Here is a 71,915-nt window from a genome sequence, read left to right as displayed (position 1 = left end):
AAAACAACTTGAAAACTCACAGATTTAGCTATTTAGGGGTCAAGGGAGTCAGGTTAATCCATACTTGCTGTGAAGGTGTCACCAAGGCATGCCTCTGGCCTTGCGGGGGGTGTGGGGTGTGCAGAGACGACAGAAGGGATGGTTTTGTCTAGGTAGATAGGATTTTGAGCTCTATACTGTAGCAGGAACAGCAGGGTTGCCTGCACCCTGAGGGCTGTGCAGCTGCAGAAGCATCTGCAGAGCCCAAGGATTGCTGGTACAGACAGTGCCAGCCAATCAGGAACCGCTGTTTAGAAGAGCCGCTCTCTTGGAACCAATGGGGCGTGGGTGGAGGGTATTAAAGGAGCTTGAAGCAGTGCTCAGGTGAGCTTGCTGCAGTGTTTCTCATCTGCTTCTGGAGTCTGAGTCCTCAAATCTGAGCCAACTCGCCCCCAACCCCCAAGAGCAGGTAGAGTCAGGCTGAGCCCTATCCAGGGCACAGGCAACACCATATGTGGACTGGGAGCGTCCCAGGCTTCTCTCTGTTTCATGGAACCTCGTTAAATCCCGGGCAGCCAAATTTTGCAGAAACTGCTGCTATCTACGCCCCCTTCCTATCTCCAAATTCAGTCTAGGCTCTAACGGAATTTGTATTGATGGCTTAGCAATTTAATAAATAACTTTTGGAATTTTCTATCACCAAGTTGGGGGGATGGCGGCCTCCAGTGCTTCTTATCTCCAGGTTTATCGTGGAATTAGGTGGAAAAGTCATAGGCATCATAATGAGACTTGGCAAGCAAACAAAAGCACGTTTGAGTGACATCCAGGGGTGGGGACCAGCAAAAGGTGTTCTGTAGAGTGGTATTTAGTATTCTTGGCTCTCCCCACCGATTGTCTGATGTGTGTGTGTGTGTGTGTGTGTGTGTGTGTTTAAAGCACAGTACTGAGGCTGGCAAGAACACTGGGTGCTTTAAGACAGCTTTAAGTCCAGGAACATGCAAGGGAAGGGAAACGTACTTAGCAAATAAACACATTCAGAGGGCTTACACTTGGAAACCGTGTGATCTCCAGTGTCCCCACATGTACTGCCATGGTGGCACTGAATTGTAATTGTGAAGCAATATGACGTTTTAACGGATATTGCAAAACGTATATGTGAATAAAAGTGCCAGGACTGGCAGGTTGATCTCGAAAGCTCCTCAGATCTGTCCTTCGCCCTTTATGTGGTGCCTGTGTGGAGAAGAGGGACTCTGAGCTTAGAGGGAATTGAGCCGTCGGGTGTAAGTGCATTTCCTGAGCAGAGGAGCTGTGGGTTTTCCTGGATTATAAAGGATAATTAAAAACACTCACTGGACGATGAACGTGGCCAGAGAGGGGTTTTCCCCTCTTCTCTGCAGGTGAATTTGACATTTGGAACATTCTAGAAGCCGTGCAAGAGTGTGTCTATGGGTGCCTGATGGCTGTCCTAAATGGTGTACAACTAGAACAAACTTGTTTTTCCTGCAGTGTTTGTTCCTTGAGTCCGAAAACGGAGTTCTGACCTGTGTGGTGACAAAGCTCGTGGCCAGAAGCAGGTAAATTTTGAGTGTGTGTAATACGCATATGTGTACGCATACACTCATGTGTGTTTAGGTGTGCACAGGCATGGTGCACATGTGAAAGTCAGAGAACAACCTTGGGTAGGGCATCATTCCACCTTTTGTCAGAGACAGTGTCTCCCATTGGCCTGGAACGTCTCCATGTAGGCCAAGGTGGCTGGTCTGTGTGCTTCTGGGTCCTTAGGTTCTGGCTTCCACCTCCACACTGGGGTACAGGTGCATGCTGTCACGTCCATTTCTTTTATGTGGGTTCTGGGGATCCAAACCCAGGTCTTCACACTTCTGAGGTAAAGTGTTTTGCTCACCGAGCAAGAGGGCGAGGTTGGGGAGTCTGACGCTTGTGTAGTTTGAAGACGCTGACTTCCAAATGTGCAGATCTCCCCCTGGCAAACTTCAGCAGCACCATGGCTTCCTGAATTTAGGGTAAGGGTCCTGAAGAGGCTCCAAGCTGAGGCAGCATGGCTTCATGGTGAGTCTGCCTCCTCACCCCTTCCCCCAGCTTCCCGATGTGGCCCCCCTTTTGGTTCAGAATGATCTCTCAATTGCATATCTCTTTCTATGCCATTCCCATCCCCCGGCCATTGTGCTACATCTCTGACGGACTATCTGGCTTCCCAAGGACACTTGTCCCTTATTTCCTTAGCACAGCCCGAGGGGCTTAGGTCCAGGATTGTTAGTCCCCAGCTTGGAACCCTTCAGTTGTTCCTCTGTGCACGGAAGAGTCTGTCAGTGGCTGCTCTCGACATAGGGGTGTTGCCGACGATCGTTTTCTGCTGCTCTGCCATGGCTTTAACTTCACGGCATTTGTCCAGTGAGGTCGTTTGATGTTTGTCTCCCTACAGTGTTGTAAGTACCAATGTCGGGACTGTACCTGCTTTATTTGGGGCGCTCAGTTAAAGATAGCCTTTCATGCATAATAAATATTCAATTGAATATCGAATGAGAAGGAATTTGACAAGCATAGGGTGCCTGTTTTGGTCAAAGCCAGAGATGTGTATAAAATAATGAGACGTTTTCCCGGGAGAATGGTTGGGCTGAATGGAAGGCAATGCCCAGAATGAACCTTCTCGAATGATTTCAAAGATGGATTCATCATCTGGAGTTAAGTGTACAGCCTCCACACATTACTCCGCGCAAGAAAAAGAAATCCGCACAAGCTGGTTGTTAGATAGGTTTTGGCATCTGTTAGGAATTCAATTTTACGTCCACTGTGGCACCATCTATCATTAGCGAGCTTTCAAATGAGACGTGAGACAGGCTGTGTGTGCGAGGCCAGGGGACCTGTGAAATCACCGTGGCAATAAGCATGACCGTGGATGTCGCCGGATCAATGTGGTGCTTGCCCATTTTGCCCAAGCCCCAGGTTCCTTTTGTCTCACTTTACAAACCTGGGCACAGGGATACTAGCCTGTACTCCCAGCACTCAGGAGGAAGAGGGGGGCAGACCAGAGGTCAGAAGTTCAAGGTCAGTCTTGACCACGTGGAGAGCTGGAGCCCAGCGTGTGGTTCCTAAGACAGCTTCTCGCTGGACCCAAAGACAAAGCAAACAGGAAACGCCTTAGGTGCTTTACTTAGCCTTCGGCCAGTCCTACGAGGTATGCGCCAGCTAGTTCTTATGTCAACGTGACACACACTATGGCCCACTGCAGAGAGGGAACCCCAACCGAGACAAAACTTGCATCACGCTGGGTTGTAGGCAAGCGTGTGGGGGGAATTTTCTTTTCTTTTAAAAATCGTATAAACTTTATTATAAAAAAAAAAGCTTGCGAGTCGATAAGAACACTACACATCAAAATTAACCAGACCCAAAATCCATAGAACTTAATGAACTTATATATGTGCAGACGGAAGCTGTGCGGCTCCAAATTTAATTTCATTCTTTCAGTATTGAGCGGGTTTTATGCACTTACCCACCACCCAAAACAAAAGTCCTCAGAAAACAATGAACTTAATCTCCTCTTTCGTAACTGTGTGTGGTTTGTGTGCGCTTGGTCCTGGCTCATCCCCTTATGGTTCACTTTTCTTATTTTCCTGACTTTATGTTATACTGTGTCCACATTAGTCATCTGTTGACACATATACATACATTATTGCCTAGACAGAGAACACCCTGTGACCTCACTTAATACTCTACATCCTAAGCCCATCCTTTCTTCTGCAAAAAAATTTAACTTCTTTTTTATTTAGGGCTGAGTGGTGTTCATATGTGTGTGTGTATGTGTGTGTATGTGGTGTGTGTGAGTGTGTGTGCTTGTGTGTGAGTACATGTGTATGTGTGTTCATGTGTTTGTATGTGTGTGTTCTGTGTGCATGTGTTCTGTGTGATGTGTGTGTTGTGTGTGTTCATGTGTGTGTGTTGTGTGTGCATGTGTGTGTTCGTGTGTGTGTGTGTGTGTGTGTGTGTGTGTGTGTGTGTGTATACACAAAACTTTTCATCATTTGTTTGTTGCTGGGCAGCTGGGTTGGCTCCAATTCTTTGCTATAGCGAATCAATCAATCAGTTATAAACACAGGGTTGCGAATGTCTCTATGACAGTTCTTTGCGAATGTGCTTGGGAGTGAAATAGCTGGGCTATACAGCAGTTCTGTTTATGCTGTTGTGAGAAATCTCCAAACTGACTCCCACAATGGTTGTATTAATTTTCACCCCCCCCCCCACGGCAGTGAGCAAGGGTCCCTTTCTCTGCATGCACTCCCCGTCATTTGTGGTCACTGTGTGCAGTACACGGTCAGCACGGTCAGCGGGGTCAGCACAGCGCTCTGCCTGGGCCGAGGTCTCAAAGTATTTCTGATTTCAGTTTCCCTGGTGGCTAGGGATCTCCAAAACGTTTAAAGTTAGTTATGAAATATTTGTGTTTCGTTTTCATGGAAGCCATCTCTTCAGGTCATCCGCCCTGCAGGTCATAATTTAATTCCTGTAGTTAGGTGTGAATTCTTGGTATCAGTCCCTTGTCTGAAGTGCATGTGGTAGGGATTCTCTCGGCTCAGTGGGCTGCCTGTGTGCTGGCTGATCGTTTCCTGTTCTCAGGAAATCTCATCAGTTGGCACTTGGGCCATTGACTTGGGTGATGATTGGTGTGGGAGGACCCAACTCACTGTGAGCAATGCCACCTGGGTGGGTGGTCCTGGGTTGTATAAGAAAGCAACAAGCCATAGAGCATCCTCAGTGGCCTCTGTTCAGCTCCTGCCTGAGTTCTGGCCTTGACTTCCTGTCACTGTGACCTGTAAGCTATGGGGAAAGTTAACCCTTCCCTTCCCATGTTTCATCACTCTATCTTACCACAGTGTCAGAAACTTAACACCACGGAGCTCTCCCCCTTCTAGAAGAAGATGTTAGAGTTCAAAGAGCGTAAAAATCTGAATCTGACCGGAAACTTCCTGTTGAGTCCTTTGGTGCTCTGTGTGTGTTGGGGGAGGAACCACATCCATTTGGTTTAAAATTCTGAGCGAGTAACAAGCACAGGTTGTCTCCACTCGCTTCAGATTTTTGAAAAGTTCAGGCAAGTCTTTCTCCCCAAGGCAACGCGGTTCACACGGCTGAATCTCCCCTGTCTGCAGTTTTCCAGTTACCTCCCTGGCATCTTATTCCTTGTACAAAAATATCATGCCCCACAAGACTGCCGGTCCTTCCTCTGAGCGTCATTAACGAGAAGAAAAATGGCGCTATTTTAAGAATTCCCTTCTAATACTGACAGGCCTGCTGCTTTGCCTTCAACATCTAATTTCTTCATTATAAACATCTCTTGATTTTTTCTTTCTCTTTTCAAACTTCCTTTTTTGTGTGTCTTGCAATAGTACATCACCACTGATGATGGGATGACAACAGGTACAGTTATGTCGTTGCTTCCAGAACAGTCTTAAGAAGGCCAAGAACAAAACCCAGGGATCTGGCTGTACAAGGTGGTGCTGCGGTCTTTGTTAGGGACCAGGCAAGAGAGACCCTCTCTGCCCCGTCTATCTGCCTAAGGAGTTCTTTATCTTACTTTTTGAGGCAGGGTCTCTTACTAAACTAGGCACTCATTGGGTAAGGCTAACTGTCAGACGAGGCTCAGAAACCCCCCCGTGTTTTCTGTCTTCCTTGCACTGGAATCCAAGTGCCTCCTCGCACACCTCTCTTCGTGTGAGCAGAACGTTTGGATTCAGATCCCCATGTTTGCACAGCAAGAAATGTAGCACCCGAACTGTCTCCTGGCCCCTAAATAATTATTTTTACATTTATATAATGTGCATGTGAGGAGAGAAGGGGGAGGGGGAGGGAGAGGGGAGAGGAGGGAGAGGGAGGGGGAAGGAGAGGGAGGGGGTGGGGAGAGAGAGAGGAGAGGAGGGGGACGGGGGGAGGGGGAGGGGAGGAAGCGCATATATCATGGCATATGTATGGTTAGAGGGCACCTTACAAAAGTCACTTCTCACCTTCTGCCTGTGTGGGATCAAGGAACTGAACTCGGGCTGTTAGGCTGGGCAGAGAGCTCCTTTGCGGGAGACATCTCACAGGCTGCTGGCCTGAGGACTTCTTTTATGTGAATTGTAACAATACTGCCTGCCTTCTGACTGAGCTGTTTGGATTTTAAAAGCCCCAGATGGGAGAGCAAAAAGTGAGCGAGCAAACGAAAGATCCCTTTTTGTTTTGAAGACTCCGCTGCCCGGGTTTCTTTTATCAAAAGATAGGAAGACTATGCTTGTGTTTAACTTCAGGAGACAAGGGGGTACAGGCACACACACAGACTACAGCTAGGCACACAAAGGTCTACGCAGTTCTGTTGGCAAACACTAGAGGCAAAGCCCAAAGGTGAGCATCCATGCCTCTGACCTCAAAAGGTGAGGGTCCGCCCCTCTGACCTCAAAGGCGAGGGTCCGCCCCTCTGACCTCAAAGGTGAGGGTCCGCCCCTCTGACCTCAAAAGGCGAGGGTCCGCCCCTCTGACCTCAAGGCCAATATGAACCCACAATAAACTGGCATTCAGCCACAAATAGCATCAAACATTGCATCACTGCTAGCCCCAGGGGATGCTGGGAATCTGGTGTCAGCTACCTTTAGCCACCTTATATCCCCTAATCTGCGCCAGCCATGTTTTAGCTGACTGGTGTCCTATACCTGCAGCAGCACCGTTATGGTCCTTTGTTCCCTACCGTCATGTTCTCTTGCGAACGCTGTACACAACCCAGAATTGCCGAGAGAATTATCCTCCTATTCCTCACGGGGTGGATGGCATGACCTCCCTCCCTGAAGAGGTCCAAGTCCGAATCCTTGTGGTCTGTGAGCACACTGCCATCTATGCTCTTGGATGATGTCATTGTGCTAGGGTCTTGAGATGAGATGGTTGCCCCTGGTTGTCCCGGGGACCTGCTGTCATCTCAAGAATTCTTCAGAGGCGGAGACAGGTGCATGGAAGCTATAGAAGGGCCAGCGGAAGACAGGGATTTCTTTTCTCCCTTCTCCCCTGTTTTCCCCAGTGCTCTATTCTTCCTCTTCCTCCTTTTCTCCCTCTCCCTCCCTTTCTCCCTCTTCCTTCCCCCCTCTCTCTCCCTCCCTTTCTCCCTCCCCCCTCCCCCTCCCCTTCTTTCTTCCCTCCCCCCCCCGCCCCCTCTCTAGATTAGCTTTCAGTGCATATCCAAGAAGGGTCTGGAACTTGCTATGGAGATCAGGCTGGTCTCAAATATCAAACTCCCAGAGATCTACTTGCCTCTGCCTCCTGTCTGCTGGATCAAAGGCATGTGTCACTTACACCCTGCTGCACAGAGGAGGAAGCAGCTGGGATCCTGCAGGGGGAGCACTATCCTACTGGCCCCTTTCAGACTAGATTAATGGATCTCAATCTGTGGGTTGTGATCTCTTGAGGGTCTCAGATCAGATATTTGCATTTTGATTCATGACAGTAGCAAACTCATGGTTGTGAGGTGGCAATGAAATCATTTTATGGTTGGGGGTCACCGCAACAGGAGGAACTGTATTAAAGGGTTGCAGCACTGGGAAGGTTGAGAACCACTGGGGTAGATGCTCATTTTCCAGAGAGGGATGCAGGGGCTGCTTGGCAAACAGTGTGAGTGCTCCAGGGCTGTAAGGCTGTGCTGTGTGTAGCCTCAGTTCCCTAGGGTTGTAGCAACCCAGGACAATGACGGAACTGTCACAGCGGCACCTCCTGCGATCAGTAGGCCATGTATCTTCCACATATCTGGCTTTCTGTAGGTGCATGGCGCCTGCAAATCTTGTCTCTTACAATATGTAGATGGAATAATATCATGCATGTTACTTAACTTGTTTTTTCCCCCTTAACAACATCTTGGAGCTATTTCCACATGAGTGCCTGTGGGGTCATCGTATTCTCTTCAAATCTCATGTAGAATGGAGATGCTATAACGCACTTTATCATCTCTTTGTAAATGGACTTTTTGATTGTTTCTAGCTTTTTCCCCCTCTTCTATTATAGACAACAGAAAATTGAAAAATGCCTCTTTGGGTGTCCGAGTGTTCCTCTGTGGTAACTTTTAAGATCATCTCTGCGTAGGGGGGCTTTGCCGTTGGCTCCTCTGCCCGCTCTCGGTTGTTTGCCGCAGTCGCCTCTGAGCTTCTTTGCGCTGTTTTTGTTTACTGTGCATGGGTTTAGCTGAGAGTCTTTCCACACCATTGGAGTGGAGCCACTGTCCCTTCATAGGTTTTTATCACCTATTTTCTTCTCTACTTCTCAGTATCCACCTTTCCCCCTTAAAATAGTATTAGTTCTTTCGAGATTTTGATCATATCCATCTACATCCCAAACCCCTTCCAGATTCTCTTTCTCTTCTCTTTCTGTCCTAGTCTTTACGATCTATCAAGTTCAAGTCCTGCTGCCCAGTTACTTCAGGATGTGTGGTTCTGCTCTGGGGCGTGGCTCACTCACCAGGGGCTACACAGCCTGAGAAACCTGACAATGGCAGTGACTCCTAGGGGTTAGGGGTGGGACTTGCTGCCCACTTCCCTTCTCCATGCTGGGGTTTAGTCTGGCTTGAGCTTGCCCAAGTCTTGCTCACGTGATGGCAACCACTGTGAGTTCCTGCGTGCAGCTGCCCTGCTGTGGTTTTCCGGGGAAGCTCCCGGTGGTTTTCCAGCATCTCTGTATCTTGCCTTCTTTCCATCCCCCTTTCTGTGATGATCCCTGAGTCTCAGGGAGCTCTCAGTAGAAACGCTAAACTTAGGGCCGAGTATTCACCAGTCCTTCATCGTCTGTACCTTGGCCCATTGTGGATCTCTGTGTCAATCACTGTCTGCAAATAGAAACTTCTCTGATGAAGGTTGTAAGATGCATTGATCTGTGGACATAATGATAAGTAATTGGGAGTTTGGCTTAATAGCATGTCCACTTAGCAGAATAATAATAGTAGATTCTCCCTTAGGATCTATGGTTTCTCCAGCCACACATTCTTAGCCCTACGCTGGTGCTAGGTATGGGTTTCATCTCCTGGAGTCGGGCTTAGTAGGAAAGTAGTTGGTGACTTCATTAGGTCTGTGCCATTGTTGTATCTCGGTAGGCTAATTAATCATTGTTATGGCCAGGGTTCATAGCTGGGTGAGATGGATGATTTTATTCCTCCTTTGGCGGTGGGTCAAGCACCTTCTAGCACCATGGAAGCTAGACAGTGGAGATGAGGCTTCCAGGTCAGTGCCGGATTTATTTCTCCATGTTTTACTACTCCATGTGGTGTCTTAAACAATAGGGTCTTATCATTGAGTTCTGGAGGGTAACCAAGATTATTGGCAATAGCTAGTGAGGCTTGTGGGTGAGTGGGGTCTTACTGACCAACAACTCCAAGAGAAATAACTCACCTCTGGCCCTGGAATTTTATTTGTTAACCTATGGTGTCTAATTGTTGCCGTGTTAGGGAGTAACTCACTCACTCACCCACCCACTCACTCACCCACTCACTCACCCACCCACTCACCCACCCACTCACCCACTCACCCACCCTATGTATGTATGTATGTATGTATGTATGTATGTATGTATCTACTATCTATCTACTATCTATCTGATCTTTATACCATTGTATACTCTTGGCTGTAGACCAGGCTGGCCTTGAACTCAGATATCTGCCTGACTCTGCCTCCCAAGTGCTAAATTAAAGGTGTGTGCCATCACTGCTTGGCTTTCCTGTAACTCAAAAAACTGTCTTTAGTGTTGTTTATCATTCGTTATACTCCCTCTCTTACCCTGTCCTCCACCACCCCAGTTCAATTTAACCCTCCACATTCCATTATTTCTCTTTAGCCCTTTTACAAGTCCGTTCTATTTCCTCTGCCTTCACAGCCCCTCCCCATGACCCCTTAATAATCCTGACCTTTATGAGTATTCCAGAGGCTTGCATATATATGAATAGTCAAAGCTAACATGCATACATGAGAGACAATATTCGTTCAATAGTTGTCTCTCTGGATCTGTATTACATCACCCAGGGTACTTGTGTCCAACTTCATCCATCTATCAGCAAATTCCTGATTTCACTTTTTCTTAATAGTCCCTCCGGAAGGGGGCATTCCCTTCACAGTGACATACTGATGTGTTCAAGCTTACGAGTGCCTTGCACAGGTGGCCTCAGGCACAGTGAATTATTTGTGACTATAGCGGCCAAGTCGCATCTGGAAGACGTCTCTTTGCAGCAGGCCTCTCCACCCTCTGGCAGGTGGGTCCGGCTTCAATGGGATCTTAGCTACCTTAGGTGTGGCTCTTAGAAATTTTACAGGCCATGGACATCTCAACCTTATACAATCTGAAAGCACTTCCTTCCAACTTTTGGGACGAACCCACCAGCTCCATTTCTCTCCAGAAGTAGACGTGTACTTTTACTGTGCCTTTCGTGGTGAACGGAGCGAAGACACTGTCCTGTTATGACCTGCTGCAGCCTACGCAGAAGCAGAAGTCTCCTATGACTCAATAGCTTCCCAGTATAAGCAATGAACTTTGTTGGGTACTTAGAAAAAATAGCATTTGTTGTCAAATTAGCTCCTCCATGAAGAGTAAATTTCTGGGTTTCCCAGTAGTGAACAGTGAGGTTTTACAGATCCTGGTAGCATGGGACAGTAAAAGGTTTAACAGTCTTTTAGTGGAAACATACTATCTCCGAGGGCTATGGCTCCTTAGAGCCCTGGCTGTCGGTGCAGAGGACCCTGAGTGTGTCGATTTGGACTCCAGAGTTTAGTCTTTCATGAGGTTCTTTCTTTACATCGTTGAATTTAACTTGCTCATACTTGGTAAGGGTTCTCTCTCTAAGAATACATGAGTAAGAGGCGATGGGTCATGTTTTTGCCTTTTATAATATCTTGGTTGAGTTTTGGGACTAGGGCACTGCCTGGCTTGTAGGGTAAATATCCCCACTGTTTCCACTTCCTTTGGGAAACGGTAAACATTTGACTTAATGTCTCCTCATGGATTTGATAAAAACCCACTAGTGAAATCGTTCTGGGCTGGGTGTGTTTTAGAAGTTTATTGACTTGTGCATAGACTCATTTCAGAAGTGTTTTCAGTTGATCTGCCATTCCTTTTGCAAGTCTTAGAATGTTTTATATTCCAAGGGATTGAACCAGTTTTTTTAAATCCAGATTGTGAGGTATGTGAGCCATCCATAGCAGAAAATCATATTTTTATTATATCTAATTTGAGGTTAATATTTAACTGTATTTTCTGGATTCTTCTATTTTCAATTTTTTCTCCATCGTCTCTCTTTGCAGCTAAATCTTTTGATTTAAAATTTTTGTTTTATTTGTTTAACCTGGCATGGTGAAAAAAATAGAAAGATTTTTTTCTTTTAAAATAAACTTCTGAGACAATAACGGAATACAGAGAAACTTCCCATCGCTGAGAACACTTTTGGAAACAAAGGCCATCGAGAATAAATCTTGTGAGCGACCTTGGCGTCTCAGGAGCTGTAAGTCTGTCTTAGATCAGCTCTTGTTCCAAAGCATTAGAAAACCAAAGGGCAGCATAAATAACCCTGCGGCAAAAGCAAAGCCTTTATTCCGGCTCCGTTCAGCTTTTGATTTGACACCTCTGTGGCCACTTGGTGAACTCTGTCTCCCACTTCCCCCAGAAACCATGAAGCTTTCATCTCAGCATGAAGTAATTATGAAGTTACCTACCCATCAGGAGGTAACCATCCAGGGAGAGCTGGCTGGGTGGTGTGTAACGTAAAGGACTTTCTCCTATCTCCGAGTCATTTCTGCTCCTGTGTACCTGATCTATGGAATGCGTGTTAAGCTATGATGTTCATACATACCATCAACAGGGATCAACAGTGCTGGCCAATGAGAATCTACTAGTCATGTGACAAGTACTCGGGCTCTGTCTCATCCTACCGTGACAAGTTGAGATGTTGTGCTCAGTTCATAAATTGTGAAACTGGGGGCTGAATGGTCTGAGCAGCCTCTAGTCACTTGGCTACAGGTCAGTTGGGTAGGATGAACATCAGTGTTTGCAACTGTGGTACGCTGTGAAGAGGGCAGCATCCTCCTCCCCACTGTCTGAAGCTCTTATCCTGTGACTCTGTAACTTCTCCTGCTGTGAAAAACTCTCCTTTTCCATTGTTTTCTGAAGCTCACTATGTCAGTTGCCTTGGCTGATCTAACACAGTAGGTCTAACCTCTTCAGGCTCTGCTACAAAAGGCATTTCTTGCTTCCACCTCATTTTCTCAGGCTCCTGTTTCTTCTGTGATATCAGGTCAAGGCTAGCCCACTAGAGGGTACATGTGTATTTGGAGAGCAGTCATCCTATTTGAGACCAGTCTAAGGCATAGACGAAAGATCCTAGCCAGGGTGTACTATGCTCATAACCTTCAAGTCAAATCATCTCAGAAGTGTGATTAAGTATGGCGCTGACTGAATGACCGTCTCCTCGATGCATGTACTGTAAATGATTGTATTTGAAGACCTGGGGTGGCTTGTTACACAACAATGGCTAACTAGTACCGTAAATGTCTTAAGATAGTGTGACTAGTTAAAAGCGAATTGTGATGAAATGAGCTGAAATGGATTATCTTTATGAGGATAATTTCACAAACCATCACTGCTGGTCCTCTGATGACCATACTTCTGACTTTGCTTTGTTAAGACCACTGATGAATATTGAGTTATATGGCCTTTAAAAATTAAGTTATGTATACTATTAGAGCCACACTTTGAAGGTAATAAAACCTTTAAGCTCCCTCACTTAACTCTGAACATTACTTCAGTATTTAATCAGACCCTTAGGTTTCATATACCCTAAGGTTTCTACCACATCAGGCACTTAAACCGAAGTAAAGCTAAAAGGCATCACTAAATTAGAAAGGAATGTATTATCCTTACCTTTGGTCTACATTCCTCCTTTATGGGATTTTTAAATCCTATGATTTGCTTCACGTTGCCCATAAGAAAATCCAAAGACATAAAGTGGCTGCATCTTTGTGAAGAACAGAAACTCTGCTAGCTTAGTTCACAGGAAGCCAAGTCACCTCAGGGTCAAAGAGAACACACACAGAGACCATTTGGGGAACGAACTGGGAGCATTGGGCGGTCTGCTTGCCTGCCTAGCCTCTGTCAGGTGTCCCTGTCTCTCCCTTGAGATAGGGAAGATGCCGCTGTTGCCATGGGTCCAGTCAATTCTCTGTGCAAGCTTTCTCCAGTGGATGCTGTGATAGAGACCGTGCAGCACCAGCCCCTCTCTGAGGACACAGATGCTCTTCCCCTAGATCCTGGGAGTGTTGCTGGTGGATCGCTTCCTGGTGACTTGATAGTTGGGCGTTTTCATTGGCTATAGAGAGCTTCCTTGCCTTGAAAGTAGCCTGTATTCAAAGACTGCTCTTAAGGAGGTCTAAAGCCTTGATCCCTTCAGTCAAGGTCACAACTAAGTGGATGCTATGACCTCCGAGCATGTGGGATTTAGGAAAATCGATAGCAGAAAAAGGCTCTACGGAGGCCAGAGTGGAATAGTGTGACTCGGCTGCCATGTGACGCTGGGTCAGCAACAGAAGATGCAGAGCTCTCGGTGAGCTGAAGTGGGAAAACAAATGCAGAGACCGTACTGGAGTGAGCCATGATTCTTGCAGCAAGAATACGCTATGTGCAAGTCATCACCGCATAGTCCCCTAACCCTGATAAAGATGGAGTCCTTCCCCATGGATACCAAGTATCCATAGGGTCAGAGACATCGTTATGAAACACTGCCTTCTGGGAATGATATGGCCATTGCCCTCTTGAACACTCCACATGATAACCTACATGACTCCTGCGTAAAATCGGGCTCATTAATATTCTGTTAAGGTGTAGGAGAGGTTCATGAGGCTCCTCCCATTTCCGAGAACATAGAGGCAGATAACTTGTTGCAGTGGGGGGGAGGGGGAAGATGTTTTCTCAGGAAGGTAGCCAATCAGGCTCCTGCATGTAGCTCCTTACTCATACTCCTGTAAGGAACCCCAATTAAACTCTTGGCCTCACCCAACTGGAAATGAGCAGAGTCCTTTCTTTGGTGCTCTATTTGGGGGTGAACAGATGCTTCTTCACCTCCTCAGGGTACGTTTACACAACTCCCCAAAATGATGAGAGACCTGTGAGTCCCAGGGGCAATGTGTTGAAAGCTGTGTGTCATGTCTGTCTGTATGGAAACAGGGAGCCCTAAGGGTGGAATATGGATGCATGGGCTTTAAAACATGGCTGAGATGCGGGTAGGAGCCTGGAAGGAGGAGTAGGAAAAGAGTTTGCTGTAGAATCATGAAGACCCAAGGTTGGATACTCAGCACTTACATTAAAAAGTCAGGCATGGTGGATGGTCTGTAAGCCCAACCCTGGCAGCGGGGGTGAAGACAGACGGATCTATGAAAGTTCAAGATCTAGCCAGTCTCATCAGGTGGTGAGCACTGGATTCAGTGGAGAGCAATTGAGGAAGATACCCAGTGTTGACCTCCAGCCCCCACACTTACACACACATGTACACGTGTACACACATGCATACCACACAATGTATACTGCACACACATGCACAAACAGGCATACTACACACGAATCTACCCATGCACATATTCATACTATGGAAACATGCATACATACATGTGAACATGCAAACACATGCATACCGCACACAAGTATAACACACACACATGCAGACACATGCATACCACACACATGCACAAACATGCATACTACACACAATGCATCAACCCATACACATATACATACTGCAGACACATGCATACACATCAACACACACACACACACACACACTACACATAAGATAAAAACTTGAATACCAGCAACCTTCCTGCAGTGCCTGCAGTGCCAAGCACTGATCTGGGCAGTGAGTATTTGCATTGTAACCATTTATTACACATCTGTCTCAGACAAAGAGGAGGGAAGGGTCTGAGCATGGGAAACGGGGAGGAAGATGAGTCTGTACACCCAAAGGCGATGATTTATTTAAACACAGACCCTTAACCATAAGTGACGAACCTTAGACTGTATGCGAGACTCTTGCCACTTTGCAGTGGTTATAAGCCACATGGTCTCCATGTAAACGCCCGTCCGTCCACTTTATAGACGCTTCCCTCGACAGCTTGGCCAGGCACAACCTTCTGCACTCTTCATGCGGCTCACTCTGCTCTGATAGAAGAGTGTGTTGCTGAGAAAGCCCTAGAAGTTATTACCCAGAGTAATAAGATGTAAAAGATAATTATGGATCAAGGCTAAATCTCTCTGATCCTTATTTTATTAGCTGCTCCGGTGCATCAACCAGAGGTGGGGCGATTCCTGGAAGCAGCACCTCTTGTATTTTTGATCCTCAGTCTTTACCTTGGAGTGGGGAAATCTTTTCAATCTTCCGTGGTCATCCCGATGAACGGTTTCCCTCAAATGTGTGTTGTCTCGGTTCTGTGTGCCTTACTGAGGCGACAGAATGTTGTAGTGAAAACCTTCCATGGCACCTCGGACCTTATGACCACAGATTGCTGCCATTTTCTGAATGATTTGGGAAAAGTCATCATGGGGACGAAACAGTTTCAGATATATCTAGAACTTGCCACTAGTTCTGTAGTCTCCTGTTTGGAGAAGAATCCTACAAAATGTCCAAGCTTGGAGGAACCCATGGATATTACTGATGAGGAAAAAGAGACTCAGAGACGTTCAGGGGTCCCGTCATTCATCCATTCGCACACATTACCATCTACCGCACGCTGAGCAGTTGGACTATGTCTTATGGATTGAGGGCAAACAAAAGATTCTGGACGCCAGATTTCACAATTGCTGGTTAGTGGGGAAGACTGAAGATAATCAGTTTCGGCATATAGAGATTATATGTGGCAAGCCCTGTGGCTTAAATGTGTTGGTTTTTATAAGACTAGAGAGAGGATGGAGCAAGGTGTCTGAACCGAATTCTACAGCTGCGTCATCTAACATGGTAGCTACGAGTCCCATGAACTTACCAAGGGAAATGAAGCTATATCACAGATCCTCTGTGGCACAGGCACTCTTTCTACTTTGAAATTTAAATTTTATTTTTAAAAATAATACTTTTTTCTTTGAAGTTTTTACATACTAATAAAATTTATGTTAAATTATATCATGTCCACCCACCACTGCCTCTGTTCAACTCCACCTTGTGTCCCTCCCAACTTCTTTACTGTTACAAATAATTCACTAAGTACAATTCATGTTGCCCATATACTTATGAATACGAGGCCATCCACTGGGGCATAAGCAACCTGCCATTGGTCACATTGTCAAAGGTAAGTGGGCAACCTGCCCTTATCTCTTCTAACAAGGAGTAGGACTCTGGGGACCTCTCCTCTACCCATGCTGGATCTTTCACTTCTGCTATCCACATTTTGAGGGCTTGGGGGTCACTCAAGGATTCCAGCTGCCCCGTTAGATAAGGTTGGTCCAGAACATTCCACCTTTACAAGAAGTTCAGTTAAGCAGTGGCGCTCTGAGGAGTGATCACGTGACCATGTGAGGCAGGGATTGGAATGCTTCCCATGGGAAGTTCCCACAGTGACAAGAAGACCCTCTTGGGGACCTTGGGGAAGGTTACGATGTGACAGCAGGGCCATATGATTCAGCACAGGGATGGAGGGACATGACCTGGACCTGGGGATCCTTGTAGAGAGGGGCCATGAGTTCCTTCTAAGGGCAACAGGAGCTGGTGATTGGCCCCACATGGAGGGGAGGCATGGCCGTGCCTGGACTTCCTTAATTTCCAATGAGAAGAGTGTGCCATGGACGCAGAGTATGTTATGGCGTCCACAGCTGCTGAATGAATACAGTGCAGATGGCGGCTAAATGGCTTGGATGGGAGGACGACCTAAGAAGTATACAGAGCACAGGCCAATAGTTTTAGTTAACTTGAATTGTTTCATTGTTATTTGCCCAGTATTTCTTATGACTACGCCGTAACTCACAAAAACGCGATATGTAACAAAAATGCTTGGTAAACAAGGACTTGATCTCTTCATGAAGTCAAAGCACCTACAGATAAAAGGTGGGGACGCTTGGTATCTGCTAGAGGACGTGTGGCCTCTGATGTGGGCATCCCCTTTTGTAACCTGAGAACAGGGGAAGGTTGAGTTTGCTCATTACACAACGGGAAGCAAGTCTGAATCCCTGTCCTACTGTATCGGCGGGAAGGGCTGGGTTGGAGCACAGGGAACCCCAAGAGAATATTGACAAACGCGCTTCTCATCCAGTCCTTTCCCATGTGGTTGATTGTGCGGCTTTGACCAAGGCCGAAGGTCAGGTTAGAGCAAATGTCCTCTTAAATTAAGTTAGCAGTTCAGAGCATATTTCTAATTTCTGTCCTTGCTATAATAAAATATCTGACCAAAGGAACAAAAGGAAGAAGGATTTATTTCCTTTCAGAGTTTGAGGGGATGTAGTCTATCATGGTGGGGAAGATACGGTGTCATGATGTGGACGTGGCTGGTCAGAGGAAACAGAGTTCTGAGTGCTTTGTCCAGTGGGCTTTTCCAGGCTAGCCCAGGACCCCAGCCCATGGAGTGGTGCCAACCAAAGTGGGACTTCCTACCTCCACCAGAGGTTTGTCTTGTAGGTGATTCTGGTTAACCTGGCAATCAATATTAACCATCGTGGGGAAGAGGGAATTTGAACTGGCAACCTTGACTCAACTCGAGCCTATGTCACATTAGCCCAGCAGAGATCATTTTGGAGAGAGTGTGGGGATGAGTTTGAAAGTCTTTCCACCCCATGAATTGGAGGTGAAGACTGTGCCCTGTGTGTGAACAGAACAGATACTAAAGTTAGGCTAGGGACTGAGGCCATATTTGGCTGGTTATTTGCAGCTGTCCCTTCCTCCATGCCAGCCACCACGTCAAGTGCAGTGACAGATGTAGTAAGGGGCTTGCTTGAGCAATGTCCCACCAGCACCAGTGGCTCTAGGGTGGTCGTTGACACAGGCCTGGGCTTTTGATGGTTTAGATTACACGGCTGTTAATGTTCGTCGCTCAGCACGCCTGCAGACAGAATGGACACTGGGATTGGGTACAACCTCCTAGGATTCCGAGTGTTCCCCCAAAGGAGCCTCCAAGAGAGAGTGAGAAAGATCAGACTTCCTCCCAAGGAGGCACGGGTGTTTAACATTCAATAACGTGCAGCCAGTGGGGTGTGTACACAGGAAATTCAGACATCCGAAGAGCTGAGGGCATGGATGAGTTTGTTTGTCTGTTACCTAATTACATAACCCTTACAAGGACTCTGCAAAGGAAGTGAGGAATTAGAATCCCACTCTCCACGGGTCACACGCTGACACACGGGGCTTGTCCTGGTGGGGCTGAGGAACTCAGGGGGTTAGAGAGATGGCAGTAGACAATCCTGGGCCAGGGTGGACACACTTAAGCTTCTTAAGGGTGGCTTGCATGACCGCTTCCTATGAGGTCCTGGGACATATCATTCTCAGTGGTAAAGTCATTCCTCCAAGATAGCTCCACAGCCCAACATGGATTTTGGAGGAGAGTTTGCACAGCATTTAAGCTAAGCCTTTGACATTTGCATCCGGAATAAGGGGCAGACTGGCCAGGGCATTTATTGTCATGCAGATTTAGACTCGGGCACTGTATTATACAATACGGCAGGCTGAATGACCGAGGACTTCCCCTCCAAGGCACTTGGGTGCCAGTTTCCAAAATCTATTAGTTAATCCATCCATCCATTCAGTGAAGAATAATTGAATTTTCATGATGTACGAAGAACTGTGGCAAACAGAGGAATCACAGTTCTGAAGAGGATAGATAGGATTTTAGGTCTCAGTGATCAAGAAAGACAATATCCTGTAGAACGGTAATTGTGGCAGTTGACAGGAAGAACCCAGTTCGATGATCTGGGGGTGAGGGTGTTCCAGGGCAGGAGGGAGCAATGTTTAAAGCAATCCTGATGAAATGCAGGAGTGGTGAAGGGAAAGGATAGAGGAGAGGCAGGGAGGAGTCATCTCAGGAGTGAGTCCTCGGGCTTTGGGGTCAGGACAGTGCAGACAGAAGGAGAGCGCAAAGGACCTCGTTCAGTTTTTGTGGACATGCTATGAAGAGCTAGAAAGCAGAGGCGGATGAGGAGTGAGTGAAGGATGGGGAGGAGAGAGGAGGCATTGGGATCACATATTACAGGGAATTGGTGTCTACTATGACGTCCCATCAGAGAAATGATATGTTGGCTTAGCTCTGGGTTTTAAAAGATATCCAGCACCGGCAAGGAGAACCGTGGAGGGAAAGTAACAGGATTCTTACCGAGAAGATGGAAAAGATTTCAACTTTCCTGGAGGCCAAGGTGTGCTTAGACCACGGACGTGGCAGTGAAAGAGACAGCGGAGGCAGAAGCGTGTTTCTGGAGGAGTCCTTGAGCAGCGAGTGGTTCTCAACCTGTGGTTGTGACCCCTTGCAGGGGTGAGGGTAGGGGGCAACCGACCATTTCACAGGGGTCACCTAAGACCATCAGAGAACATAGATACTCACATCACAATTCATAACAGTAACACATTTACAGTTATAGGGTAGCAATGAGAATGGTTTTATGGTTGGGGTCACCACGACATGAGGAACTGTATTAAAGGGTCGCAGCATTAGGACGGTGGAGAACCACTGTCTTTGAAGGTCATTAGAAAAGTGTCCATTTCCCTTCTAGCTAAGGCAAGCATTACGTGGCTATGCACCGTTCACCATAGCATTCGGTGCTGTAGACAGTTTACACAGGTGCTTAATTTACTCCCGGGACGCTCGAAACATCATGGATTTCCTAGCAGAGCAAAGCAAACCGGACGTCAGGCATTCAAAAGGAAGACTTAAGGCAGAGGGATGTTGGAAGCCCAGGAAAGGGGCTGAGGTAGGGGTTCTGAAAGAGCAACAGAGCTATCTGGTGTTTTCCTCGTCTGTACGTCATCAGGCTCAGGAGCCTGGAGCCTCAGCACCAGAGAAAAAATGATTTTCTGTAAATCCTCCTTAGGAAGACACCTCTGATTGTTTCCCTTTGGGAAAAGCCACATTTTCTCTAAGTCTGGAGCCGAGAGGACCAGCACATGCTGGATTATCCCACGATGTGTGTGCATACAAGTAGGTGCGGATCCCACAGCTTGGGGACCTTGAAATACCTGCTGTAATTTTTTCCCTTCACATTTTCCTGTTTCACGTTTCCAAAGCAATGTGAACTTGAGTTTTTGAATCTGGCTACGTTTTGGCACTGGCTTTTGTTGTGGAGTAAACCCTAGGGAAACTGGATCGGTTGAGCTTTGGGAAGAAGTCTGTAGCTCCCTGTACATCTGTGGTCGAAACACATTCCGTACTTGTGGCTTAGCTTCCTCGACGTGCTTGCCAGTCATGAGGCACAGTTCTCTGGGCAGAAGGAGCTGCTGTGCTTTTTCTTTTTGGCCAACAGTGTGGCAAGTGAATGTGCTTTCCAGGGCAACTGTTAGTTACAATGTGTCATTTAAATTGTAACTGTTAGTTACAATGTGTCACTTAAGTTGTTTCAGTTTATGGACACTGGTTCCCAGATCGTTTAGTCTACGTCCCCACTCAATTGCCTGGAAAGGTCCCATTGAAACCTAACAGTCCTATAATGTCACTACATCCAGTCAGTTGATTTCTATATTAGTTCTTTCTTGTAAGTTTAATCAAGACATTCTCATAGTTGGAGCCGAGGATATTAAAATGTGCACAGACAAATGTCCATTTCATACTGATTAACCTTTTGTAGAATGGATAGGAAAATCCATTCTACATTCTTCTCAAAGGGAGAGAGCAAAACTGAAGAAGATTGGTTTGTGAGGGATGAATGCAGCTTCAACTGCTTCACACGTAAGGGGGATGTGTGTGCTCCACCATGGCCAAGTGTGTGTTCCACCATGGCCAAGTGTCTGTGTCCACCATGGCCAAGTGTGTGCTCCACCATGGCCGAGTGTGTGCTCCACCATGGCCGAGTGTGTGCTCCACCATGGCCAAGTGTGTGCTCCACCATGGCCAAGTGTCTGTGTCCACCATGGCCAAGTGTGTGCTCCACCATGGCCAAGTGTGTGCTCCACCATGGCCAAGTGTGTGCTCCACCATGGCCAAGTGTGTGCTCCACCATGGCCAAGTGTGTGCTCCACCATGGCCAAGTGTGTGCTCCACCATGGCCAAGTGTCTGTGTCCACCATGGCCAAGTGTGTGCTCCACCATGGCTGAGTGTGTGCTCCACCATGGCCGAGTGTGTGCTCCACCATGGCCAAGTGTGTGCTCCACCATGGCCAAGTGTGTGCTCCACCATGGCCAAGTGTGTGCTCCACCATGGCCAAGTGTGTGCTCCACCATGGCCGAGTGTGTGCTCCACCATGGCCAAGTGTGTGCTCCACCATGGCCAAGTGTGTGCTCCACCATGGCCAAGTGTCTGTGTCCACCATGGCCAAGTGTGTGCTCCACCATGGCCAAGTGTGTGCTCCACCATGGCCAAGTGTGTGCTCCACCATGGCAAGTGTCTGTGTCCACCATGGCCAAGTGTGTGCTCCACCATTCTAAGTGTGTGCTCCACCATGGCCAAGTGTCTGTGTCCACCATGGCCGAGTGTGTGCTCCACCATGGCCGAGTGTGTGCTCCACCATGGCCAAGTGTGTGGAAGATTTGCAGTTGTTGGTGAACTTTGGGTCTTGGGAAGCAAACTCCTCTGTAAGAACATGGCTTGCTCTTAAGTACCATCTCTCCAGCCCCCCAACCAAATCCTAACGCGGTTGCACGGTGCAGTCTCGGAGTTCATTGTTGTATCCCGAGTGGCTCACATGAGCATTCCAATTAGTTGATAACATCTGCAAGTGGGATTTTTGCCAATAGATTCTGGGATTTATCTTCCTGTTGAGAGCTAATAACCGGGGGGATTTAGCTCAGTGGTAGAACGATTGCCTAGCAAGCGCAAGGCCCTGGGTTCGGTCCCCAGCTCCGGAAAAAAAGAAAAAAGAAAAAAAAGAGAGAGCTAATCACTGGTACCACAAGGTTTGCCTTGCACAAGGTTCAGCAGCTGAGGTGTTCGGGAGGGAAGCTACGGCTGACCCAAGTCTTCAGTTATTTTCTCCTGGTGTTACCCTTTATGATAGTTTCATGATGTAACTGACCGCTTAGATCTGTATTTGCAGAAAATAAAGGCAGATTCTGACAAGGTCCAGTGAAAAGAAAACTGTCTGATAGCATGTTCATGTCTCACAAACCATCTCAGCGAGTTGGAGAGTGGAGTTGTAGTCAAGAATGTTGTCTGATATGATGATCTTGTGTGGGGACCACCAAGGCTGGGCTGTTGAGCTCCTGAGCACAGATCCTGTGGTCTGAAGCACCCCCTTGCCTATTCTGAATATTTGATGCTGCTTATTGCCCTCAGATCATTAAGCCTGTTGTTGCCTTCTCCACAAGGGGTTCTGGAATGTTCCTGTCTTCTCTAAAGCCTTCTAATTCTGTGTCTGGCATGGACATGACTGGCTTGCTTTGTTCTGATGCTTGTGGCCTAGCTGCAAGGGAAGCTGGAAAATGAGCATTTGCACTTTAAGCTTTGGTGGCACAGCTCTGGTTTGCAAAGAGGAAGAGTCCCTAGGGATAAGAAGAGAAAAAGTGGGTTTTTTTAAAAAAATATACTGGGGGCTGCCACCACAACTCCTTTGAGTTTGCTGCCCTGGTCTGGTTTTCAGTCAACATTGGTTGAGTGACGTCTTGGTCAAAGAACTTTTGAAAGCAAAAATAACAGAAAAAGTAGAGGCTTGGAGAAGAAAAGAGGGAACAAGATGAGAAAGATGCCACAAGGGGCAGTAATATAAGACACTTATATAACCTCTGGTCAAAAGGCAGTTACCTGTTTCCTTCACTATTCTTGTTTTCCTCGTGAAGACGCATAAACCCATGCTAAATCCCAAGGAGTTCTCTTTTTTTTCCACAGTCAGGAAATATTGGACCTAGACCAGAAGTGGTTCAGCTCAGTCAGTCTCTAAAACACCAGCTGCCTAAATGATGAGTTGGTCTATCCAAGATGAGTTATTTAGCCAACAGACAGATGGCCAGGAAAGTCCAGTCTGTTGGCACAAGTGTTTGTCATTTCAGATGGCTCTTGGCCAAATAGCCAGAAGTCAATGGAGTCGGAAGCCAGAGCCTGCCATCTTGGATCTGCTTTGGAAATCCTACAGGTACCCAATTAGCATCAGAGGACAAAGCAGGGCAGGCTTCGCTCCATGGAGCATGCAGCCTAGTGAAGAAGGTCTATTCTCAGAGCTCCAGTGGCAGGCTTGAAAGAAGTTCAGTTGGTAGCTTGTCTGAAACGTAGACACTCTCGGCCCAGTGTGAAGGAGGGAAAAATGGAGCAGCTGTGAAGCAGTATCCAGGGAAGGGAAAGGGCTACCTACAGCATTTTTTTTCTAGCAGCACATAATTTCCACATAAAGAAGGATGGATTGTTACATATTATAAATAATCGGTGAGAATTAGAGAGCACACACGTTAACTTTTAAGACCATCAAGACTAGCAAGTATTATAATTGGAAACACAGCCAGAAGATGTAGCTCAAGTTAGATAGTAGTCCAGGTTAGAAACCCCAATGTTCCATGACAATTTATTGTTTACTTTAGCCACCATTTAAGGTGATTGGCTATGTGCCGGGGATTCTTCTGGGAAGGCTGCTTATAGTCAGTGGAGGTCAGCGCACCTCTCCCCTCGTGGATCCCCAAGCACTGGAAAAGATGCCTGCAGACAAATCACAAGAAAGTGCAGCATTGTATTGAGGGCAACATGGAGAGCCATGCTAAGGTCACAGGAGGGTTCGGCCCCCTGCTCCTTAATTATGTACTATTTATATTTATGTACTTAACTGTATGCCTATACATTTATCAAATACATTTATTCCTTACCTTGGTTTAAGACCAATACTTTTATTTATTTATTTTTTAATTGCAAATTGAGCTTGACTATCCAAGACGATAATCTCAGCCATTTGGAAAGCTCAGGCAGGAGGATCATAGGCTCAAAGCCTCCCTGAGCAACTTAATGAAATCATGTCCCAAATAAAAAGTGAAAGGAGGGCTGGAGATAAGAGTGTAGCATGCCTGAGGCCCTGTGTTCAATCCTCAGTGCTGGAAACAAAAACAAAACAAAAACAAAAACAGCCACGTACTAAAACCAACCAACGAACCCCAAAACAATCCAAATCCCCCAACAACAATACCCTATGACTGGAAACACATCTGCCTCTGCCCTCCCCCATCCCCAAGTTCAATTCTTGTATGTGGTGCTGTCACCTGACAAGCTCATGTGCTGGGTCCCCACCTCCCAGGCCCCATCTGTTGAGCCGTGACTTGGAAGCACCGAGAGCCACTTCTTACCGTGATGGCAGCCATTCTGTGGGCTGGTTGCCAGTGACGACAACTCTCTGGGTTAAAGGGCACTAGCACACTGTGGATTTCAGTCTATCCAGGATCAGAGTCGAAACTAAGAGTCATGGTAACAGTCACCCACAGCCCTGGTCATCCTGCACTATTCTTGTGAGGTTTTCTCTGTGGAGGTGTCCTACTCAACACTCAGTCCCAGTCAGTTCTTCCCCCAGAATCTGAGCAAACCCCTGCTTTCCCACCTTGGTGCTAGGTTGTGTTGTTGAGCTGGTCTTTTGTGGGCTTGCTGTAGAAGTAGACTGTGCCTTAGAAAACACTAGAATGCTACCTGCTGGTGCGAGATGCTCACTACCGCAGAGGTGGTACCTGGAGACTTTCACTTCCCTTGCTGCTTGTGCTGTAGCTGGAAGCCCACTGAGAATACTAGCATGGGGACCCACTTACCGGGTGGACACTCTTCCTGTTTCTTACCACAAACTCATGCTGCTAAAGTCAGGGTGCTCACAGTTACCTCGAGTCTTCCCGCATGGAGAAAACAAGTCGAATGTGAGTTTCTGAAGTGGCCTCTCTGGCATTTAACCATTGGCACAGCCTTCTCCCTACCTTACTCTCTGGATCCCTCTGCTGGTAGAATGAGGGCTACGGACCCCTTGCTGCTTAAGACTCTTACGTAACTTCCTTTCTGAAGACTCTGTCTGCCTCCTTCCGTGCTGGTGGTGGTTTGGATAAGAATGACCTCCACAGGCTCCTATATTTGAGTGCGTACTCGTCAGAGAGTAGCACTACCTGAGGAGGATCAGGAGGTGTGGTCTTGTTGGAGGAAGTGTGTTGCTGGGGGTGGGCTTTGAGGCTTCATAAGCCCAAGTCAGGCCCAGTGGCTCTTTCTTTCTGTTGTCTACAGATCTGAGTGTAGAACTCCCAGCTTCTTCTTCAGTAGCTTGACTGCCTGTGTGCCTCTATGCTGACCATCATGATGAGAATGAACTAAACCTCTGAAACCGTAAGCCAGAGCCAAGTAAATGCTCTCTCTTACAGGAGTTGCCATGGTCATGGTGTTTCTTCACAGCAATAGAACACTGACCAAGATGGTGCTTCTTTCAGATGAGACCCAGGAGGAGGGAGGAGGGATGAGGAATGAGGGAGGAGGGAGGAGGGAAAAGGAGTGGGAGCTGGTCCAGCTGGTAAAGTGCCTGGTGCACAAACGTAAGAATCTGAGTTTGGATCCCCAAAACTATATAAAAATCCATCTTCCCATCTTAAAGGGGCTTCCCATCTTTAAGTCTTGTGCTGGGGGTAAGAGGAGTAGAGGTAGTTAGGTTTCAAGAATTTTCTGGTTGGCCATTTTAACCAGTGGATGAGCACTGGGTTCAGTAGAAGATCTGTCTCAAAAAGGTAAGGGGGAGGGTGATAGGGATAGACTCTCAGCATTGCCCTCTGGTTTTGATATACATGCATGTGCATACATACACATACATACATACATACATACACATACACACACATATATACATGTAAGCACTTGTACACACATGCATACACATGTTCACACATACACACAAACACACATGCACACACACATACACATACATATACATACACACATATACACATATCCAAACATATACACATACATACACACACATGCACATGTACACACATACATACATATGCACACACATACATACACATACACATATGCACACACATACATACACATACACACATAGACACATACACACATGCACACACACATACACATATATACACATACACACATATACACACATACAAACATATATACACACACAAAATAAAAGGTAATATGGGAGAAAGAAAGAAACAGAAAATTAGACTCACTCTCCACTCCCTGTAAAACACTCAGAAATTTTCCCAGGAGCTTAGCTTCATTCTAGAACTTTCCATGTGCCCAGCGGCAGACCCTCGTTAGCCCAACATGTGGTGGCTAAACTTTGATTCTCGTTCTTGGGTACGGTTCACTCCTCCCTACCGCAGTGTCCAGGAGACCGAGCTGTGGCTGCTGCTTGCCAACAGTTAATGGCCTCTGATATTTGGTACTGTGCATTGAGGCACTCGCTTTCAACCATGAGTAGATTCCATAAATTAATTACAACAATGACGGCATCTAATTAGCACCTTCTGTGCGCCGGGGACTGTGTTTAGTGCTCTATTACCTTTCTCCACCCAACCCTCCTGACGCCATTCACAGAGTATGATTTTTATGATAGCAATCTTGGCTCAGAGAGGCTTGGTAACTTGCTCCATGGTCATGGTCATAAAGCTAACAGGAGGTAGAGCTGACCCTGAATACACTTAGAGCTAAGGGCCTGACTGCAGATGGACTCTTGCTAGCTGCATCTCACCATCGATGTCTACAAAGGCAGAGCTGCCTATCCCTGTGGCTGCCAGTTCATAAAACAGATCCCCCGTTCATGGACAAAGCCATCAACTCAGTCTGGGTTTAGCGAGTCTGCCTTGGAGACAAGCCTCCCTGGTAATTTGTCCAAGTAGCAGCCATTCGTCAGGACCTCACATTCATTTTCTCCCTAATTCTGCACCGAAAAGAGGCTGGGCATCTATCAGGGTTTCCTGAGCGCTAAACACATTACATAAAGAGCCAGGTTGGATCTGAAATACAACCAGGACTTAGATGTGACTCATGAGCTTTACCACTTCCAAGTTTTTCTCAGACGTCTACCGTGAGCCTTTTCATGTCTGAGACTCTTCCAGAATAGAGTGGGTAATCCTGTATTGTTGAGTTGGATCAATAACCAAAGAAGGAAAATTGCTGCTTTTCCAAGACTGTGTGTGAGAAGGAACCTTGGGTCTCCTTCTCTCCAAACTTTGTGAAGTTGGAATTACGGGCTGAAAATGTTGCCATAACAGGCTGCTGTTGGGAGATCTGCCCAGCAACATTTTCCTCTTTAAAAATGAGTTTATTTAAAACGCACTTCGAAATATGATGTGTGGTTCCTGGGACCATTCGGGTAATTAACATCTGAAGCAAATTTAATGGTTTCTTTCCCCTGTGCTCCTCCAAAGTGGACGAGTTGCTGTCAAGTTCTCTCCTATTTCCCGTCTGTTACTAGCATGTAGATGTTTGTGTGCACTTACAGGGCGCTAACACGGAACCACATGGTATAGGTTAATCCATAGCTTGCTCTTTCCCGCATCGTTATATGGCATTGATAACACCTCTCTGGGTCTTCTCTTTCCCCCAGCCCCAGTCTTCATAGTCTGTGTAAACACGGAACCAGTTGCATTTGTCTTAATGTGACGATTCTGTCTTTAGCAGAGAGCACGGACACAGTTTGGGTACCAGAGTCCACGAATCTTTAGGACTCTGGAGCAACTTTGGGATGGAGAGATCTCTTGGGTGTGTGATTTAGGGGTGTTCGTTGCTAAGTTCCTGCATGTGGGTGCTGAGGTGGAGAAGGAGGTTGGGGGAGAAGAAGGAAGGGGAGGGGCAGAAGGGAGAGGCATTCAGCTGTTTATCTCTGCCTTTGTGTCTATACCATGTGGCCTTTTTTCTCTGTAACACAGCCCCACCCCAAGGCTAAGGGACCATGACAAAGAAGAAGTGGGGCTATCCTAAGAACCAGAAGTCAGGGAGAACGGACCCCACACAGTGTCTCCTGTACATGACAGGACCACAGTTCTCATGAACTCAGGGAAGCTGTGGTTGCCTATATAAGACCTACACAAGATCAAGACAGTCAATGTTCTAGTATGGAGGGGAGGGGTAAACGAGCCCCAGTCCGTAACCAAAGAGCTGTAAGAGTTGGTGGCTTCTAAGGGAGGGAGACTCAGATATTTTGAAGGGTGTGGCTCCTTGTGGGTTGATCCTGCTGCACTTGTTGGTCCCATACCCAGAAGTATATGGACAGCATAAATTGCACTCAGTGGGTCTGTCTGATAGATAAGGCCAATAAAAACTGTAAAAAACAATACAGCATATTGTCTTAGTTGGGGTTTCCATTGCTGTGACAAAACACCATAACCAAAAAGCAAGTTGAGGAGGAAAGGGTGTATTCAGCTCACACTTCCACATTGCTGTTCATCTACAAAGGAAGTCAGGGAACTCAAACAGAGCAGGAACCTGGAGGTAGGAGTTAATGCAGTGGCCATGGAGGGATGCTGCTTACTGGCTTGCTCCTCATGGCTTGCTCAGCCTGCTTTCTTATAGAACCCAGGACCACCAGCCCAGGGACGGCACCTGCACCTGCAATGGGCTGGGTCCTCCCACATCCATCACTCATTGAGAAAATGCCTTACAGCTGGGCCTCACGGGGACATTTCCTCAACGGAGGCTCCTTCCTCTCTATGATTCTAGCATGTGTCAGGTTGACACAAAATCAACCAGCACACACATTAATACCGTATCAGTAAAAAGGACGCAAATGCTATCAAACAAACAGGCAGGCATGGTCCTTCTGATACTCGTCTTTTTACTCCTTTGGGGTTCCAGTCTTAGGGAGTAGTTTGGAATAGGAATAGTGTTTGAAAGTATATAGCCATGCCTTTCTTCAGGTCTCACTACCTGCTTTATCCATGTGCACTTGAAGATGTGATCTCTTAGCTTCCTGCTATAACGTCTTCCCCACCATTATACACGCCTCTCTCTCTTTCTCTCTCTCTCTCTCTCTGGAACTCTCTGAAACTCTCTCTCTGGAACTCTAAGCCCATTAAACTCTTCCAGAATTTGCATGTGTTCATGGCATTTTATCATAGCAACAGCAATGCCACCAGCACAGTAGCAGAGAGTAGACTAAACATCTCAAGCTCCTCTCAACTCTTTGAAAGGTTTTCCTGTTTCCTCTTTCATCGGCAGTGGTTTAAGCTGATACTGTTTGCACAGTAAGAGTCCAGAGCAGTGGTAAGTTTTTCTTTTCTCTCTCAGTAAACATTTATTTAATCGTCTCCATTTACCACTAAATCCTGTGCTCCTGGGGGAGTTCGTAGCCCGTGGAAAACTATACAAAAATCAATAACTCGACGTTGTAATGAATAGATTGACCAAGGCAAACACAGGGCATTATGGGAAAACCAAAATGGGGAGTCAAAATGTGACTGTCCGGTGGTTAAGAGCACTGACTGCTCTACCAGAGATCTTGAGATCAATTCCCAGATCAATTCCCATATGGTGGCTCACAACCATCCATAACAGGAACTGATGCCCTCTCCTGGTGTGTCTGTGTACTCATATGTATATAATGAATATGTATATGATGTATATGTATATGATGTATATGTATGTGATGAATATGTATATGATGTATATGTATACGTATTGCAAATAAATAAATCTGGATTATTTATTTGCTTTTCTTTATTAAAAAAAAGTTATATACCTTGCTTTTCTTTAAAAAAAAATTGTGACCACCATGGCGGCCAAGACCTCAATGTACACTGACAACTTCAACTCTTATCTTCTTGGCTGACACTGGGGTGGGAAGAGGAACATCTCAGACAAATTTTAAATTGTAAATTAAACTAAAAGATCGTGAAAACATCATGTAGTTTTCTCGATAAGGCCATCTTTACTAAATCGCCTACCGCTTCACTGTCTCCAGAAGGAACCACGAGGATATTCCTGGCACAGTTCTGCAACTGTGTGGTCCTCACATCGTTCTTCTTCTCGAGGCTTTGCTCTCCTTAAGCCGTTTACTCTTACTCAAGAGAAAGAAAGGAAAAACTTCTTGGTCAGATAGGCATCACCGTAGAGAAGTGTAGGTTGATGTCATTATGCAGGTGAAGGCAGGTACAAGATAGAACGAGGCCTGTCATTGGACAAGAAGGAAGGATGGGTGGGAGAAAAGTTCTAGAGAGGCAGAGGAGGCCAGAGAGAGGAGGTTGGCAGCGGAGAGAATATGGCGGCGGATGGTAAGATTGAGAATTTAACATGTATTGGGTTACAGTTTGCTGAGTCTTGATTTTACCACGCTAAGCACGGGGACCAGTTCGCCACTTTTATATTTTTACTGCAACAGAGAAGGGGTAATTAAACAACCCAGGGAGCTTCGACCGGCTGTGAGTGAACCTCGGGTCACGTGGTCTCGCTTTCCCACAGCCTACATGACCAACCCGAGGCTGTCTGTACACGAGTCTTCAGTCACTCAGATCCAGGCGAGTCCTTCAGAACCCAATGCCTTGCATGCGGCTTCGCCTTCTCACAGACCATCTTCTGAAGCAGAAGCTCGCCCCTGGATCATGCCTGTCTTGGCTCTCCCAACACTAAGTTCCCATAGAAGATGGGAACTTCCAAGACAAGCTGTCCTTGGATGCGCTGGGAGAAAAAACGCCATCATCTCCGCGGAAGATCAGTCCCACATTAATTTGCCTTGAAGTTGAGAAGTTGAGCCCAGTTACAGAGATGTGAAGTGAGCAGGGAGCAGGGCGGGGCTGGCATCCGGCGGAATCTGGGAACCTCAGAGAAGGGGAAACAGTTGAGTCGCAGATGGTAAGTTTTCTAGTACCACACTTTAGAATATTTTTTATCATTTTTGAGTATGCCATGCAATATATTTTGATACTATCCACCTACAGGTCCTTCCAGATCCAACCCACCTCTCTATGCACCAGCTTTGTGTTCTATTTTTAATTGATTTTCAGAAACACACAGGGAACCTGCCAAGTCTAATTTGTGTTGCCCAAATACTCTCGAGTGCGCTCTAGAGCATGGTCCACCATCTTGGAGTCACATCCTCAAAGGAACTGATTTTCCCTCTCTTAGCAGGCATTAAGCGCCAAAGGACCCTCACCACTTCCTGCTGGAATTCTGTCTGCACTGAGCTCCTGCAGGTCTTGTGCATACTGTCACGGCTGCTGTGAGATCATTTGTGGAACTGACCCATTCTATCTGGAGAAGACCATCGTCCTGTAGTCACCCACTGCCTCTGGCTCTAATAGTCTTCTCAGCCATCTCCGATACTGTATTTTTAACCGAAAAAAGAAAGGAAGAAAGAGAGAGAGAGACAGAGACAGAGACACAGAGAGAGACAGAGAGAGACAGAGAGACAGAGAGGCAGAGAGACAGAGAAACAGACAGAGACAGAGAGACAGACAGACAGAGAGACAGACAGAGACAGAGACAGAGAGACAGACAGACGGACAGATGGACAGACTTGACTAGCATCTGAAAAGCAACTTGGGCTTTCTTTTAATTTTCTCCTCCTTGAAGCAGTCAGAGATGAGGTAAGTGCTGGAGCTAGGACCGAGGAGACTTTTTCAGAAAACCTGCCCCAGGCAGAGGACAGGGTTTTCTCGTGTCTCTTGGCAGGAGCCAAGTATTGCCTATTTGCCATTTCCCAGTTGGCAGTTCCTTCTCACAATTTCCCCAGTTCTTTGTGGTCTGAGTTAAGGACAGCTGTTTCATCAAGGATGCTCTGTGACAAGAAGCAGGATACAGGATGGCCTGGGAAGTTCAAGGTCAGAGGGTTGCTGACCTCTCTAAGGGACTGGCAAGCTCCCTAGCCTCCAGGCCTGGCATCAGTCCTCCAGTGTGGAAGCCTCCTGCCATCCCAGTGAACTCTGCTGCAGCTTCTACCCCCCACCCTCCGTGGCTGTGACAGCAGAGCAGTGCACTGACCTTGCGGCTGTAGCACACAGTGCTTCCCCAAAACTGTCTCAGCCTTGAGGTCCAAGCCCAGACAAAGACAGTCTGGGAGCCTCCTTTCAGCAATCTGTCCTGGGTTCGATATCTAATGGACTTCTTGTATTAAACAGATTGCCTGTTCTCAGAGCCTTGAAGCTTTCTCTGTTCAGTCTTCTGTCAGGGACAAAGGTATGACTGACTGGTTCACATTATCATATAACTTGTCTTAGCCGGGAACGGCAGGAAATGCCCCATTCTACACCCAGAGGTCACCTTGAAGATTAAGACCTTTTCGCCCAGATGAAGGAAGCTTTGGATTTATATTTTGGGAAGGAGTCTCACTTTGATTAGCTTGTACTATAGGACAAATGGCTGATACACTACATTCTATTTAGAAGTGTTCAGTCTCTGTTCATTTAGCCATTGGGTCTGTAAGGTGGTCACCCTGCTGGATTTGGGGCCTGCAAAAATACTGTCAGTGATAGAAGGAAGACATTTATTTAGATAAGAACTTCTTCAGAAAAGGAATTCTAAGAGAAGAAAATAAGTCCGAAGTGAAGAAAAGAATACAGAGAGAATACATTGGGGCTTATGAGGAAGAGAAAGATTATATATTTAACAACTTTCTCAGTAGACTCCTTTCTCAAACTTCTCTCAGTTGAAAAAAACCAAGGCTTGCTTAGCTAGGATTCTCCATCTTGGCCAGAGAAGGCACTCTTACCCTTACTGGAGAAAAAGTGGAATCAAATTTCTTATAGTGTCTGGTCTCACACCCAGCTGCTGTAGTGCAAGGAGATAGCTCAGCCACCGAGAGCTCTTGCTTTGCAAGCAGGAGGACCTGTTAAATTTCCAGAAGTCACATGAAAAGCCAAGTGTGGACACACATGCTTGTGACATCAGTGCAGGGGGAGGGGGAGACAGGAGGCTTGTGGCAGTTTGTAGACTGATAGCCAGCTCTGAGTTCATTAAGAGACCCTGTTTCAAGGGAGTAAGGTGTAAGCAACAGAGCAGGACACTGGTGAAGCCATTCTCTGACTTCTGCACACACACACACACACACACACACACACACACAGATGCACACACAACACACACATATACACATGTACACATCTTTATACACATACACATTCATACATATGCATACATGCACACACAATATTTACACATGCACACATATGTACACACATGCACACACACAACCCAACATGTACACGCAAACACATGTACACACATGCACACATATTTGCACATACATACACACACACACCTATGTACACACATACACACGCACACACACGCACACATACACGCACACACACATACAGAACCTAACATGCACACACAAAAACATGTACACACATATACACACATTTACACACACACGCATACATACATGCACACCTATGTACATACAACCCAACATGCACAAACACATGTACACACATACACACATTTACACACACACATGCACACCTATGGACACACAGACACACACACAGACACACACATGCACCCACGTACCACGGAGGTGAGTGATGGGTGCTTGAATAAGGAAGTCAGAAAGGTCAGATGAGAAACTATGTATTTACTGTGGTGTCAAGATGGCCCTCTCCTAAAGGCCAAGCCAGCATTGCTGTTTCTTTACAGCTTAGATGAAAGAGATCCAACAATGTTACCAATAGCATCACCCCAGAGCAGCAGCTACTCACAAGCCGCACTGCCCTCCTCCCTCCACTGTGCTTCCAGACAGCACATCTTTAGATCATTACAGGAAACTGGGGCTAAAGATCAACCTTAGGGGCATCGTGCATCTTAATTCTTGGAATTTCTGCACAAGCTTGCGGCGTACATTCCCTTGGAGAGCCTTAGGAGATCCGACTAAAGATGCAGGTCTGGATTCTGCCTGGGAGGAGCTTAAACACCATTCCAAGACTGCACATGGCCGTCTGGGGAGCTTGGTCTGACCCAAGGACATGACTCAACCTCTAAAACTAGCGACCAGTACATACTAATCAGGAGGTCCGGGGTGCTGGTGGCTTCCGTGGGGATGTTGGTTTGATTAGAGAAGTAGCTGCACTGCTCTCCTGCAGTTGGAAGTCAAGAGAAGTCAATAAGGGATCTGGGAGTGTCCTGACCCCAAGGAATGCAGAACCAGAAAGCCAGGGCCCTTAAGTTAGGGTAGTGCTGACCACTCATGACCGTATGTGTCTTGGTCAGGTTCATTCGGCCAACTCCAAAGCCAAGCCTTGCTTCCCCGCTTCCCTTCCGTGGCTTCCGAAGAGGAAAGTAAGTCAGAGGCCAAGATGGCAGTGGAGTGCACAGGGGAGGAACATCGAAGCGGGGGAGGGTGCAGCACTTTCCCGGCTGTGAATTTTAATTGTTACATTTAAGGGATACTGTTCACTAAGATTTTTCCTGGCCCTGCTTGGGGTGGATGCACAGCGTGAGTGGGAAGGCGCGCCTCTGTGGGTTCCTAGGCTCGTCCTCTGGAGCGGAAGAAAGGAATCAGGCGCCTCCTCCGTACCCGCCCCGCCCAGGGCACAGGACTGCCCCAGGGCTTTTCTGGGCTCTCCAGGCTCAAGGGCTACGAGGGACAGTCTCCGGACCAGGCGCAGTTGGGGGGGACACTGGCGGGTCTTCTTAGAGTCAGGCAACAAACCGCGCAGATCCGCCGCGGTCCTTTCATCTCCACATCTGAGCTGGCAGCGCCACGTTCGGTTCAGAGAGTCTTGCGCAGGGCAGGGTGAGGGGACCCACAACTCCCTCTGCGGGTCCAGGTGGAGCTGGCGGCAAGCAGCGGTGAAGCCGTGGCAGGCGCGTTCCGGTGGGCACCATCCTCTGCGCACACACAGTGAGATTTCGGGGGACCAAGTGGCCTCGGACCTGGCAGCAGGCAGTGCCGTGTGCCCTTCTCGGTCCGTGTGCGTTCAACGTCACACAGGCGCTGCTCCGCTGGGGTCACCGGACGCCTTTTCTGCTTTCCGGGGATCCGCGGGATGGTCGAGCGAGCCAAAGCCATCTGCAGGCAGCACTCCTATAAATAGCGGGCGGGTGCCCTCTCGGCGCTCTCCCTCCCGGCTGCACTGCGCGCTGAGACACAAAGTTGTGCACAGGGACGAGGGAACCCAGGGTAGCCGGCGCCCTGAACCTTAGAACTGCTTTTGGCGACCGGCATTCAGCTGAGCCGCCTACCTGCGTCGGAGTGACACCGGGCTTTGGGGGAATTTTTGGCTATTTTTGGGGGAGTCGCTAGCATCCTGGACATGGACACAACCTGGCGTTCTTCTCATCCCCGGAAACACCTCCTGCCTCTGTAATTTGTTCCTGCGCCAACCAGAGTCCCTCAGACCGGACCGACACCCGCACTGCTCCTCACTAGCCACCCTAGCTAGCGTTTACTTGCTGAGTCCCCACTGTGTCTTCAGCTCCGTGCTTCTCTAAGAGTGCTTGGGGTTTGGGGTGAGGATTTATTTTGTTCTTTTGCGGTGTGACCGAGAGGGCCTCGAGACTTTTTAGATGTCAAGGGACAAGTGTGGGTGCAGTGGCCCCAGGCAAAACTGATTCGGGGGGTGGAGGAGTTAGGGTAGGAGTTCTGCATGAGCTCCTTAAAGGACAAAGGTAACAGAGCCAGCCAGCCAGCTCGAAGGGAGACTTCAGCCCAGAGAATTGGTGAAAGTGCGCGCGCCGCTGCTGCCGCCGCCGCCGCTGTTCCTGCAGCGCAGTCGATCTAGCCACTAGCCTCTTTCCCAGCTCCCGGATCCCGGGGTAGCAGGCGCCAGCCGGGAGCAGAAGCGCCAGGCTGCCGCTTGCGCACGAGGCTCACCATGGGCTCCGCGCGCCGGGCGCTGTCCGTGGTACCAGCTGTTCTGCTGGTTCTCGTGCTGCCTGTCTGGGCACAGAATGACACGGAACCGATCGTTCTGGAGGGCAAGTGTCTGGTGGTGTGCGACTCGAACCCAGCCACAGACTCCAAGGGATCATCTTCCTCCCCTCTGGGGATATCGGTCCGGGCAGCGAACTCCAAGGTGGCCTTTTCAGCGGTTCGGAGCACCAACCACGAGCCATCTGAGATGAGCAACAAGACTCGCATCATTTACTTTGATCAGGTCAGAACCCGGGGGATGCAGAGCGCACAGGGGATGGGTGGTCTCTGGGTATCGGGGGCTGCCTGCCCAGAGTAAGCTAGAATGATGAGGATGTGGCGAGATCATTTTATCAACTATCTCCCTGAAGGTATCAGTTTGAAACTCAGAGCTGCCTCCCTTCCCCAACAACCATAGCCTCCATTCTATCCCCTTAGTCTTGGCAGAGGCCTGCGCGGTGGGTGGCTTGGGAGTGCAGAGGAAGGCACCTGGGGATCAAGACAAGTTTAACAGCAACAGGTCATCAGGGGCTGAAGGGAATACTGTCCCTAGATGCTGAGATCTATCGGTAGAGAAGTTGGGCCTCTGGCTCAGACTTATCAGCAGGTGCCCTGGAGGCGTTCTTGAGGGGAACCTAGTAGACAACCTGAAATGTTTGACTTGTGTTTCCAGGTGGAATCCCATCTCTCCCGAAAGGCTCTGGGGCTCCACAAGGTGCAGGGACCCTTCCAGGTGGATATAGATGATTAGGGGTGTGGTTCTGTGGGAGTCAGAAACCATCTCCAAAGCTCTAGCTAGGTTGAGTCTGCAGGGTCCAGGATAGCTGGATTAACACACAACCCTTCCTGGTGTAAAGCCAAAGCCTTTCTCACTACTGCTCCTCTCAGAAAAGTTATCCAGGCAGGAGGAAAAGGGATGGAGTAATTGCATAGAGCTTGGGCAGGTAAACACTGGGGAGCTGGGTTTCCCTTCCTCATTCCCCCGGGGCACTGTAAATTGCTGAGAAAGCACAGATTTTGAGGTTGCAGCCAGGGGGTGGGGCTGAATTGATGAGAGCTGCAGCTTCTGCCTAGCTGCTCCGGGATCTGTAGACTGGTGTGACAGACAACCACTGGGATTCGGCTTAGTAAAGCCCCCAGGGCAGAAACCCCACTCCAGCACTTTGGTTCCAACCCCAACAGTACCGGGAGTCTGCCTTATTCCAAAGTCACAGTTCACAGTTGTATGCAGAGTCCCGCAGGCAGGCAGGCAGGTTAAGTGGGGCTTCTGGATGTGCCAGGGAGGGACTCAGGTGACCTTCGTGCTCTTTACTTAATTCTAAGCAATGCACTCGCCAGCTGGCTAGAGACAGAGATGTCTCCCTAGAGGCTTAGAACGGTATAGCTATAATTTTTGAAAAATGAATTAAGTAATGTCTTTGGAGATTTCGGTGCAGTATTTAGCAAAGTGATGGAAAGGGAGCTTAACACCAGCCTGGTCTGTGTTTTAGGGTATTGTGTAAATGTCGAAGCCTTGTGGACACTGTGCTATGTTTGTCTGGGGCATTCTTTTGAATGACCTTCCCACCAATTAGCCTAGGAAAGGGATTTTTCTTTTGTTCTGGGAGCCGTGCGTCTTAGAGACAACCAGACACATTTAGTATAAATCTTGATGTGCTCTTGGATGCATCTATCACCCTGTGGAGGCCACGGCCAGCTTCTTGTTTACTAATCAACAATAGTCAGAGCCTCTACTTTGCTAATAAACGACGCCTCTTGTATCGAGTCTCCAAGTCTCCAAGTCTAAGCACCTTGCCTTATTCTAATGTGCCTGGGGAAAGATGCTCTTTGTAAATGTTTTGTCAGGGAGTCGTACACAGCTGGCGACGGTGCCTTAGAAAGTCCATCTGGTCTCAAGTCAGAGGGCAGAGAGCCGATACTTAGGGCGAGAGGCTGGGATCTCGGTAAAACTGCACGCAGATTTGTGTTTCCGGGCACGGCTGAGTCTGGTGCATTTACCTACGCGTTCTGACATTCCGGTGTGCGGTGAAGAGGCATGGTGCACTTTGAGGAAACGAAGCAGGAAGTGCGAAATGCGTTAATCTTGACAAGAAGATGATATTTAAGACAGATAACAGCAGACTGACTCTAATAAGCAGAAAATATATCTTTAGGGACACATCTGATTTTTGTGGATTTATTTCTTGGTGAGACATGAAAGGAAGCCTCCTTGTTTTCTTCAGGCTCTTATGTTCTCCCAGCAAGAGACTTACCTCTGAGACACTAAAATTTAACTGAGAATGCACAGAAATTCAGGGTTAATGTCACAGCCGGGCCACACGTTGGAATACAAGGCGCATTGTGGCTTTCTTAGAAACAGTGTCCAACTTAACTTTTCACTTTTGACCCTTGAACTTCAAAATGGATTGATAGGAAGATAAAACAAGACACAGGGAGAGCACAGAAAGACCACCCGGTCTCCTGTCTGCCATATTTATGCCCTTCGCTTGCTCCCCAGCCAGGGCTGATTCATTGCCAATGTATTATGTTAAGGCTTAGATGGCACATAAGCAAAAACAATGGCCATGGGTCTGAGGAGAGCTCTGGCAGAGGCTAGGGGAAGAACCTGGCTTCCCCATCTCTGTGGTACCAACTGGTGGTGCCATGGGCTATGCCCCATGGTGGATGGAGGGTGTTCCGTGCCTCTGTGATGTGTTCAGAGAGCCCACAGATGCTGATTGGCTGGCTGGGTACCGTCCCTTCTGGACATCGAGAAGGCCTGTAGACTGTGGGTATGTAACTGCACGGCAGACGCCTTCCATCCGATTCTCAGTGAGAAGCCAACACAGACCTTCACACATTACTTTGAGGATCCCTGAGACATCGGCCTGGAAACTGAGGCACCATTACAACAGTTGTTTTATTTATTTATTTTTTCCCGTGCCATTTAAAAGGTAGAAGACACTTCTGTTATGCACATTTATTTTCCAAGTCAATGTAATAGGAAAAAAATAAGATTAGTGGTTTTGGGGCTGGGGATTTAGCTCAGTGGTAGAGCGCTTACCTAGGAAGTGCAAGGCCCTGGGTTCGGTCCCCAGCTCCGAAAAAAAGAACCAAAAAAAAAAAAAATTAGTGGTTTTATTCTCTATTGCTTCTGAAGTTCATAATTTAAAAAATGAAGAAAGAGAAGAGAAGGGAAGAGAGAAGGAAGATATAAAGGAATGAAAGAGGGAGGGGAAGAAGAGGGAGGGGAAGGAGAGGGAGGGGAAGGAGAGGGAGGGGAAGAAGAGGGAGGGGAAGAAGAGGGAGGGAAAGAAGAGGGAGGGGAAGAAGAGGGAGGGGAAGAAGAGGGAGGGGAAGGAGAGGGAGGAGGAGGAAGAGGGAGGAGGAGGAGGAGGAGGAGGAGGAGGAGGAGGAAACCATCATAATTTACCACATCCATTGCTTTTATTTGTAGATCCTGGTTAATGTGGGTAATTTTTTCACACTGGAATCCGTCTTTGTGGCACCGAGGAAAGGGATCTACAGTTTCAGTTTTCACGTCATTAAAGTCTACCAGAGCCAAACCATCCAGGTATGTGCTCCCATAGAGTGCTCCCCGCCTCTGCATGTCAGTGTCTGTGCGAGATGTGCTCGCATGGCCAAGGTGGTTGTCTACCCTTCGTGCTTGCTTCCCAAAGCATGCGATTTGCCCGTTTTTTCTTTACAACCTCCACTTGGGTATGTGACAGGACGGTGTGCAGAAAAGTGAGCAGCAACAACAAAACACAGCCTGGGAAAGTTTTCACGACACAACTCACCATAGAGATCGATTTTTATCTCATGCCTGAACAAAAAGTTGTTGAAACTTGTAAGGGAAAAAATACCTCACAAAACTTTACAAATGAGCATTAAATAAGCAAAACAAGTTTACCACCACTTAAAAATGGTGACGTGCAATTAACTACTGAAAAAAACAGCAACAGCAATAGCAACAACAACAACACAGGTTGGCAAAGAGTCTACGACAGGGATCTCTATGCAACATCTTAATTTTATCTCATGCTAAAATGAAAGTTTTTCAAATTTATACGGGGGAAAAAAGGTCTCGTCAAACTTTGCAAATGCACGTTAAATAAACAAAACAGGTTTACTGTCATTTAAAAGTTGTGAGAGGCCATTAACTATTGGAACCAAAGTCCCTGGGAACAGCTACTAACAATCCCTTTGAGAAAGGGTGTGCCGAGTTCTGCATGCTAGAGCTCATTTTCTGGGTCCTGTTCTTCTAGCAACTTCTCCCCAGTTTGCAGTTGCATGGCTAGTGATCTGCCTACTGTGGCGCGTGTTTACGGGAATTCTAGAATAAATAAATAATAAATAAATAGAATAATAAAGCCGGGTGCTTTACCGTTCATATTATATTTTAGGTCCCTGGGATTAGCAGACGGCACAGTCGCCTGCCACTTTTATATGCCAGTGACTGGATCAACCGAGCAGCCTTAGAGCTAATCTATTCCAGATTAATCCTGACCGAGGGAAAGGGAGCGTTTAGTGACCATGTCTACTTCCCAGGGAACCCTTGGCATTTCAAGTGACTTTTGTTGCTGTGCAAGTTCCAGAAACAGAGACGCCAACTCAGTGGCTGGGAGCAGCTGGTAGCATCTGACATTGTCAGTGTAGGCCAACACTGGGAAGCCGGTGGACAACTTTGTTACAAAACAGTTGACACCATGCATATGAGGTCGGTACAGTAGTTAGCATTGTTTGTACGCTGAGGGAGAAGTCAGTTTTCACGTGACTAGATTGCTGTCTGGGTTATTTCTGTAGGTACTTAGGGAAATTTCTATATGAAAACACACACACACACACACACACACACACACACACACACACACACATTAAATCTGACCCCACGTCCCGCGTATGTCCAGTTTGAAGGGATAGGAGACTATTTCTCAGATAGCAAATATTTGACCAGGTCAGCGCCTTGGTCTGTTTCCTAGTACACATTTTGATTTTAAAAGGAGCTTTCTGGGGGTGGGGGGTTGATCCTTTTCCTTCCAGGTTAACTTGATGTTAAATGGAAAGCCAGTCATCTCTGCATTTGCCGGCGATAAGGACGTGACCCGCGAAGCCGCCACGAACGGAGTGCTACTGTACCTGGACAAAGAAGATAAGGTCTACCTGAAACTGGAGAAAGGTAACTTGCTTGGCGGCTGGCAGTATTCCACGTTTTCTGGCTTTCTGGTGTTTCCGCTATAGAACCTGACTTCTCCGTGTCGACCTGAGTGTGAGGGTGCCCACCCCCGGGTTGTCGGAAGAGCACTCTCGGATTGATGTCTCTTACTGTTTTGTTCGTGGGTGACTATGGATTCTCTTTGAGAATTCTAGACCTGTCTGGACAAACACAAAGTTTCGCAGATCATTTTCGTGTGTGTACCAGTTTCCTCTCATGTGGACCGGGACTCCAAAGCTGAAAAATCCCTAATTGCTTTCGTGTTAACTGTCAGAAGCCGCCTCAAGGTTTGTTCTGTTAGTTTCTTGCCATTGCAGCATTGGCTGCAGAGGTGGGGGGAGGTTTTATTTCTTTGTTTTTGAAAGACTGGCTAGTGGGTCTGAAGGTTAGAAAAGTTGTAAGTTCTGACTTCAGCGGTCATAGTGGAACTGCCAAAGACATGTGGACATGTGTGGATACATTGATTAGACTTTTTTTTTTTTTTTAAAAAACTAATTACTTTTGAATTTGTTTTGTTCTCTTAAGGTAACTGGGATTGTATTTTAGTGACTGGCATTGTGTTCACTCTACCCATAAGGTGACAAATGTCTTGCCTCGAAACGTCCCTTAACTCTCAGCTCACCCCCACGACCTCCCTCCCGCCCCCTAAAACGAATGCTCCATAGTTGTATTTTAATTATATATGTGAAAGAGTCATATTTTCCAAATTATATTTTCTAATAGGAAAAACAGATCGTAAATCTGACAAAGACAAAGTTATTTACCCCAATTCCAATGCTCAGTCCCAAACCTTGGCAAAGTACCTCTCCTTGGTGGGACATTGTATACTCTATTGCTCAACTTTAATTAACGTGATTGATAATAACTACCTTATTAAACCCACCAGGAATTATTTTCTCCTTCACCGTGACCACTTTATTAACTGGAGATGGTGTGCCCTTATTTTTAATTGTATCTATTTTTCAAATCTCCTGTTGTGTTTGAAATATCTTCTGGTTTTGCCTTAATTCCTTAACTTGTATATATTTTTGTGTTCAGCTAACATTAAATCCAGATACTCCATAACTAAATTTAGTGCAATATCTTATTTTGTCTTTTGTATAGATCATACGAATTCATAAAGTTATTTACGTCTCTGTTACAGAATAAAGATTATTATATGTTAGTGGAACGGTTGGCTTGGTCCTTTTGGTTCGAAGGATGTGTCTTTAATGGAGTTTATCCATCTTCCATCTACCCCTCCCTTCTTGCATCCTTCCCTCTCTCTCTGCCTCCTTCCCTTCTTTCTCCCCTCTGTCCCTTCTTGTTTCCTTTTTTCCTAGAGGAAAAAGAACCTTCCCGAGTTTTTAGGTAATGTCCTTTGAGTAAGTATAGGAAATCTTTACTCTGTTTAATCTGACCAAATCCGGGAGTTGCAAGCTTGCCAGAAGGGAATCAATGAATTTAGCAAACTCTCCCTTCACGAGGACTTGGTAGGAAAATGAGCTTCAAACAATCTCTGGAAATATCACAAGGTTGCTCCATGTATGGGTGACAGGTGGCCAAGATCCAGGCCGGAATCTCCAACGAGAGGACTTCGGAGAAGGCTCTGCTGACCCAAGCACTTCTCTGGGAAGGGGGAGACAGTATCTCCATGACTGGATGGTGGTGGCGGTTCTAGGTCCAGGCCTGTGGCCCTGTTGGGGCAAAGGTCCTCTTGTAGCTGGAGCCATGAGGAACTTGTTATAAGAGATCCAGTCAGGCACAACTTCCAGAGAGTCTGGGCTTGATCTCCACACCAGGGTGTTCAGTCAGCTCTAGACTTCTCGCTTTCCTAGAAAGAACTCCCTGAAGATCCTGGCAACAGTCCTGTCCTTGATGGAGGTGATCCCCTGATGGCTTTCAGTTAATAACCCTCATTTTATAATGTGGAATACTGTTTTTTTTTTTTTATTTCCAGTGTTGCATGCAGAGTTAGCAAAGGTGGCTTTCTTTCTCAGGGCACTGGGACGCTCTAACCATGAACCAACTCTGCCAAGCGGTTACTTCCACCCGTCTGTACAGACTAAGTCTGCATCTGGATATCACAGCAGCACAACCATAAGGGAATAGCTCTGTTAGTCGTTATTTTGGCAACGTGTGCTAAGAGTGTGGGAACGACCAACGGACACCCATGGCACGACTGTGAATTAGGTTATTACCAAAAATGTCAGTGTTAGACAAATGAGCTTGGAGCCATCTTTGTGGGTGCCCCCTTTACCTTTCTTGATTCTTCTAAACATAAAAACGTGTTGGTGAAGTGCTGAGCTTTAAGTCCCAACTTATGCATCTAACTGTCTAATGTATGCGTCTTGGGATGCAGAATCCACTGTGTGTTGGGGAAGACCTGAGACGGTGGCCATCAGGTGTAGGGCTCTGTGATGCCGTAGCCCAAGTGAAGTGATCAGGCCAGGATGACAGCCATGGAGATTCAACTTAACTAGATTCGAGGAGGTTTAGAGCTATCGCAGACACGTTGTCCAGAAAATTAAAAAAAAAAAAAGCCTTGAGGAAGCACAACCGAAAGGAGGGATGATTCAGTCACAAAGGCAGTGACTTTGGGTAGATACAGGATTGCAACTTTATTTGCTATCCCTGTGACTGCTGCAGGCTCTTCTGTCTCTGAGCTTTAGTTACTTCAGTTGCATAGCAGTTGCCTGGAATTGGCTACAAAGTTTCAGTCAGATGCAGGAAGTGCTTGGGGCGCTGCAGGAACTGGAACCTCAAGGCTGATCCCTGCGTTTTGTGATACCGAACGTTCAAAGCCCTTAAACGGGCAGAACAACAAGAAAACCTGTGGAGGGTAGAAGATTGGCGTCGTTGGTAAGAAGGAGTGTGGAGGCTAAGGGAGAGGGAACACAGAGCTAGGATGGCCCAAGGTGAAGAACAGAAGTAGTCTTACAAATATTTTCACAAATGGCGTTAGGTGCTCTCTGCGTATTCTGTAACTTGACAAATTGTTTTCAGAAATTGATGTGTGCAAAAAACGCACACTCATTGAGCCCCGGGTTTGCCTCGGCCCCTCAGCACTTGGCAATGTCTTAGCTTTTGTCTGCTGGCAGCAGTTTCCTCCTGAAACTCACGCAAACCAGGCTGAAGGAAAGAGCTGTGCGGGGAATCTGCCTGATTCTGTGTGCTTTGGGGGAGCTGCCCATGGTCCAGGACAGACGTCACTGATCTATTTACATTTAAATGTTTTAAAAATTTATTGTTATTAGAGTTAAGTTTGTCCACCTCTTTCTTTTGATTTTTAGTCATTCCCTCTTGCATTCTTTTAGTCTCTAGCCTCTACCTTTTCTTTCTAAGCAAATTATTGCCTTAGGCTGTGCATACAAGTTAGTACTGTGTGTAAACCTGTGTGTACACATTAGTCATGTGTGTATGCACATGTGTGTGGTGGCCAGAGGTCCACATCAAGTCTCTTCTTCGGTTGCTCTGACGTCATTTGAGACAGGGGTTTCCACTGAACTTGGAGCTCACCAGTTGGCTAGCCTAGCTGTCCATTAAGCCCTAGTGAATTTCCTGGCTCCTTCTCCCCAGCCTGGGTTATAAATGGTTATAGATGCATGCCACTGTACCTGACTCTGGGTTCTGGGGATCTGGATTCAGATCCTCTCATTTGTGTGATATCCACTTCACTGCTGAGCCATCTCCCCACCCCCACCCCCACTTTAATTTTTGAAACAATCCTTGTCAATTAACATGGCTGAGCTCATCCTCATAACAGACTGTGGGCTGCAAGATCCTGGGGTTGTAGTGTGACTGACATCTCCCTTTCTCTGTTTTGCTGGTTCCCCTAAACACCAACAACAAAGCTGGATTTATGGCTCGAAGCAGCGGCAGTCTGTAGGTGTGGTCCCACCTTGCACTCCCACGAGGACTGCCGGCTTTCTTCACCGTCCTGTGCTGTATAAACCACCTGTCTCTTGTATTGGGCTTTGCAAGCTCCTGTTTTGGCTGACCTGGTGGCTCTCAGTGTTGAAAACAGAGAGAGATGACCATCGGTGACTGTTCTCACGCAAATCCTTGGCACAATTTGGTCCCTAGTGACTGTTCGGTAGAGGAGAGGATTGAAGAAGTTGGCATCTATTCCCTTACTGATCTAGGCCAGCTTTTGGTGCGGCTTTCAAGATTAAAATCTCTCTCTCTCTCTTTCCCTCCCCCCCCTCTCTCTCACACACACACACACACACACACACACACACACACACACACACACACACACTTTGCTATATTCAACCTTTATGAGAGGCAATAATAGCCCTATGACCTTGACCCTAAGTTCTTCTGTCAGCTTTTCAAACCAACACTAACACAGGCTAACATGACAACACACGGTAAGAATCACCTGCGGACCTGGCTCAGATGCTGTCTTTGAGGGAGCAGATCTGGGAGGAGCTTGTGTTTCCACACTGGTAACAGCTGCCCCTGCACCCTCAGCTGCAGCTGCTGACTTGGACCTCCTTCAGTTGCAATCTGTATTTAAGCAAGTTTTTTATTTATTTTTTTTCTTTTAGTTTATGTGCAAGGGCATGGGCACAGATGTCTGCCATGTGCATGCAGTGCACATGGAGGTCAGGAGAGGTTGTCAGGTCCCCTGGAACTGTAGTGACAGAGTTGGTGCTGGGAACCGAACCTGGATCCTCTAGAAGAGTAGTCAGTGTTTTTAGCAGCTGATCTGCTTCTGTAGCTCGATGGGAGGAGTTCTAGAAGCTCCATCTCTAAGGGTGGAGTCTCTGCCTGCCTTGGGGCCACATGGGACATCAGGCAGCCTCAGTCTAACAAAGTCCATGCAGTCCGTGCAGATGCGGGGACACAGGCATGAGTCTACATGTGACTAACCGTGCTGTGGATGCTTCAACCCTTGCTAGCAGTGGTGTTCCTTCAGACCTAGACTTTGGAAAGGACCATTCTGGCACCATGTCCTGTGAGTGGAGAGAGCCAGGGAACCAACTGGGACAGATGAAGCAAGGGTTGCAGGATGGCTCTGACTAGAGGAAAGATGCTGGACCTGAGACACAGCTGAGTGAGCCAACCATTGCACGGGACACCTCGCATGTGGCCTTGGAGATGTAAGAACCTTCCCCTGCAGCAGCATTTGTTCTGAGGTGCCGAGGGAATTAGAGCTTGCTTCTCCCTGTAAACAAAGTGCTCCCCTCTGGGGGTCGCACTGCCTCTGGAGAAGAACAGTTGCCTCTCCCCAGCCTGTCTCTGGTGTTTCTCTGTTTTTGTCACGTTGAAGCTTTGCTGTCAAAGCATAACCAACAACAGGCAGAAAATACAGAGAAATTAGTGTGGTGTGGGTGACCACGTCCACGTTCTTGTGTTTTCTTTCTTATCTTCATGACAAGTGTTAAAAATAAATGGCTCTGCCGACCTGTCCTCCCTGGGAGTCATTTCGTGTTTTCTTTCAAAGCGTTCTAGAGAAAAGATGAATGAAATCCAAGAAGCAGAGGCTGGGCTCGCTTTGAGGTGGGAGTACCAGGAGGGACAAGGTGTGCTATGCATGGGATTTACTGCTCAGGCACAGGACAGCACTTGCCATTACTGTGTCTGTATAGCCCACTGGGCAAGCAACTGAAGGACTATCATTACAATGGTTTGCAGGTCAGAAAATATCTCCAGGCTCCAAATTACACAAAGACCCCTGTTCTCTCACTATCTTTGTCTCTTTCTCTGTGTGTGTATGTGTATGTGTATGTGTGTGTTTGGGGGGGGAAGGTGGAGGTGTGTGTGGATGCATGTGTCACTTGAGGGGATACTTGGTAATGCATATGTATGAAGGTATATGTGGGTAGATATGGTTGGTGGGTGCACAAGTATGTATATGTATTTGTATGTGGAGGCCAGAGGTGAATTTCAGATGTCAGTCCTCAAGAGCTGTCCACTTTGCTTTTGGAGACAGGGTCTCTCCACATAGCTCTGTCTCTCCCAGAACTCACTACGTAGAGCAGGCAGGGCTCAAAAGACATCCAACTTTCTCTGCCTCCTGAGTACTGGTATTAAAGGCATGTGCCACGATATTCAGCAAATGCGTAGCCCAGGATAGCCTCAAACATGTGATATCCTACTCCCATCTCCTTCAGCAAATCCTATTGCCATATGTCATCACAATCAGCTGCTTTGCTTTTGAGACAGAGTTGGTGGGATCTAGGATCACCCATTCAGAGAGGCGGGCTGGTTAGTGAGCTTCAAGAATACTGTCCCTATCTCTCTATGGGGTCAGGTTGTAAGTGCTGCTACGGTGCCCAGCCTTTAAAGTCCCGTTCTGCGGATAAACTCAGGCCCTATGGTGTCATAGCAACCCCAGTGCTCTGTTCACAGAACTACTTCAGAGCTCTATGCTCTGCAGGCCCCTGTCTCATGGACCAGGGTCTTAGTTCACTCCCATGATGCTCAGCTTGAGTGATGGGACTTCCGGGGTGGGGCTGGGGCCTTTCTGTGTTCCTCTTTGTCTGTGAGGAGTAGGAGACTATTTTCTTCTAAGATCCTATCCCTTGCTGTCTTAAAATGCATAAACAGTCACACGTGTTCCTTTTAAAATATCTTTGCTTTTACTGTTAGCATTTTTTAACACCACAGTAGAGCGCTGTCATGATTTTGCCCCATGCAAGAAAACAAATGGAGGAAATGCTAACAAAGGAAGCATTTGATCAAAATAGCAGCATTCAGGGAGAAAAATTAACCCAGCAAAAAATAATAATATAAGCAGAAAAACAGCCATTAAATCTTTGCTAGGATCCGACTTGACAACTCAGTGGGAATGAGTTAGACTGGTGTTTGACATCAATATGTCGTTACTGTAGTATTGTGAGAGCTAAGGGGCCATACTCTGTAGTTCGGTGTTATTTCCCCCGCTTCTCCTCTGAGAGGTGAGGTCAGTTCTCTGCAGGTGGAGGGATAAGGCCACAGCAGCAAGGGCTCAGCTCCTGTTCGTTAGGGGTGACTTCTGAACCAAGGCTGTATCAGAAGAAACTCCACGTCTCCCCTCCTGTTCTCAGGCTGGGATAATTGGAAGAACTAATGCTGTCAGGAGAGTCTGGTAACTTCTCTCCAGGGAGAGGATTGCCCTGCATTTCAGCAACCCAAGGGGGCCTTTGTCTGAGTTCCGCAAGAAGCCACATTCTGCTCTCCCTGGCCTGGGAGCCAGTCTCCAGCTCAGGCTTCTGGAGGCTGTCAGACTTCAGGCTGGCATCACAAACACCACCCCACCTCCACCCCGGGATGGACTGAGGGGCCAGAGGACTTTCCTGTTTTTCCTTCTTGGAAGAAGGTAAGACAATATTTTATAAGCACTCATAAAGGGACCACAGAGTCCACAAGAACCGTTAAAAAGTCCTGTTGTACAAGATTCCTCATTTTCTGAATTGTTAAAAACAAGAGAAAAAGTCCCAAGTCCTCCTTTACAATGCTAGCTGGCACAATACTGTGGAACTAAGGTAGAATTAAAGCCACGAGGTCATGCATGAGGTTTTGAGAGTTCAAGGCCATTACCTGTGAGGAAGGAAGGAATGTAAGAGCCTTCTCTTGGGGCTTGGGATGCCCATTTTTCTTTCTTTTAATCTTTCCCCCTGTAAGCAGGTTTTTTAAAAAAAATTCTATGCTGAATCTCGGGTCTGGCCAGTCACTGGTATGACTGGCCAATAAATAAATAAGTAAACAAACAAATAAATAAATAACTCTCTCCTCCAGCCAAGCAAGATGGATGCCCAAAGGAAAGGCCAAGGGGATAAAGGTGGCCCCAAAAAGATGGTCAATCCTTTGTTTGAGAAAAGGCCCAAGAACTTCTGCACTGGGCAGGACACCCAGCCCAAAAGAGACCTCACACCCTTCATCAAATGGCCCTGCTACATCAGGCCACAGTGCCAAAGAGCCATCCTCTATAAGCGGCTCACAGTACCTCCTGCCATTAACCAGTTCACCCAGGCCCTGGACAGGCAAACAGTGACTCAGATGCTTAAGCTCGACCACAAGTACACGCCAGAGACAAAGCAGGAGAAGAAGCAAAGGCTGCTGGCCCGTGCTGAGAAGAAAGCTGCTGCCAAGGGGGACCTCCCAACTGAGAGACTGTCTGTTCTCTGAGCAGGGGTCAATGCAGTCACCACCTTGGTGGAGAACAAGAAGGCTCAGCTGGTGGTGATTGCCCATGATGTAGACCCCATTGAGCTGGTGGTTTTCCTGCCTGCCCTGTGTTGAAAGATGGGGGTGCCCTACTGCTGAGGGAAAGGCCAGGCTGGGGCGCCTGGTCCACAGGAGGACATGCACCACTGCTGCCTTCACACAGGTTAACTCGGAAGACAAGGGTGCTCTGGCTAAGCTGGTGGAAGCTATTAGGACCAATTATAATGACAGATGTGACGAGATCCGCTGCCACTGGGGAGGCAACGTCCTGGGTCCTAAGTCTGTGGCTCGCATTGCCAAGCTGGAAAAGGCAAAGGCCGAAGAACTTGCCACTAAACTGGGTTAAATGTACGCTACGGTTTCTGAACATAAATATAATTACAAAATTATCTTCCCAAAAATAAGTAAGTAAATAAATAAATAAGAATGATTCCTAGTGATGTTCTGCTAGCTTATAGATCAGTACCTCATCCCGTCATCATGAGAGAGCAGCAGCAGGGATATGGGAGAGGGTACCGAGACCCACAGTGGAGGAAGTCTAAATGTGAGGTCTCTGTCAGGCCCCTCCTCTCAGAGCTCAGGGAATCCTGAGGAAGACTGGGTGGAAAGATTATAGGAGTCAGAGGGGATGAGAGACATCAGGAGAACGAGGTCCATTGAGTCAACTAAGCAGGGTTTGCATGAGCTCACAGAGACTGCAGCTAAAAGCCTGGGGGCCTGTGTGGATCCTACACCAGGTTCTCTCCACATGTGTAATGGCTGTTAGCTTGGTGTTTTTGTGGGAATCCTGTTAGGGTAGGAGTGGGTGCATCTCTGATTCTTTTGCCTGTTCTTGAGACTCTTTTCTTTTTCTTGGAATACCTCATCCAGCCTCAGTTTGATTTTTTTTGCCTTGTCTCATGGTACTGTGTATGATGATTTTAATAGATATGCCCTCCCTATATAGACTCCTGTGTTTAATGCTTGGTCCAAAGTGGTGGCACTATTAGGAGGCGTGGTCCTGTTGAGGTAGGTGTGGAGTTCTTGGAGGAAGTGTGTCACTGTGGAGGCGGGCTTTCGGGTCTCCTATGCTCAAGCTATGCCCAGTGCAGCAGGCAGTCTCCTGATGCCTGTGGATCAAGGTGTAGATCTCTCAGCTTCTTCGCTAGCACCATGTGTTCCTGCACAATACCGTGCTTTTTCTGCCGTGATGATAATGAGCTAAATCTCTGAAACCCTGTAAGTGAGCCCCAAGTAAATATTTTCCTTTATAAGTGTTGCCATGGTCATGTTGTCTCTTTGCAGCAATAAGACTCTAAGACAGAAGTTGGTAGCAGGCCTGGGGTATGGCTGTGATAGGCCTGACCATGTTTTCGTTTGGAGGAATGTGGGTTTGAGGCTTTGGTTTAGGAAAGCGGGATTCTCTAAGCACTGCCTACTGGTCGATGTTAATAGAAGCATAGAAGACGGGCACTGAGGATGATCTGTATTGGTGGGGCCTGGCTCGAGAGGTCAGAGGAGAACGTTGCCTAGAGATCATTCTTATGATATTTTGGTGAAGAATGTGGCTGCTTTTTGCTCTTGTCCAAAGAGTCTGCCTGAGGTTAAAGAGAAGAGGCCTAGGCTAGGTGCCTTTGTAACGGAAAATCTCAAAACGGCCTAGTCATGTGACTACTAGTGTCTACCCTTATGAAGAACAGTTTGGTGAAGAGGAGCACACAGAGCAAGGAAAAATACAGACGGTGTGATTCGAGGAGAGAAGGGGCACCAGAGAGTGGAACGGACATAAATCCTGTGTTAAAGGAGATTACACGGATTAAAGATATTAAACAGAATGAAGGGGGCGGTGACCTCAGGGTAAGGTCACCCAACTAAGTTTCCATCCTGTGAAAAGGAACTAAAGAACAGGCACAGGCTTAGTGGTACTCACCTTTAATCCCAGCACTCAGGAGATAGAGACATGCTGATCTCTGAGTTCAAGGTCAGACTGGTCCACAGATCAAGTTTCAGGTCAGCCACGTTTAGGCAGTGAAAGAAATGGTGGATCATAGACAGACGGTGAAGATGCAATTGGGCGGGGGAACCAAGTTCCAACCACAGCAAGCAGCAGAACATGGCAGCTTTGGCCACCTGGTTCCGGCTTTAGAATCATGGATAGAAGAGAAGGGTTGTGGAATCGTTTTCTGGGGCTAAGGAAAGCTGCTCACGTCAGAAACATGTCAGGGATGACCTTGCACATGTGAAGCTGTGAAGGTGAAGCCTGGGTTGTCTTGGGGACCCTGAAGTGATGTAGGTGACAGAGCCGTGACATACCTGCCGAGAGAGCCACTAGCAGGAGTGGAAACAGCCCCAGAGGAAGAACTGTGTTGCAGTCAACAAAGCTGAAAGGAGTCGAGAGACCTGAAGAGAGCTTTGACATCAGACACGGAGATGCAGAGCTTGGAGTTTGCCAAGATGGTGTTCAGTCTTGTTCTGGTCCACTATTTCCTCATTGTGCTCCCTTCCCTACGTGTTGGATTGGTAATGTATATCCTGTGCCATTGTATGTTGGCAGTATATATGATCTTTTAATTCTGATTTTATAGGAGATTACAGTTAAGTGATTTTTATGACTCTCAGAAGAGACTTCACTTCGGACTTTTGAATAGTGCTGAGACTGTGATGGACTATGGGATATTTGGAGTTGGACTGAATACATTATGTTATGGCAAGCCTATGAGGGCCTTAGGGTGAAATGTGGTGATTTGAATATGTATGACCCCACCCACCCCTGTAGACTCCTGTGTTTGAATGCTTAACCCATAGGGAATGGGCACTGTTAGGAGATGTGGCCAGAGGAATAGGTGTAGCCTTGTTGAGGGAGTGTGTCACTGTGGGGGTGGGCTTTGAGTTGTCCTGTACTGAAGCTGTGCCCAGTGTGGCAGATCCAGATGTAGAACCCTCAGCTCCTTCTCCAGCACCATGTCTGCCTGCACACCATCTTGTTTCCCACCATTAAACTTCTGAGACTGTAAGCCAGACCTAGTTAAGTGTTTTCTTTGGTAAGAGTTGCCATGCTCATGATGTAATAAAACTTCATAGTAATAAAACTCCAACTAAGACTCCTTGTTTTGTCATGTTTGGGTGTTGTCGCTTGGAGGCCTGCGCTTTTCTGAAGGGCAATGGGGGAGGAGTGGATAATGGAGAGAGGGGAGGGTGGCGGGAGTTGGGAGGAGCGGAGGGAGAGGAAACTGTGGTTGCACTGTGTTGTATGAGAGAATTTATTTTTCAAAAACCAAATATTCTGAAAAAGAAATTACTTCTTTACTTATTATTTGTGTCTATGTTTATACATGCACACATTCATTTGTGGACACGTGTGTGGGTGTATATGGAGGCCAGAGGTGCACGTGGGGTGCCTGCTTCAGTCACTCGCCATCCTAGTTAGAGATTTGGCTAGACAGGCCGCCAGGAGAGCACTGGGGATTCCTGTCTCCATCTCCCCAGCATCAAGGCTACAGGTATGTTTTGTCCCATTGGGCTTTTTACATTGGTTCTGGGGACAGAATGCAGATCTTCATGCCTGTAAGGCAAACACTTGTGAGGCAAAGGAGTCATTGCCCTGGCCTCCACCATTTTTTAAACTGAAGACACACTGGGTCAGCCCAGCTTATTAATTATATATATTGATATTATTTATATAATTTATGATATATTATTTACTAATATTAATAAATTCACTAACTGTGTACCTACTGTATACTCTGCACACCTATCTCATACCCCATACTGTGAACCTGGCCTCCCATCTTTGTTTCTCATTTGCTACACTCTTGGCACATGCCTCTGCAGTTTAGGCCCTTCAAAGCCCATGTGAACCCCCGTGGAGAGCAGGTCTCTGATGCGTTCTAGTTCACAGTAAACCCTTGGTGGCACCTGTACGGGGCAGGGGTTTTCCCTTGTGAACCACCCTCTTCCTGTGAGCCAGCAGCAGCCTCCTTTAAAGCTCAGGTGACCTATAGACCACGCCCCTCTTCCGCTGAGCCAGCTGCAGCCTCCTTTAAAGCTCAGGTGACCTGTAGACCACGCCCCTCTTCCTGTGAGCCAGCAGCAGCCTCCTTTAAAGCCCAGGTGATCTATAGGCCACGCCCTTTTCCTGTGAACCAGCAGCAGCCTCCTTTAAAGCCCAGGTGACCTATAGACCACGCCCCTCTTCCGCTGAGCCAGCAGCAGCCTCCTTTAAAGCTCAGGTGACCTGTAGACCACGCCCCTCTTCCGCTGAGCCAGCAGCAGCCTCCTTTAAAGCCCAGGTGACCTGTAGACCACGCCCCTCTTCCTCTGAGCCAGCAGCAGCCTCCTTTAAAGCCCAGGTGACCTGTAGACCACGCCCCTCTTCCGCTGAGCCAGCAGCAGCCTCCTTTAAAGCCCAGGTGACCTATAGACCACGCCCCTCTTCCGCTGAGCCAGCAGCAGCCTCCTTTAAAGCCCAGGTGACCTGTAGACCACGCCCCTCTTCCTCTGAGCCAGCAGCAGCCTCCTTTAAAGCCCAGGTGACCTGTAGACCACGCCCCTCTTCCGCTGAGCCAGCAGCAGCCTCCTTTAAAGCCCAGGTGACCTGTAGACCACGCCCCTCTTCCTCTGAGCCAGCAGCAGCCTCCTTTAAAGCCCAGGTGACCTGTAGACCACGCCCCTCTTCCGCTGAGCCAGCAGCAGCCTCCTTTAAAGCCCAGGTGATCTATAGACCCACGCACTTAGGTTTGTAAGGAAAGCAACTCCTTAAGAACCTCGCATGGTTCCACTTCAGTTTACCTCTGAGACTCTCGGCCCACACCGTAGTTAGACCGGTTGGTGAAATTTTTCTTCTCATTTATTGTTGCTTCCAGCCTCTTATCCCGCGTGTACTTTTCCAGTGGGAACTGCGGCTGAGCGCCATCAGGTTGCGGCTCTAGGGGAATTGTGACAGAGATGGCTGGGAAGCTTCCAAAACTGTTCCCTTCAAGAAGAAAGAAGAGATGAGTCGGGAGTTGAGCTTCCACTTGGGAAGGTGAAGGAGGGACAGGGCAAGGAGGGGAACACAGTTACTTCATCTACCGAGTCCACAGTCCTGATGACTGTGAGCCCGTCTCCCCAACTTCCAGTCCTAGCTCTGAAGCTCAGGGCTGACCCTCAGGATCCCCACACTTCTCCCAGCTGGAATCCAGCGTGGACAGGGGACTGTTCTCCTAATCCCAAGGAGGCATGCAGACTCTGGAGCAATCTGACTCATGATGGTCGCAGAGACCTACTTCCTTCTGTCCTTCCACAGGGGATACTGCTTAGCAGTGAGGGTGGGAGGGGCTTCCAGGGTTTGCTCCTAGATGCTCCGAGGAACTGTGCTGCCCAGTGACTGTGAAGGCCGTTAGAAAGGTACCAGGACTGAGAGTCCTCCAGTCAACCCCTAAGTCACCTCGGGCACATAAGTGGTTCTGCTATTTTCTTCCTTGCTTCCCCAAGAGGATTTTAGACTCTAATTATCTTTAAAGTTCACTTCACCTAAGACCTCATCAGATGTTCGGTACAAATTCTATATTGTTTCTGCACATGGCCCCCACCCCTGCCATTTCCGAATCCACAATTCTAGGATGGGAGCTGAGGAAGCTACGGGTTCCTTAGAACCACAGGGATTGTTTTATCTTTAGAGTCTCATCGTGTAGGCAAGGCTAGACTCTAACTCATGAGCCTCCCACATCCAGGTGCTGGGACTAGGGCTGTCAACAAAGAGGCTGGGCAAGGCTGGTATCAATTGCTCCTAGGCTACCCCATGACAATGAGCCTTCAAGTAAAAATACATGCTGGGTGCCACAGGCCACAGAGGGCCACCCTAACGTGAGGGTTGCTTTTAATGTGATAATGAGGAACGGTTGTCTCTTTACTGACTATCATTTTCTCTTTTAAATTCTTCCAAATAAAATCATTTTAAGTTGGTTGTCCACACATGTATGTTTGCATGCATGCATGTGTATGTGTGTGTATGTATACATGCATGCATGTGTATTGTGTGTATATGTATGCATGCATACATGTGTATGTGTGTGTTTGAGTGCATGCATGTGCATGTATGTGTGTATGATTGGATGTATGTGTATGTATGTGTATGTACATATACATGTATGAGTGCATGCACGTGTAGGCGTATGTATAGGCATATATATGTATTTATAGGTATATACATATATATGTGCCCACATGCGTAAGTGTGTATGTATTTATATATGTATATATGTATGTGTTCATGCATGAATATGTGTGTGTATATGTGTGTGTATTTGTGTATGTGTGTATGTATGTATGTATCCTGTGTTCATGTATGAATATGTGTGTATGTATGTATATGTATATATGTATGTGTTCATGCATGAATATGTGTGTGTATATATGTGTGTGTATGTGTATATGTATCCATGTGTTCATGTATGAATATGTGTGTATGTATGTGTGTATGCATGTATATATGTATATATGTATGTATGTATCCATGTGCCACAGTATGAGACCATAAGGAAACATGCAGGAGTCAGTTCTCTCCTTCTACCACTGTAGGTCTTGAGAACTGAACTCAGGTCATCAGGCTTGGGGCCAAGCTCCTTTACCTACTGAGCCATCTTGCCTGCCTCTCCTATTGCTTTTTTTTTTTTTTTTTATTAACTTGAGTATTTCTTATATACATTTCGAGTGTTATTCCCTTTCCCAGTTTCCGGGCAAACATCCCCCTCCCCCCTCCCCTTTCTTATCGGTGTTCCCCTCCCCACCCTCCCCCCATTGTCCCCCTCCCCCCAACAGTCTAGTTCACTGGGGGTTCAGTCTTAGCAGGACCCAGGGCTTCCCCTTCCACTGGTGCTCTTACTAGGATATTCATTGCTACCTATGAGGTCAGAGTCCAGGGTCAGTCCATGTATAGTCTTTAGGTAGTGGCTTAGTCCCTGGAAGCTCTGGTTCCTATTGCTTTCTTAATGAGAACATGAAGTCTGAGACAGACAGAAGAAGGTCCAAGTGCAAGGCGTCTCTCTGTCTTGTGAAGCGAGCACATCGCACCAGCTTGGACTGTTCCTAGCTGCTTTATTGATTCTTTTTACATCTCATGAGCAATCAAATTATCACCCGTTCACTTAAAACAGAGGAAGCCATGCTGCATGCATTGGGTGGACTCCAGAAGGACTGGGCTATCTTCTTCACTCAGTACACGGGGGTCTGTGACTCCTCGGTTCTAACAGTCCCACAATCCCAGCATCATTCAGTCTCGGGTCAGACCCTGACTGTGGCTGGGAGTGTAGGTCACTGGCAGTGCCCTTGCCAACCTATCATGTTCAAAACTCTGGCTTAGAACAACCCACTCATATGAAAATTGAACTTACTTCATCTTTTCATCTAAACTTCATTAAAACCACAGAGTCTGAGATGTGTCTGATGGAGAGTCTGCTGTAGTGCAGTCAACAAAAGCCACTGGGTGTTGGTGGAGTCGCTGGCAGGAGGGAGGACCGGCTGCGTGGCGCAGATAGGAAGACTCAAAAGAACTTCTCGCTTCTCTCCCCTGCCTGCTCCGTGACTGACAGGACAAGGGAGGAGCAGGCTTGTTAACAGGCCCCGGTCCTCAGTTCTGGAGCGCAGGGTGACAGAAGGCCCTGTGATGAGAGCCAGCCTCCCTGCTTCTGATGTGCAGAAGTTGCCGCTAATGGCATAGGCGCCTCATAAAGCTCCGAGGAAGCCGAGGAAGGCAGCCGACCTTCCAGTGACTATGGCTGACATGCTCAGCAGCCTGCTAATTCTTAGCCTCTACCCTGGATCCCTCAAGGAATCCTGAAGATGCCTTTTGTGCAAGAGGCCCAAAGAGGACAGACCTAGAACCCCTGGGATTGCAGAATGACGTTCGGTGCCTTGATACCCTCCTCAACCTTGTCTTGCTGCTTATGTGGGCTCTGTGCTCTGCAAACCTTGAAAACAAATGTCCGGTTCCCATCACCATAGGGACACCAAGAATAGCAGTGAACCTGGGCCCTTGGAAGACGATGACAAAGATTCTAGGCTATGCCCCACTCAGAGGCTCTTACTATTGATGCCACAGACTTGTGCCCATGTGGGTGCCTTTGTGTGCACTTGTGTGTTTTAAGACATCTGTGTGGTCCTGTGTGTTTCCCTTTAAGGAACAAAACTGAGCTCACGCCACTTTGTAACAACCTTTTCCCATTAACCTACCATGAATACATTTCTTTATGTTGTTTGGGAGCATTAAAAAAATCTACCACAGAACCATGGTTTTGCCCATGAACCCTCTGAACACCCCTGACCCCCAAATACACATGCATTGCTAACAAATAAGAAGATCTACAGTGCTGTCCTGGAGCATCCAAGCCAGAAACTGATACACATGTATAGCTGGTCATTGCTACTTTGTAGGTTATTCTCTTTCCCACCCTGTATCCCCCAGTTTCATCTCCTATCTCTAGATAGGAGAGAAGGAAGAGTAGAGGGGGGAGAGAGAGAGAGAGAAATAGAAACCTTTGAATCTAATTCCTTTCTTCTTGTTTCTTCTTTGTTTGTAGCTGATATTTTGCTACTTTGTGGGTTCTTTTTCCCACCCTTTATCCCCCTGATTTTGGCCCCTATCTTGAGAGAGAGAGAGAGAGAGAGAGAGAGAGAGAGAGAGAGAGAGAGGATCTGAATCTAATTTCTTTCTACTTGCTTCTTTTTTGAACATAGCTACTAATAAACCACAACCAGCCCCCCTGAAGGACCATTTGCCACCAATCCCCCTTTCTGAGCCCCAGTCTTTGTATAGCATCTAAAATGCTCCCAGAATTCCAAACATCACAATCCAAAAACTATCTGCAGCTGGCAAAACCACTCCTTTGCTAGAGCATGAAACCAACCACAGTCAGCTGCTGTCTGAAGCAGCCCCATATATGCCACACTTGGGGTTAAAATGAAAACATATCCTTGTAATATCCCTGTGTTTTTAAAGAGACCAAAATTCTAGAATTCTCGTTATACAAGTGCATTGGTTCTCGAACTCCACTGGGTTTCAACAGTTATCTCAACAGTGTCCCTTGTAGCAAAAGGTTATGCATTAGAATCACCTTCTTTATTTGGACATTATGGGACTCAGATGCTTCCTCAGTCCCCCCAGCCACCTCTAGTGACCTTGACTTTCTGTGGGTGTGTGGTCATATGTGAAGCCACATAGGACAAGCACATGTGAGTCTCAGAGTTGGTGTTAGGAGATGTCTTAGTCAGGGCTCCTATTCCTGCACAAACATTATTCAGCTTACACTTCCACATTGCTGTTCATCACCAAAGGAAGTCAGGACAGGAACTCAAGAGGGTCAGGAAGCAGGAGCAGATGCAAAGGCCATGGAGAGATGTTACTTACTGGCTTGCTCAGCTTGCTCTCTTATAGAACCCAAGACTACCAGCCCAGGGTTGGCAGCACCCACAATGGGCTGTGTTCCCCGCCCCCTTGATCACTAATGAGAAAATGCCTTCCAGCTGGGTCTCATGGAGGAATTTCCTCAAGGGAGGCTCCTCTCTCTGTGATAACTCCAGCTAGTATCAGGTTGACACACAAAACCAGCCAGTACAGTTTTCCTCAATCCATCCCTTGTATCCTTGGATTCCTCACTGGACTTAGCTCACTTATTCGGATCCGCCACCTCTGTCCTTACTGCTAGCACACACTGCTCTGCCTGGCTCCATGGAGGTGCTGGGATCTGAACTTAGGTCCCACGCTTGGGTGGCTTCTAGCTTACCAACTGAGCGTCTCCCATTCCTGGCTTTGGCTTCTCTGAGGATAACAGGCCAGGTGCTTACTTTGTCCTGTGCCCCTCACTTTGGGTTCGTTTTGCGACTTTTCACGATTGGATTCCAGCTAGGCATCTTTGCCAGAGACTTAACCGAAGTGCAGCTGCTTTCGGCCTTGCGAGAGGCTCGCATGATTTAAACTTGTCCCCATTCCTTGTGATACAGTTCTGATCGTCAAGGTGGAGGCTTGTCTACGGCTGTTGGTCACCGCCCCGCATCCCACTTTGAAATTAAAATACATCTTGTGGAAGGTCTGTGGGGCTACTCGAATGTCTCATTCTCCACCAGACTGGGCAGTCATTTGCCTCTTTATATGTGTGTCTCCTGGTGTCTGAGTGTGTTCATTGAATATAATCCATTGCTATCATTACTTGCTCAAAACTCCAGATTGTCCCGGGATGGCTGGAAGAGCCTTTTAGTTCAGGTTCAATTATGAAATACACTTCCATCCCTGAGCATGCTCTGAGCAGGGAAAGATGTCCTACAACCAGCTCGTACAGAGCCTTTCTGCAGGGCACTCCAGTCCACCATCTTGGGAATTGGCTCTGTCAAGTGAAGACCTGGGAGACAGGTGTGCTCCATGCTCCTTGCTCCTTGCTCCTCGCATAGGTGCTGTGCGAGCTCTCCATGGACAATCAAGGGAGAACAATGATGTCTAATCACACCCACATCCACCCGTCCATCTCTCCATCCAAACTGGATTTACCCCGATGCCCTCCAATTCCAGCCCCTCTTCAGTTCTAAATGTGAGTCCTGATGACACTGTGAGGTCCTTGCCTGGCTTCATCACTCCCAGGGTCTTTTCTCTCCAGTCACAACCCACGTTTCTATGCTACCAGTGTTGAGTGGCTTCCTTGCCTGCAAGATACAGCCTTGGCTTTGGGTTTCTTCCTCCATGCAAACACTCTTTTCACTGTTGGCTCCAGCGTCACAGGGGAATGTCCTGTTCTAGTGGATTCCTGGTTAACTTATGTAGGTACCAACAATGCAGTGTGCCGTTGCACACATACACATACACACACACACACACACAGACACATATGTTGTACACATATACATGCGTACACACATGAGCATACAAGCACACACACATGCTAACACACGAGCACACAAGCACACACACATGTACACACCACATCCCCACCTCCAACCCTATATGCTCGCCTTGTGTATGTGCTCTGTGTGGCTTTATTATCTGATTTACCTGGAGATGTGCTCTTCCCTGGTGGGTTCCATCTTTTAAACATGGTCTTCATCATTAGGCAGCTTTCTCTCCCTCATCAACACAAGCCGTGACACAGTAGGGTCTAGGTTAGTTAGGGATCGCCCCAGGAACAGAACCAATAGAAGGCAGACCTCTGAAAGGACTTACTCTAGATCGGTGGTTCTCAACTTGTGTGGGTCCTGACCCCCTTTATGGGCCACATATCAGGGATCCTTCATATCAGATATTTACATTATGATTCATAACAGAGGCAAAAATGCAATTATGAAGGAGCAAAGAGATAATTTTATGGCCAGGGCTCACTGTAACATGAGGGACTGTACTAAAGGGTGAGAACCATGGATCTAGATCTTGGAAGCTGAGAAGTCCAGTGATATGCTTCTGCGTTTGAACTGGAGCCCGGGAAACCACTGGGAAGGTAGAAGGTGGCAAGATACAGATGGGATGGGGCAGAGTCTCACCTGAGTCTTCAGGCTTGAGGACCAGGACACAGGTGACAGAACAGGGAGGGAGGGCAACGGGACTCCGAGTGGGCAGCAGGACACAGGTGGAGGACAGTGGGACTCAGGAAGGGCACGGGACACAGAGGGAGGGCAGTGGGACACAGGGCAGCAGGAGATCCACATTCTGCTCAGCAGCCAGCACAGAGTGAATCCAATCTTTCTCCATTCCCTCTCCCTGTCCAGGACCTCCAGGGCTTGCATGCTGCCTGGGAGGGGCCATCTGCTTTACTTAGCTCACCAATCCAGAGACCCATCTCTTCCAGAAACGCCCTAGAGGCACGCCCAATGCTAATGTGAAGCCAGAGAGCTGGGTATCCTGTGTCTTTCTCAAGTTTATTCAGACTACAAAGCAACCTACAAGCTCTGTCTGAAGGAAGGGATTCTAAAGCAGTTAGTCCTGTGTCCGGATTCCTGTTCTTACCACCAGGCAGCTCTTCCAGTGAGGTGGCACCTTTAGCACCATAGGAGGATTTAACCCTTCTTGAGGAACTCATTCATGCCATCCACTAATCCATCAGGTGCTCTCCCAGGCACACAGGTAGGTCACATGACAAGAACATGGGTCCACATCATGTCAGTAAAACAGGAGCAGAAGCCATCTGTGCCTCTCCCAGGAAAACATGGGGGCAGGGAGCAATTTACCTTGTTCCATCCTCTTTCTCTGGAGACCGTGGAAAACACACACTGACATTTTGATAAACATACCCCAATGCTGACTCGTGTTGACTCTCCGTTGTGAGCCAAAATGCACACTTGATGCGCCCAGCTTAGAGACCTCTATTTTGTTACTGCTACTTCTGGTGTGTGTCCATGTCTTATCTCATCTAGGTGACACAAGACCTCAAATGTGACATTGTTTCAGAGTAACACTTGATCTTGGCCCATAAGGAATGCCTTGCCGATGAGCAGAGTAGCTCAGACTGTGGCCTTTCTAGGAGAGATGAGCAAAAGACCAAGTATGAACTGGTTATTAATTTTCTTCAGAAACATAAGGAATTCAACCACATGTTGCTATGACATCCTACACGACATATATACTAAGAGCTGTGTTCCATGCAGCTGGTGACAGGCTATGTGACTTGTCAAACCTCATTCTCTTCTTTATATTTCCGTGATGGTCAAAACAAGGAAGGAATATCAGTTCATTAATTCCTCCTTTGATGGGTGGCCTGTGGCTCTTCGTCAGCTTTGTCTCATTGCTGTGACTTGGTGGTCAATGCTTGAACCCTTCCTTGTTCACATGACTTGGACAAGGACAAAGGTCTCACCTCCAGACGCTAACTTACCAGATCAGTTCCTCTGGGTAGATAGATTAACCTACTTCACCTGTGTGGTCTGGGGTCAAGGTCTCACACTAGGCATCAGTCAAGCTATCAGCCAAAGCCATGGTTTTGTCTGAAGTCTCTGTTGAAGAATCAATTTTCAAGCCTGTGTGGTCAGTGACTGAATTCATCACCTTGACATACACCCGTGAACCGGAAGTCTCAGTGCTTCCCGAGTGGTTCACATGGAGTTGGCTGTCCCACAGCAGAATGCTTGGTCAACATGTGCCAGCCAAAGTGGCAAGTCAAGTGCTAGGTGATCACTATTATTATTCTTTTATCCTATTCTAGTCATGAGAAATGAGTTATGTGGTCCAGCTGTGACTAGGTGGATGCTAACACACAAGAGAATGTAAAGATCTGGGGGAGGAGGCTTTATAGAGGGAAGTTCACTGATGAATAAAATAAACTAAGAAAGACAACCATCATAGGCAAATATACACACAAGGCAAATGGTCACAAGAGAATCCTCATGGATCCAAGAGTGATAGCAATTGTACTTAAAAAAAAAAAAAAAAAAGGACCCAGAGTTACCTAGTACTACAACTACCCAGAGTTACCCAGAGTTACCTTGTACTCTGACTGAGTCATTAGGGGTAATAAAAGATGCCTTATACATTAGAAGGATGAGTTTGGACAAACCTACATGTTACAACTAATGACATTTCACGGATCAGGACCCTCACTCAGGAATAGAGATCAGAAGAAGTGATTTTATCAAGTCCCTGGCAAGGAAGAGATTGGATTTGTAGGTTGTGAATGAACCATGAATTTCTAGTAAGTTCTTGCTGATGCAAGTTTGCTTTTCTTTTCTTTTCTTTTCTCTTCTGTTCTGTTGTTGTTGTCGTTGTCGTCGTCTTGTCGTCGTCCTTCTTCTTCTTCTTCTTCTTCTTCTTCTTCTTCTTCTTCTTCTTCTTCTTCTTCTTCTTCTTCTCTCTCTCTCTCTCTCTCTCTCTCTCTCTCCCTTTCTCTTTTTCAGACAAGTATTACATTCTAGTTCAAGTTGGCCTGGAACTCACTATCTAGCCTGCACAACCTTAACTTTGTGGCTACTTTCCTGCCTCTGCCTCCCAAGCACTGTGATTCCAGGTATGAGCCACCATGTCCCCGATGGTCTTCTTGTTCAGATAGAAGCTGAACTGTAAGTGTGAATGCACAAACTGCCCAGTGTCACAGAGAAGAAGAAAGGAGGTGCTGTCAAATGCTGGGAAGGCCAGGTATCTGAGGACTGGCTGAGCTTGGGGGAAGGGCAACCCTCCCTCACCCCCAGAAGATTCACTTTGCCCCATTGGCATGGATCCTTAGCTTCCATTGTGGAAATGGAATCTTCCAATGGAGCTAAGAAAACAGGATGTGGAGAGAAGATTGTAGGTGGTCGACATGCACAAGGAAGTAAGTAGATAATGGGAAATGGGGCATTATCACTGTGGTTATCTTTCCTTCCATTAAAGAACTAGCCTTTGCTTATTATCTACTGGAGGAGTCAGAGTAGAGATGAACAAGGCCAGACTGAAAGAAGGCAAGAGTGATCAAAGGAGATAAAGGAAGAATCTTCAGACACTGATAATCCAGGGTCCAGGACAAGAATTGGCAAGGAGCTGTGCAAGTGTGTATGTGTACATACACATTTGGAAGTGCATGTATTTGTGCACATAAAAGCATGCGTGTAAGCACCTAGAGGAACCATTTGGTTAAGTTGTTGGCACCCATTGTAGTCCATTGGAATTACAGTGTGGGGTTCATGGCAGGGTCATCTGTAAGGGCTGTGGAGTGTGACTTTGCATCTCTCCCCCGTCTCTGCCCATCATTAGCTGCACTGTGTCCCAGACAGCAGGTGGCAAGTGAGGTAAGGAGAGTCCTTCTGTTTGCTTCTCCAGCCTCCAGTGTTTGCACAGCCCTGCGCTGACTTTTGGCCCCTCCTCCTCTGGAAGATGGAAGTCATACATTTTTAATTGGAGTTTTTCTGCCAAAGAGCAAACTGGCTTGCTGCCCAACTTATGGGTGAAGATGTTGAGAGAAACCCTCACCTTCTGTCCTGCTGGCAGCTAATGAAAACAAACGCCTTTCTTCTTCTCCAGCTGCTTTCACTCTATTTAAAGCACCACTAGGCTCCTTAACTTGTATCAAGCCAAGGGACCCAGATCTGGCTTAGGATTTTGTCTTCCTCTGGCTGTGGAATCTCAGATTGTCAAGTTTCTTACCTCTTTGTTTTCCACCTCTGGTCTCCTGCAAGTTAAACTGAAAGTGGTGTGTGTGTGTGTGTGTGTGTGTGTGTGTGTGTGTGTGTTTGTGTGTGTGTGTGTGTGTGTCTGTGCGTATGTATATGAGTGTGTATGTGTGTGTATATGTGTCTGTGTGTGTATATGTATATGTATGCCTGTGTGTATATGTATGTGCGTACCTGTGTATGTCTGTGTATGTGTGTATGTATATGAGTGTGTGTATGTGTATATGTATGTGTGTATATGTGTATATCTGTATGTGTGTTTGTGTATGTGTCTGTGTGTATGTATATGAATGTGTGTATGTGTGTGTATATGTTTCTGTGTGTGTGTGTGTGTGTGTGTATGTCTGTGTGTGTCTGTATGTGTGTGTGTGGGGTGGTCTAGCTCCCCCCAAGCAGTATGTCTCCACTTAATATCACAGTCGGAAGGCTGGGCTTGAAGGGTTCAGTGTGTTGGGTGTATGCTATACAATCAGAAACACCAGAGTTCAAAAGTCTGAGGGCAGTACCATAGCACAGCAAGGTGCTTACTACCAAAAGCCTGAAGACCTGAGTTCAAGCCCCAGGTTCCACATGGAAGGGGGAGAAAGGGGACTCAAAAAAAAAAAACCATGCATAGGTACCTGTAGGTGTCGTCTCCGTCTCCGTCCCGCAGAAAGGAGCGACACCACGACGTTCTTCTCAAAGCAGTTTATTCAGGAACCTTTTTTTCTGCATGCAAGCAGATCTCTCTTTTCTTCCTTTCCTCTTCCCAGCCCCCGAGCACACTCCCTTATATCCTCCCTCAACTCCGCCTCCTCCGTCCAGACTGCATAATCTCAGTTCATAGGTCCACGTCACATGGCCTGATCTTGCGTCATGGTGCGCCTGCGCAGCTCTCACAATGGTTGTGGCTAGTTTCAGGTGTGTGAGGAAGTCAGGTGCTAGTCATGAGACTTAGCTGCAGTCCCGGGCGCCATCTTGGGACTGCCGCCACACCCGCTCCCCACATGTAGGGAGAGCACTGTGGCTTGTTGGCTGGCCACTAGGAAAATTCCAGGATCAGTCAGACACCCTATCTCTAAGAAATCAGGCAGAGAGCCAAGAAACAGGACACCCAACATCCTCCTCGGAGCTCTGTGAGTGTACTCCCTCATATCCATATACAGCAGAATGCACACACATGGGTTTGACGTGCATGTGTGTCAGCGTACACATTTGGAAGGACTGTGGTATAGCTCCACCAGAGTGATAAGCCAGCATCATTTAAAGGCATGGCTGATAACATTTATTTCTAATTCTTTAAAGCCATCTTTAAAAGGTAATAGAGCCTGTGTTCTGCGCAACATCCCCACAGGGACAATCTCCCTTTGGCTCTGCTCAGTAATTCAATTGTGATAGGAAGGTTGTGCAGTCATAGCAAAAGAGAGACGGGAAGACAAAAAAAAAAAAAAAAAAAAAAAAGCAGAAAAGAGGGAGAAAGCCTTCAGCAGCCGTCATCTATCTTGTGGAAAATGAAAAGTGCTTACCCGTGCCCAGATAGTAAATCCTGCCTGCTTTATTAAATAAATGTAGTATTTCACTCAAGAAAGGAGACCTTTGGAATGCTTGGAAAAGCTCGCTGGCTTTGAAATGGAATAAAGATTGATTTATGGGGAAGTTCTCCTGTGTGTCTGTTTTTCTTCTCTCTGACACATAGAATGGTAACCGAGACACAGAATTCATTTTAAAAGACCAAGAGAAAGAGTTGGGTATTGGAAATTTGGTTGTTTTATTTATCTTACTTTAAAAAAGAATTCCGAGAGACGACTGGTTAGGCAGGACTGTTCGTGCTAAGTGCGATTCACCATATATGGCCAGTGAGTGCGCAGCTTGGCTTTAAGCCGGTCACACAGCTGTGGGTCAAAAACCCTAGTAGCTCTTTTTCTGTAATTAAGGTTCATGCTTTTGCTTTTGACTTCCTGTGTTTTGCTTTCTTGCTTTAAAACAAAGGCAATCGCCTTCATTAGATAGGGTCACTTCAAATGCAGGTGATGGGAAGTTTCATTAACAAAGAAGTTGGTCAAAGAACCAAAACCACTGGCCTCAGGCCCAGCAGGACCCAGGAGCTTATGTGACACAGCAGGACTCCTACATCGTCTCCTGGCTCTCATCAAATATTCCACAGGGTTGTCCTCCTCAGATGGATTCTTCTGGAACTCTTCTTGAATGACTGGGGAAATTTATCTTCTAGGTTTTCATAATTTTGGTTTGTAAGGCACTGTTCTCACCTTCTCTCTCAGAAAACAGTGCAAGGCTCTTGGAGGTGGATGGGGCACAGACAAAGGTAGTTGAATTCACCCCGATGGTTAAGCGATAAGTCAGGGATTGTAACACAATCTAACTACCACTCTGTGGACTCTGATAGGAATCAATCGTTTTTACTTGATTTAATTTTTTGAAAACCTCACACTTAATATTCCCTATCTCTCCATCTTCCTACACTCCTATCTCTCTCAATTTCATGTTTTTTTTAAATAAACCACTAAGTCTAATTAGTGATGTTCATATACACACACATGTGTGGGGTTATCCACCAGGGCATGGGCAACCTACCAAAGGCTACTCCCACCAAGAAAAGTGACTCTCCCTCATTCAGGAGCCATTTTGGTCCCCTTTTCATAGGGGATTTTAAAAATCTCTATGCATTTATAATTTTAAATGAGAAATATAAATACAAGTGTATCCAACATGCATGGATAACCCAGCTCACACATATGAGTGCCCACACACAAAGCTGACACTCAGTCTGTTTTGGGCATGGGAACAGTTGTGGGGACAGGCTTGGTCTTTCCTCTCCCACCTATCCATTACTGTTGTGTGTGAGTTCTGAACTGTTCTGAAGTCCTTGGAATTTGAGAGAGGGCAGAAAGAGAGAGGAGATGGAGACCAAAGGCCTGCTGCCCTGGAGTAAGAAGGTACCCATGTGGAAGAGGTTGGAAGACTCAGAAATGTTGGTCTTGAGCAGGGGGTCAAGAATGGGTAGGCGGAGAATATTACAGGTGCAACTACTTTGGAAATTAGCCCAAAGATGCCTCATGACCCAGCTCCATGACACCTGGGGGAGACTCAAAGGAATCTAAGTTGGTATTAGCACATAAATTCCTGCATACCGTGTTTACCACAGCACTGTCCACAGAAGCCAAGGCATGGGATCAGCCTGGATGTCCATTAGCAGATGTATCCTCACAATGGCAGTGTGTCTGTACAATGGCAGTGTGTCCACACACACTGGCCGTGTGTCCACCCAAGGGCAGTGTGCCCACATAATGATAGTGTGTCGTGTCTGCACAATGTAATCCAGGCAGCAGTAGAGTGAGATTATGTCATTTACAGGAAAATGAGACAATCTGGCAATCATCCCAAGGACAAAATTTGCATACATAGTTACATACTCAAGTATAAAGACATGTGCATACAAATGCACACAAATGCATATATACACACATGTACACACACAGATATGTAGTACAAGAACAGAAGGTGTCTCTGTGGGAAGAATAGGGAGAGTGAGTGGACAGAAGTTAGTGGGGAGTGAATATGATCAACGATGATGCAATTGAACAAAACTGTCATATAAAGCCCACCACTTGTCCCAATAACCAGAGATCTCAGTCAGTCCCTGTGGCTTTTAGGGAGCTCTTCCTTTGATTTGGGGTTCTACACACACCCAGCCACATGGTTGACTCCCTGAGTCAGGAACAGAGAACCCCAACTTAGGTTTGCCACTTGAATTTGTAAAGAGGTAATCGTTTGCTCTTCTGTTGCTTTGAGAAAATGCCAAGCAACTCACAGGAAAGGGAGCACCTCCCAGGGATGCACCTCCTAAAGGCTCCATAACTTCCCCAAATGGCACCACCAACTGGGGACCAAGAATTCAAATAGATGAGCCTGTCGGGGACATTCTCATTCTCCCACAAGAAGATGTTTCATTAGATCAGAGATGCCCCACTCTGACATTTTGGTGTGATACTGTTATCTAATTCTCCTGTGTGTGTGTGTGTGTGTGTGTGTGTGTGTGTGTGTGTGTGTGTGTGTATTTGTGTAGTTGTCTTGATTAGTAACTAACACAGGAGCTGACATAGGAGGGCCCACCCACAGTGGGCGGCACCATTCCTAGGCAGGCTGTAGGAAAAAACCAACTGAGCAGGAGCCTGGCAGTGAGCCAGAGGGCAAGTCAAGAAGTGACCACTATGACTTCTGCTCCAAGTTCCTACTTATGCTCCTGCCTTGACTTTTCTCAATGTGGACTGTGATGTGGAAGCTTAAATTAATCCTTTCCTCCCCCAAGTTGCTTTGGGTCAGTGTGTTTTTGTTGTTGTCGTTGTGGTGTGTGTGTGTGTGTGTGTGTGTGTTTTAAATCACAGCAGTGGTAAAGTAACAAGAGCAGCATCTAAGGTAGGGGTTGGAAAAGTCACTATTGGGTCAGAGAGAAAATAAAACCCACTTCTGAGCAAGTTTCCAATTTCATGTCCTCACATCTGCCAATGATACTTCAACCTTTCTTGTTCTATTTATTTAAAAAAAATTAAGATTTGGACTGAATTCAGTGTTTCACAGTGGGGCAGTCCATTATGGCTGACCCTGTCAGAGCGGGCTACAGGTTCTGTTTCTTTGTTCCGTGGAAGCCCCAATGACAGGACATGTAGAGCTCAATTATCTTCTCTAGGTTGCCCAGTCTAGGCCCTCAGCCCAATCCCTAGTGGAAACAGGGACCTGCTGTTTGTTATCAGTGTATCTCACCCAGGGGTAGAATGCCAGAAGCCTTCCTTACTGATCATGCTAAACTATGCTAGCCCAGGCAGGACAAAGCAGAGGTGATCTGAGCTAATTTGGACCCCTGCAGAGAGAGCAGGAGGGTGAGCCCTTCCTGGGACAAACAGCTCAGCTTAGAACTCAGGGAGTCAAGTGTCCATCAATCTGATGTGTCAATAAAGGAGTGAGGAGGCCTGCCTACAACTGCTTCCCACACAGCAGGATAAGGCACTGGAGCACCAAGGGAAGGGAGTCAGTACACTGCTTCTTCATCCACCTGTGTGTACTGACTGCTTGCTTCCTGCAGGACTTGGATGCAGAAGTAAGGTAAACCCCTCATGTCAGGAAGCTGGTGGGCATGTGGGACTTTAGGAACAAAACCAGTACACTGAGGCTGCATGCAGTGGGAAACAGAGGCGGGGATCAAGTGAAAGCAGGCTGTATGTTCCCCCTTCTCTTCCTCTCCCTTCTTCCCTCCCTGTTTCTTTCCCTCCCTTCTTCCCTCTATCCTTATTCCTTCCTATCTGTCTGCCTGCCTGCCTCTCTGTCTGTCTGCCTGCCTGCCTGCCTGTTTGTCTGCTTGCCTGCCTGCCAGTCTGCATGTGAGAGAGACGTTGGTTAATGTTGTAGAACATATAAACAAAGGCTTGAAGGACTGGAGGGGAAGGAGTCCCTGGATTTTTGGTAGAAGAGCTCCCTGAGAAGAAGGAAGGGCTAAAGGATGTGGAAGGCCCTGAGGTAGGGGCAAAGTAGGCTGGAGAACAGTGATGCAGGGGAGGAACAAGCAGGGACAAGGAACAGATCAGAAACTGCCTAAGACAGTGAGGAGTGGACAGTTGTGGCACTAGACTGGTCACTAGGAAGATTCAGTGCATTTAGAGAAAAGGGGGAGTTACTGGTAGATTTGAGGGTCAGAGTCGGTCAAGTTGGGAGCAAGTGTATGGTATCAACACATACTGCAGCTTCCAGAAAGAATATGCAGGGCTACTGTGGTTACTTGACAATTTTCTCTCATGTCTGACTCTTTCTTGTTCTTTGAGAAAATACATGTGGGCTTTCTGTGTGAAAGGCATTGTGTTTGTGGATGAGGATACAGTCATGGCTGCTTTCCAGTCCTGTCTTCTTCTGTCTCCTTCAGTCCGTCGTGGGCAGGAGGAAAATAAGAATGCTCTAAACACAAGCAACGAGCGAACCTGGTGACAGGATGACTGGCGCTGTGGGCTGGGAAGAGTTGCGTTTCTGTTATGTTGCTGGTGAGAATGCAAGTAGGGTCAGTCACTGCAGTAGAGCTTGGGTACTCCCCCAAAATCCGAGCACAGCATGTCTCATAATGCAGAAATTCATGGCTACACATGCATACCAGCAACCGCAAGCATTCGTGTAAATTCTCATGTGAGATTGCTCATGGCAATGGTATTTGCATTAAATGGGCGGGAACATCCCAGTTGTCAATTAGAGCCACATGTGACATGACCCACTGTATGGAAGACAGGCAGAAGCGGAAAATCTACCTGGGCAGAGCATGGGTCATTGCCAGGGGCTGGGCACCTGACTTCCTCCGGGGAAATGCTTTGGATCTATGCAGAGGGGAGGGCTTCGTAGAACTGACTGCCTGCTTGCTGACGCTGTGTTATCGGCTTTCAAGTTACTAGTTTTGCATTGTTCAGATTTGACTTCATGTAAAGGAATGTCCAATGTTGCTCTGGGAATAAACCAGACAGAAGGAGAGTAAGAAGGCTAGGATGGGAGGCAGAGAGTTTCCTGCATGATGTAGGGGCTGGGAAGGCACTGGCTGCACTGTTAGATGAAAGAATTTGGACAGATCCATTTGTAAACAAATGGAAAATTTCTGGACCTGTGTGCTAGAAATCTAATACAGGTTGCCTTCCTGCGCCCGGAGAGGGAGAGCAGGGGTAGGGAATCGATCTAGGGTCAGGGGAGAAGAATGAAGATTATTTGTTCAATCTTTTCATTTTTAGAGGATGGTTATATAAAAAATATTAAGCATAAAATTAACAGTGAAGGGGTAGTTCTAAGGCTAAGGTCCTGTTCCCCAGTTGGTTCTTGATCGGTCAATCCCTGTGCACGGCTGGAGCCAGGGGCAGCAGCATGGCTCCACAGTCAAGCTTGTCCACTAATCCCCTCCCACCACACAGTCCAGCCAATCCTATTCTGCTTCCATGCATTCAGGCACTTCCCCCTCCATAGAGTATAAAGATTATTTCAAAGATATTTTAACTATAATTGCTTATCTAATAAGTGTTTTTCTTTCTTGTTGCAATTCACTTCCGATGTTGTTGCTTGAATACATTACTTTAAAAATTAATTGAAAAGCAAGGGTCGAGTCCTCCATGGCCTTCTGGTTCTTTTCAACACGTGACATTTTCTGAGGGACTGAATACAAAATTCACCCATCCTACTAGTCACATCACTACCAAGGCCAAGGCCATAGACCCATAAAACCAGCCTGGAAGGGGCTACAGGGCAGGGAAAGCAGGCTACACCAACCCCCTTTCTTCTTCCTTTCTCCTATACCCTCCCCCTTCTCCATCTCCCTCCCCCTCCCCTTCTTTCTCTGCACTAGTAACTTTGGTTAATGTAGTAGAGAAAATACAAACACAGACTTGAAGGAGGGGAGAGAGGGGAGGAGGGGGGGAGGGGGGAGGAGAGAGAGGAGAGAGGGGAGGAGGGAGGGGAAGAGAGAGGGGAGGAGCAAGGGGAGAGAGGGGAGGAGAGAGAGGAGAGAGGGGAGGAGCGAGGGGAAGAGAGGGGAGGAGAGAGAGGAGAGAGGGGAGGAGGGGGAGGAGAGAGGGGAGGAGAGAGAGGAGAGAGGGGAGGAGGGAGGGGAAGAGAGAGGGAAGGAGCGAGGGGAGAGAGGGG

The 71,915-nt window shown here is 47.2% G+C and overlaps 1 protein-coding gene, 1 long non-coding RNA gene and 1 pseudogene across 2 annotated transcripts; 2 read left to right on the top strand and 1 right to left on the bottom strand.

Moving 5' to 3' along the window:
* Positions 1-34,657: 34,657 nt before the first annotated feature.
* Cbln4 (cerebellin 4 precursor) lies at positions 34,658-42,224 on the top strand. The gene is given in 3 exon segments (NM_001109210.1): positions 34,658-36,110; positions 39,303-39,419; positions 40,889-42,224. Coding segments are annotated over 3 exon segments (597 nt in total). The 5' UTR covers positions 34,658-35,828; the 3' UTR covers positions 41,087-42,224.
* Positions 42,225-48,779: 6,555 nt separating this feature from the next.
* Positions 48,780-49,545, top strand: LOC147995841 (large ribosomal subunit protein eL8 pseudogene; annotated as a pseudogene).
* Positions 49,546-54,006: 4,461 nt separating this feature from the next.
* On the bottom strand, positions 54,007-65,005 carry LOC147995840 (uncharacterized). The gene is made up of 2 exons (XR_015684044.1): positions 64,886-65,005; positions 54,007-54,150 (listed from the first exon to the last, which is right to left on the bottom strand). It is a non-coding gene; the product is annotated as an uncharacterized LOC147995840 (long non-coding RNA).
* Between the last annotated feature and the right edge of the window lie 6,910 nt (positions 65,006-71,915).

This window comes from Rattus norvegicus, chromosome 3 (assembly GCF_021556685.1).
Source record: "Rattus norvegicus strain SHRSP/BbbUtx chromosome 3, alternate assembly SHRSP_T2T, whole genome shotgun sequence".
Taxonomy (NCBI): Eukaryota; Metazoa; Chordata; class Mammalia; order Rodentia; family Muridae; genus Rattus; species Rattus norvegicus.
The sequence above is the reverse complement of the archived record's forward strand: the minus strand, read 5'-3'. Positions and strand labels throughout refer to the sequence as shown.